Below are 72,089 nucleotides of genomic sequence, written 5' to 3'. Positions count from 1 at the left end.
TAGCTCTGCGGAACAGTGGGGAAAGGATGGTCATCCTAGTACACAGTAGTGTGCCAGTTGAGTAACTCTAAGGAAAAAAGCAAAGAAATTGGAAGTCCCTCACCTTATAATAAGGTGCATAAATGCAACCAACTCCATGTGTGTTTTACTCACAAATTTGAAAAGCAAAACTAATAAGATCATATAAGATAAATTCAGAGAATACCTTTATGTCCTAGAACTAGGGAACAATTTTCTACACAAGAAAAAATAAGCACTAACCACAAAGGAAAAGAATCAATTTAATTACCTTAAAATTAAGAATTTATTTTCTTAAAAAAAAAAGCACAAAGAAAATATGAAAAGACAAAAATACAAGAATGGAAAAAGATTTTCAACACATTCAGGCACAAAAGACCCATATCCAGAATATACTGAGAATGTTCACAAATCAATAAAAACAGGTAAGCTAATAAAAAAGCCAGAATATTTTTTTTAAAGCATTTGGACCCACTATGAGCTGGCATTGGGCCAGGAATCAATTTATTTTCTTGCTGCCATACACTAACACACTATAATAGGGGGGCCATGGTGCTGCTTCCAATCTCTGGGTGTCAAGAGTCCTTGAAATGTCTGGGCACTCCCCTTTCCTTAGTGCATGGTTGCATGAGTCAATGGTAATATGTCCCTTTGGGGAAGGACTGGGAGAATCTTATCACTGTCACTTGCAGGATTCTTTCTCCTGGGAACCTGCTCTCTTTCTCCTTAGGGCACCTGACCAGCTGCCACAGAAGAAGTAACAGCAGTCAGTTGATGTTAGCCAATCTCTGTCATTATCCATCATAGTGATGGCACAGTGGTTGCACGAATGGAACAACCTTGGTGGCAGCAATGGAGGCTCTGCATGGATGCAATAGCATGAGTTCCCCTTTATCAATGCTTATTTACATACAGCTGCTGCTCAATATTCAACCTGCCTGTAACTGAGACCAACCAAACATTTAATAGCAAACTGATTACATTGAACTCCTTTAATCCTGAAAGGGGCATTTATTCATTTTGATAGAAATACACACATATTCTCAATATGAGTATTCCTTTCCTGCTCACAGGGTGTCAGCCAGCACATTATCTTTTGACTCACTGAGTGTTTAATCCACTGACATGGGATCACACATATCACATTGCCCAAAGAGTAAGCTTTATAGCAGAGGAAATACAGCTGGAGACAAGACCATGGATTCCACCAATGCTCTTAAGTACCATACCAGAAGCTTCTGGGCTGATAGAGTGACATACTGAACAGCTGAAAGTAAAACTAAGGTGCCAGCTCTAAGATGATACCCTGCAAGTGTGGGTATCCTCCAGAAGGCCAAATATGCCTTAAATCAACACCCATTCTATGCTGCCTTATCCTAAATAGGTAGATACATTAGTCTAGGAGCCAATGGATGGAAGTAGGAATGGATCAGGTGCCACCTCTACAATGATACCCTGCAAGGGTGGGTATCCTCCAGAAGGTTGAATATGCATTAAATCAATACCCATTCTATGCTGCCTTATCCTAAAAAGGTACATACATTGGTCTAGGAAACCATGAATGGAAGTAGGAGTGGACCTTCTTACCATCACTCCTTGTGGTGACCCACTTAGGGAATCCCTGTCATTGTGGGTTCTGTGAGTTTAGCTGTCCAGGCTCCAAGAGAAACCATGGTCCACTGGTGACACTGCAAGAATCCCATTCAACTTTAAACAACAGTTATTGCTCAGCCACATTTGGATTCCTTTGCCAAGAGACCAGCAGGTAAGGAAAGGAGCCATTATCCCATTCAAGATAATTGAACTGGTATATGAGAGAATTATATCAGTTATCCACTAGGGAAACTCTTGGTAATCCCTTGCAAAATAAATTGATGGGTTTGGTAGCCATGGCTGGAGAAAGGTATAGTCCTCAGAGTCTCAGACTGTTCCTTGATGAGAGTCTGGGTCTCCTCAACAAGTAAGCCACCTAAACCAATAGATGGGTCAGCTGAGGTTGAGAGGAATTTAGAATGGAAAATAAAGGAGCAAATGATGAATAACGAGTATTAGTTGTAGACTCAGTATCTGATTCAGTGGTAGGGGTATTGTTTATCCTATTTATCTTTCATTTTTGTCCATGAAAAAGAGATAACCAGAATTTGAAAGAAACATTTACAAAAGTTATACAATTCAAGTATTTCACCTTCAGCATATATGAATTTGCTCACAACAGCATTATTTGTATTAGCCTCAAATTGGAAACAGTCCAATATCCATCAATGAGATAAGTAAATTGTGGTCTAGTCATACATGGCAATGCTATATCAAAATGAAAATCAACAAACTAGGGCTGTGTGTTTACATGGAAGATCACTAAAAATAGAACATTAAATTTAAAAAGCAAGAAACAAGAGAATAATTCAGCAGGAATCCAAAAATCAGATGCTTAGGACAGGGAAAACTAAACTATATTGTTAGGTGATATATACATAAATAATAAAGTTATGAAGAAAAGCAATGAAGTGGTAATATCTTGTGGGGACAGAGACTTTTACGATTCATAGAGACACAAGGAAGACTTCTGAGATGATGATAATGCTCTATTGCCTGATTTCTGTTGTGTAAAAATATGTATTATGCACTTTTGTACATCTGTAACAATTTTACAATAAAAAAAGTAAAAAGAAAAACTTTTAAATAGAAATGATTTAAATAAGGTAATTCCCCAATGACATAAAGACCTGCTTTGAAACTGAGACTTCCAACAAAATGGTGAAATGTAGCACAACTCCTTCCAAAGTGGAACCAAATTCATTCCTGTAACTTTCTATGAACTTTCTATGAATACCTCCAATTGTCCACACACTGTAGACCGGAGAGCATGAGTTTGCTGTAGTAATCGGTAATCTCCATTCTAACCTAGGAGTAAATTTAACCCTTCCAACTTAAATAAATGGAACAATTTTGGGCTTTGTTTTTGCTGGAAAATAATATCACATTCCTAGTATTAAATTGAAATTTTCAGAGGTCATTTTGTCCAAATTTCCTGCCTTTGAATGCACTTAAATTAGCATCACCCAAGATTTTTTTCTGGAAAAAATATACACATTAGAAATGTCAGAGATTGAATCATAACCAAAATGTTGATATTTTTAGTTAAGAAATAATGTAAGGGTCCGAAGAGACATGAAGGGCCAGTATGGATTACATTAATAATCATAATCAGTTTCCAGTGCCTGCAAAGACAGCAACAAAAAACCATTTTACTATCTTTAAAAATGAGTTGAAATATTACATTTATCCTAAATTATACTACCCAAAGAAATCATACCATCAAATTCCTTTGCTCTGTCTAAGAATAATAACAATTTCATTGTGGTTTCTCTGTTTCAAGTTAAGAAGTTTTGATTGTGTTTGATTTATAATAATGGGGAAATTAATTATGAAAAGAAAGGTTATAGTTTACCACTTGTTCACAGAATAACTTTTGGGTAGATTACTTAATTCCTTGGAGCCTATGCAAAGTGGTAAGTGTGTAATCACCTCATAGAGCTTTTGTGAACTATTAGTTAATATATGGATAATACAGTGTCTGCCACATGACAGGCTCAAGTTGCTATTTTAGTAAGAGTTTGTTACTAATTATTATTATTATTATTATTATTTGAAGGCAGTTGGTAAGTAAATCTTTCAAAGCTATGGTAAATGAAAGCAAAAAGAGGTATCATTAGGTAATGAAGAATATGCAATCAAATGGTCCCACATTGTATGATCTCAGGAAATCTCCAACCCTCCATCCACACTCCACAAACTGGCTAATATTTATCATTCATACAAGAGATTTTAATTTTAACCAAAAACCTCAATTTCTGTTATAAGAAATCTCTTCAGCTGGTGAGGGTAAGATGAGGAAACAGAAAAATAGCATTTGGAAAAGGGGAGGAGATTAAAAGATGGCAGGGAGGGAAGCAAAACATTATTACTTGAAGTCCATGGGTGGTTTAGGAGAGTAAGACAGTGAGATGAAGGGGTAAAAGTACAAAGTGGAGCAGCAGTGGGGTGATGGTGAATTGCAACACTGAAGACAAACTGTTCTAGGATGTCCCTGCCAGCATTACTTACACAGGTATTCCTGACAATTCTGTGCTGGGTAAAACCTTGGAGGGGTGTCAACACCGCTGCCTTCTCTAGATCTGTATGATGGTCTTGCCCTTGGACCTCGGGAGAGCAAAGAGCTCTTTCAGGAGAGGTGCTTCCAACTAGGGATTTTCTTAAACTTTCCTTGGGGTCCATTGAGGATGTAAGAAAAAGCAATTAACAGTAGATAACATTTTCCATTAATTATTCTCTAAGGTGTTGGAGGAAGGAAACTAGTGGTAAATTTTCTCAGCTTGTCCTGTTTTTCTGTCCTCATGATTTCAATTAAGAGTTATCATTTCTGTAGTGCTTGTCCTATGTATACACTGTCTTATGTATACACTTGTCTGAGCACCTACATATATTAACTTAATCCTACAATAGCCTGGGTGACAGGTACTCTTATGCTCATTTCACGGATGTGAAAACTAAGATGTACAGGGGCTGAGTAACTTGTCCAAGGCTACTCATGAATTAGCAACGGAGCCAAGTTTCAAATTTGGGTAGCCTGGCTCTAGTGTTGGCTCTTAACAAGTATATTCTCCTGTCTCTAAGACTTAACTGAATCAAATTTCAAGGTTTCTTTTCAGACATTAGAACAAGAAGGGACATTTGGGCTTATCAGGGTTAATACTTTCAATTTGGCTTTTGGGGTTATGATTGAGTTAATAACCACAAAGTATGTGGGGCATAGTTAGTGGCCCTGCCTTGTTGTTACGGTTCAGAATATGCTAGCATAATTACTATTTTCTCCAGTTCTTTCTAAGGCATATATTTTATAAATTTGAGGTCATATTACTTCAACTATTTTCTTTTCTCACCTAAAATACCATGTATATTTTCTAAGTTATTTACAAATGCTTCATTACCATCATTTTAGTGGCTACATAGTGTGCTATTTTATGGTCATGTCATGGTTTACTCAACAGTGTCATTCTTATTAAACATCTGTTTGTATTAAATTTTATAACATTATGAATAAAACCCATATGTCCTGATCTCACCAGCCTGTGGCAGTAATACTAGGTTATAATTTGTTTTAATATTCAAATTTCATGGCACAGTCCCCTACCCTGCATGACTCTAGAAATCCAATATTTTCCTAGTTTCTCCTCTCCAAGTATCACTGGGAAGTTCCAAGAAATGCTTACATGTTCTCTGGCCCTTTCTGGTTGTCATTGTCATCATAGACATTGGGTCCTATGTAGCTGCCCTGCTCTTTTGGCAAATTCACTCTCATTATTTCCTGCTTTTCTACTTCCATGCTCCCTTAATTCCTGGCAGAGTTTGCTAATACTAGGCTGAAATATAATTACCTTATATTTGAAAACTTGGCAAAGAACAAAAATAAATTTCCACTTGAAGAGCAGCCAAAATTGGATATGAGATATGAGTAGTCTCATTTCCATAGCCAGGCTCATCTACAGGGTCTGCTATAGTCAGTGTATCCTTGGTGTCCAGGCTATTGCCAAGTAGCACATGCCAGCTTACCTCTCTTCTATGGAAATGCCTTGCCTGGCAAGCCTATATGTGTCAAATGCCTGAGGTCCACATAAAAGAAACCATTTCACCACTACAGCTCAACCCCTGAAACTATAAACCAAACCCTTAATTTCTGCTCTAGGATTTGGGGCCAGGACTAGTGTGAGAGAAGTGAGGCACACAGGGTGCAAAATTTAAAGAGGCACTCACTCTTGGGGCCATGCAAATATAAGATGCGTGGACCTTTCCTTGTGAGGTTTGATTTTCTTTCCCTGATAACATCAATGGGAGCTGGATATTCCACAATTGCCTCTTCAGAAGCATTCTCCATCCTTCTCTACCCAGCGACGAACACTGGTGAACTAAAATATGGACAGCCTCAATGAGCTCCCTGACTCTTTCCTTCCAGTTGAAAGGCTTTGACAGAACAGAGGGTGGGAAGAGACTGAAGGCAGGGTATTCATTTCTGTGGCTCCATCTTGCTTTGTCCCCATGGGTGTCTTCCTCTATGAAATCTACCGCCTCCACCAGGTTTCTCTTTAGGTTTCAGGAGCCTGTCCCTCCCTTTGACCATACTGACCTAGCTGTAATAAATGATCTCAATGATTACTATTACCAATCCTGCCCATGTCATTTAAAATAGAACTTTTATTAAACTCTCCTCAATCATGCTGTTGAATTTTCTATTCCAAACTTTGAATGATGCAAGGAGCATTTATTTCCTTGAGGGGATGTCTCCCTTCCTATCCACAGGGGTAGTCCTTACCCCAGGCTAAGTCCAATAATCAGAATTCCCTATTCTTTCCTGAAAAAAATAATATAGAAGACATTATGTTAGTTAAAATTAAGTATAGCTACAACTGACAGAAAATTTTTAAAAAATAATTATATATTTTCACACATAAACATGGGCAATAGAGGGCTGATAAAGCAGTACGTTGTTCATTAGAGACCCAGGCTCCTTAGTGATTGTTGGTATATCACCCTTAAAATGGCTTCCACTCAAATCCAAGGTGGTTTCTTCAGCTCCATCCATTATGCTACATTCCACCCAACATGAAGGAAAAAGGGACAAAGAATGCAGGTCTGCTCCCTTTAAGGACAGTTCTCAGAAGTTATATGTATCATTTCTGCTTATATTTCTTGGGATGAAACTAGTCATATTGCTGCATCTAGCTGCAAGGGAGCCTGGGAAGTATTTTTAACCCATATGAAATGCACAGGATGATATTTCTGAGGAAGAAAGAGAAAACAAGTATTGGGAATCAATTCGCAGATCTGCCACAAAGATAATCCAGTCTAATTTGCATGGATCCAGGATCTACCTGTGTGTTTGATTTTCATAGTAATTCTTCTGGTGTAATAAGAGTATATAAAGAACCCATCTGGGATGTTTTGAAGCTGTATGTACTCCAGAGAAACATGCTCTAACATTTAATCCGTTCCTGTGGGTATGAATCTATCATAAGTAAGATTTTTTGATGAAGTTACTTGAGTTAGTTGCAGCCCATCCTATTACTGGAGTCCTTTATAAGTGGAATGAAATTCAGGCAGAAAGAGAGACAGCCTCAGGAAGCAAGAAGGTGAAATCAGCGGAACCTGGAAGAGAAGAGAGTGACCAGGAGACACCACCATGTGCCTTGCCACTTGACAAGCCAAGGATCAGATTGCCAGCAGTCTGCCTGAGAATGCCATAGTCTTAAGGAAGAAAGCATTGCCTTGTTTATGCCTTGGTTTGGACTATTTCCTCAGCCTCAAACTGTAAGCAAATAAATTCTCCTTGCTTAACCTGGCCCATTTTATAGTAATTGCTTGAGCAACCCAGGAAATGAAAACATCATCCAACTTTCTTACCATTGTCCAGTTCTACTCCTAATCTGCCATGCCCAAATGCTTACAAGAACACACACACACACACACACACACACATACATGCACACACACACATTTACCAAGAAGAAAAAAGTTCTCCCAAGTACAGGACATTTTAATGCAAATTGGGGGTAAATAAAAACATTTGTCAACATAATCTTCAGTGATATAATTCTGCTGAAAGATGAACACAATGTATGCTTTTTAAGGAACATAATATCTCATCTGATGCATACAAATTTCTGTTACTTTACAGTATTTGTATTTCCCCAAGAATACTGTAGAGGTACTTGGCTTATGTCAGCCTAGTAGAATGGTCCTTCCCAAAACAAACTGAAAGTATGTCCCAAAGAAAACCTAACTTTGCTGCACCTTGACCAGCCTTAGGAGGTTTATTTTAGACTTCTCATTACTTTTTTTTTGAAGCAATTTTATTGAAATATATTCACATACCATACAATCATCCAAAGTGTATAATAAGTTGTTCACAGTATCATCATATGTGATATTGTGCATTCACCACAACCATCAATATTTGAACATTTTCATTACTCCCCCAAATAAAAATAAAATAATAAAAATTAAAAATAAAAATCCAAAAGAACATCCAAAACATCTCATACCCCTCCTACCTCCTTATTGTTCATTTACTTTTTGTCCCAATTTTCTACTCATTTGTGCATATGCTGGATAAAGGGAGTGTGCCACAAGTTTTTCACAATAACATGGTCACAGTGTGTAAGATATATAGTTACATGATTGTCTTCAAGAATCAAGCATACTGGGTTTCAGTTCAACAGTTTCAGGTATTTCCTTCTAGCTATTCTAATTCATAAAAACCAAAAAGGGATATCTATATAATGCATAAGAATAACCTCCAAAATGACCTCATAACTCCATTTGAAATCTCTCAGGCACTGAAATTTTGTTTCATTTCTCTTCCCTCTTTGGTCCAGAAGGATTCTCAATCCTATAATGCTGAGTTCAGGCTCATCCCCAGGAGTAATGTCCCACATTGCCTGGGAGCCATGTCTCATGTAGGGGGGAAGGCAATTGGCTTAGAGAGAGAGGCCACATCAGAACAACATAACAGGTTCTCTGGGGGTGACTCTTAGGCACACTTATAAATAGGCTTAGCCTCTCCTTTGAAGTAACAAGCTTCATAAGGACAAACCCCAAGATCAAGGCTCAGCCTACTAAACTGGTAGTCCCCAGTGCTTGAAAGAATATCAAGAATTCCCCAGGTGGGGAAATTTACTATTATCACATTTTTTTCCCAGTCCATCAAGTGGCCTTTGCAAATACTTTTTTATTCTCTGCCCCAGTTACTCTGGGATGTATTGTGGCTTCATGCTAACCTGTATAAACCAACCAGATCTCACCCCCTATTCAAGATTTCATGTAATTATGGGATGGGCTGCACCATTCTACTTCCCTACCAACAGAGAATAGGTATATACCTCACTCCACATTTTCTCCAGCACTTGAATTCTTCTGTTCATTTTTTTATACAGTATTTTTCATACCCCATACAATCCATCCTAAGTACACAATCAATGATTTCCAGTATAATCACATAGTTATGCATTCACCACCACAATCTATATGAGGATATTTCCAGTTCTACAAAAAGAGGCAGAGGGAAAAAATGAAGAATACAAATTAAAGATAGAAGGAAAGGAAAATAAAATAAAATAAAATAAAATAAAATAAAATAAAATAAAATACAATGAAAAAGTCAGACAACACCACCACCAAGAATCTCATACCCCTCCCTTATATCCTGCTCTGATAGACATTTAGCTTTGGTATATTGCCTTTGTTACAATTAATGGAAGTATCCTACAATGTTACTGTTAACAATAGACTCCAGTTTGCATTAATTGTATTTTTTCTCTATTTTCAACACCAATTTTCAACACCTTTCAATGTTGACATTCATTTGTTCTTCCTCATGTAAAAACATTCTTATTTTTATACATTGAATCACCATCATTGACCACTCTAGGATTCACTAAATTATACAATCCGAGCTTTTATCTTCTATCTTTCTTTTGGTGTCATACATGCCCCTAGCCTTCCTCTTTCAACTTCACTCACGCTCATTTTTGTTCAGAATACTTACTGTGCTACCATCACATGGTATTGTGCTATTCATTTCTGGATCTACACAATGAATCCTGTTGAACCTTCTGTTGTACTCTTTCAGCACCAAATGCCCAATCTCTAACCTCTTTATATCTCCTGATAAACTGTGTTCTCAACTTTAACTCTCAAAGTTTGCTCATCAATGTTGGTTCATATTAGAGAGACCATACAGCATTTTTCCTTTTGTATCTGGCTAATTTCACTCAATATAATGTCTACTGTCTACAACCTGTCTTTTGGATTTTATGTCATATTTTATTTTATTTTTCTTTTCCTCTCTCTCTCTCTTTGCCCTTACTGATAGTCTTCATTTCTACAATCTTCTCTAAACCTTGCTCTCCTCACTTTTCCTATTTGCCTTTAGTGTTCCTGTTAGTATTTCTTGTAGAGCAGGTATCTTGTTCACAAACTCTCTCAGTGTCTGTTTTCTGAAAATATTTAAAATTCTCCCTCATTTTTTATTTAATTTTAATGAAATATATTCACATACCATACAATCATGTAAAGTGTACAATCATTGTTTACAGTTTCATCATATAGTTGTGCATTCAACAGCACAATCAATTTTTGAACATTTTTGTTACACCGAAAAATAAAAACAAGAATAAAAATAAAAGTAAAAAGAACATCCAAAATGTCCCATACTCCCCCCTCCATTTTGCTCATTTATATTTTGTCCCCATTTTTCTACTCATTTGTCCACACACTGGGGTAAAGGGAATGTGAGCCATAGGTTTTCATGTTAAAATGCAACAGCATATGTGAAAGAAGGGAGCCAACTCCATCTCTGTGTTCATGCAAAAGAAAGTTTTAGTCTACTCATTCCTAAAGGTTTTTATAGCATACAAGGTAGTTTCCTATGTGACTGTTCTCAGGTATTTCAGGGAGGGTACATTTTTTCTAAAGCCATAAGATATGATTGCATGTCTTTGATCTCAAGGGACAATTTCTTTGGGGCTAGATGGGAGACAGCAGGAGAAGGAGACAGGAGCATGGAAGGAGCCCAGCTTTGTCCTTATCTAAATTGGTGCCTGCCTTCAGGCACACTAAGCTTTGGCCTTCTCCCAGCCTGGTGCCTGCTTTCAGGCACACAATGCTTAGGAGGCAGCCCCCTGTATAACCTATCAAGACAGGGAAACTTCCATGTCTCCACATCTCCCCCCTTTTTATTATGATTACAATTTGTTGTAATGACATAAAGCTCATTCATGAGGATATCATGGGGGTTCCAGGAACAGGTGCCACATCTTCTTAGGCTGGTCCATATGCACTGGATTCCTAAAAGGAAAACACAAAACACAGCAATAAGCAAGAACCATTTAACTAGAGATGGTAGAGAAAACATGTGACCCCGGAGCTTGGGTCTAGCCATTGCAAATAATTTTGTAGAGTACTAATAGCATTGGCATGCTCTTCATTGATTTGGGTGGGATGGAGCATTTCTAAAATTTGTGTTTTTAGATTATCCACATCACTAGTTAAATTATCATGAAATGCACCCCACAATTGTTTTTTAATATCATTCCAAGTGTGATGTGTATTATTCCATTGCAAAGGGGTTACGAAGATGGACATCATCTGCCAATCACATCTTAAGGTAAGGTGCTGGGCAAGGGCATCTTGCCTATCACCTACAAATTCAATGGCAGCTTCCAAAGCTTGAAGCTGAGTAGGGATCTTTTGATCAATGCTTTGTTGAGTAAGGAATTGTTGACTAACATTCTCAATTGCAGAGTTCATGAAGTGGGCTGTTTGCACAGATTGGGAAATGGCCACTGTAGAGGCAGTAGCTGAGGCCAAAATAATGACTGCAGAAATGAGGACTGCAATTAAGGTGAACAAAAAATGAGGGACCCAAATTTTTTGTAAAGCTTGTTCAAGGATTGCAAGAGCAGAAGATGACTGCCACTCATGGGTTAAATTTACTGGAATAAATACTTCAGACTGTCTTTTTAAAACTATTAAACTTGTCATGTTCTTTTGGGTGATATTGGCATTAGAAATACAAGAAGTAAAATACAATTAGTTTCCTGAAAACAAGATATTGTAGTGATCAGAATATGTGATATTAAGAGAGTCACTAATTAAAAAGACATAAGGATGAGTGGCACAAATTAAAACTTCTAGAGTGGAGTCATGAGTAAAAGCCATGTTTGTGTTGTTGGTAGAGTCATACATAATACACCAAATAGTCTACAAAAAACGTGCCAAGCTGCCAGAGTGTATGTTGTGGTGGCCAGGAGTTAAGCTGGGGAGCAGGAAAGCTTGGTGAGTCATTGGTCCAAACAATAGGTTCAGAGGACTTGGCTTCAAGGTGTGTATGATTATCATTCCAATGAACCAACTGTGTATGATTACCAGACTTAAGACATCTTACAGGGCTCCAATCAGTGATGGTGTAGTTATGGATAAAAAGAACATGGGGAATTTTGTCACTGCAGGCAACCCAGTTAACAGACACACCTGTAGGTATGCCTTTATCATGTCCAGTTGGGCAAGGAGGGTTAGGGGTTGGCACAGAAGTCTTTTTAAGAGGTTGCATTTCCATAGTCAATGCCCCCTACAACTATAAAGGTGAATGTGTGAGAGGTATTCTGTAGCCAAAGGTGATTGCAGGGTTTAATGCAGTATTTTACATTATGAGATACACAAAGGGGTAGCACAGAGGAGGCAAAGGATGTGTTACTAGTTGCTAAAATCCAGTGGCTGCCATTAAGTAAAGGGCCACTAGGTGGCACATTTACTCCACCCAGCCAAGTGGTTATGTTGTTAGAAACAGGGAAAGGGGAGTCTGCCCATGTAATGGCTTGGAATAAAGGAGGATCCAAGATGTGTGCCCAATACAGGTGGGCTGAAACACATTGAAGTGGAAAGAGTAATAAGATTGTAAAGATAAATGTTACCATGCTCTGGCAATGGATAATAGACACCATTGCCAGGAACAATGTTTCTGGATTTACAGGGGTGCTGGTTTGTTGAAGCACTGCTTCAGCCTTTTGAGTAGTTTTCTTCAGGGCTTCCCAAGTCATCAATGGGGACTGCTGGGTTTTTGGCAGTCTCATCATTGGTGGAGCCTTCCCTTCCATTTTCAGGTTGTGGAGTTTGGGAACTGGATTTGGCTTCATCCATGCCATGCCACAGTTTGATGTGTCTTGCTGGGATCCACTGGGGACCTGCTGAGGTGGAAACACAAGCATATCCCCATCCCCAGGTTAATAAGGGCACTGGTCCTTCCCAGTGTCTAGTTTGTCTATTTTTCCAAAGCACAGGAGGCGTCACCATTTCTGTATCTTTTGTTTCACACAGCACATGGAAATGGCACTGTGCTGGTGTCAGTCCATCATCTGTGAGATTTAAAAAATTAAGAACAGATAGGGCTTTAGCTGTTCTTGCAGAGGGATCCATATTCCCCCCTTTTTGTTTTAAAAGACATGTTTTTAGTGTGTGATGAGTGCGTTCAATGATCGCTTGTCCTGTAGGATTAAAGGGAATGCCAGTTATGTGTTGTATAGACCATTGAGAACAAAAAGTATGAGAGCAAGAAGAAGTGTAGGCAGGGCCATTGTCGGTTTTGAATTGATGCAGCTGTCCAAGAATGGCAAAAGCCTGTAATAGAAAGCGACAAACATGAGCTGCAGTTTCAACTGAGAGAGGAAGTGCAAAGAGAAATCAAGAGTATGTGTCAATAACAACATGAAGAAAACAGAGGTGACCAAATGGGGTGAAGTGGGTGACATCCGTCTGCCAAATGGCATTGGTCTGAAGGCCGTGAGGATTGGTGACATAGATAGGTGGTGCTAAATTATGTAGTTGGCAAGAAGGGCAACTACAGATGATACTTTTGGCTTGTTGAGCTGTTAAATCAAACTGTTTTTGTAAACTGCACCAGTTTTGATGAAAGAATTGGTGAGATTCAATAGTGGGGTGCAGAAGTGATGATATGAGGAGATCAGCTTGTTGATTACCATGTGTTAAAGACCCTGGTAGAGAAGTGTGAGAGTGAATATGCATGATAAAGAAGGGGTGATGGTGGGCTCAGTTTAGTGCTTGTAATTGAAGGAATAAAAGAAGATTAGGTGCCAAGCAACTAGCACTAACAAGAGCAGTTTCTAGGTGTTGAACAGAATAAACTGCATAGGCAGAATCAGAGACGATATTGATTGGGTCATTTGGGAAAGTTTGAAATGCTAAAACAAGAGCACCAAGGTCAGCTTGTTGGGTAGTAGGATAGTCATGTTTTACGTGAGAAAGAGTGGAGGTCTAGATGGCTGCTTTGCCGGTTTTTCTTGATCCATCGGTGAAAACTGTGATAGCATGAGGAATGGGACAAGTAGAAGTAATGCGAGGAAAGACAAAAGGCATAAGGTGAAAAAAGGTTAATAAAGGATCTGCAGGAAATTGAAAATTGAACTGTCTGGGATAATCATAAATGGCTGCTTGTAAGGAGGTGGAAAAAGAAAGCACATGAGTAAACTGATCTTTGGTAATAGGAAAATAAATAAATAAAATTAGGTTCATTACCGGTAAGATGAATAACACGTTTGAGATCTTTGATGATAAGCTGAATAAGTAAGCCAATATACGGGGAAAGAGATTTCATTGGGTAGGAGTGCCCAAGGAAAAGCCATTCAAGAATGCAGAGTGTAGGAGAAAGTTGTCCAATCAATCCAGTGGGGGAATGATCTGTCTGCAAAATAAAATATGTTACAGGAAGTTGTGGATTAGTGTGAATAAGAGAGCAACGTTGGATGGTCTGTTCAATGAGAAGCAATTCTTATCAGCAGTCAGCAGTAAAGGTGCAGATGCTGTGGAGGTTGGAATTTCCCTTTAACAAGGAGAAGAGATGCTGTAATTGATAAGTTGGGATACCAAGCGAGGGACAGAGCCAGTTAATATTACCCAAGAGTTTTTGCAATTCATTAAGAGTAGGCTGATCAGAGATTTTAAGGCAAATATGCTGGGGTGCTATGTTAGCACAGGGCGCTAAGTAGCCAAGATACTTCCAAGGTTCTGTTTGTTGAATTTTCTCAGGGGTGATAAACAAACCCACTGCTGTGAGGAGGTCTTTTGTAAATGATAATAAATGAGCCAAGAGATGATCAGTTGATGCACTAAGCAAAATGTCATCCATATAGTGGATGAGTTTACATTCAGGGAATTTGTCACAAGCTGGACATAAAGCTTGACTAACATAAGACTGACACAACGTAGGGCTATTTAGCATACCCTGTGGCAAAGCTTTCCAATGAAACTGCTGGGTGGGGGCCTCATTGTTAATGGCAGGTAAGGTAAATGCAAAACGCTATCTGTCTTTAGGGTGTAAGGGAATAGAATAGAAACAGTCTTTTAAATCAATTACAATTATTGGCCACTGCTGCAGAATGTAAGTGGGTGAAGGGACCCCTGGTTGAAGGGGCCCCATGGGTTAAAGACAAGCATTAATTGCTCACAAATCATGCAAGAGGCACCATTTCTTAGATTTTTTTTTTTTTTTATGACAAAAATAGGAGAATTCCATGGGCTGGTAGATGGCTCAATGTGCCCAAGATTTAATTGCTCATGAACTAATTGATGAGCTTGATATAATTTCTCTGAGGTAGGGGGCCACTGCTCTACCCATACAGGTTTGTTTTGGAGCCAAGTTAAAAGCAAAGGTTCAATGATAATTTTTGGAGCAGTGGCCCTTGGGATAAATTTGTCTGAATTGTCATATTCCATTGAGGTAATAAGTTACATCCCCAGAAATTAACAGGGATCAGTAAGATTAGAGGCTGAATTGTAGCAGAATGGCCTTCTGCATCGTGACTTTCAAGGGGAACTGTGCTTTGGGTGCTGAAATTTATTTCCCCAATTCCCATAACCAGGGTATCTTGTAAGACTTTTGGCCAGGTAGATGGCCAGGATTGTAAGCTAATGATTGAAATATCAGTGCCAGTGTCAATTAAATCCTGAAAGGCTCATCCCTGTATGTAAATGGCTAATGTAGGATGGCTGTGCTGAATTTTCTCAACCCAACACACTCTTGTCCGGTGCTACTAAATGCTTTAGCACCGTGTGTGGCATTTTTAGCCTGTGGGACCCAAAAAGGCAATAAGAGCAATTGTGGAATAGTGGAGTTAGTGGGTAAAAGATGGATACCTGTGCAGGAAAGGAGAACTTGAATTTCACCACAATAATCAGCATCAATAACACCCATATGAACAAAAAGACCTTTAGAAGTTAGACTTGATTTTCCCGACCAATCCAACTAAACACCGGTATGAACTTTTCTAATGCCATCTGACTCCTTTATGAGTAATTCATGGAGGCAGGGTAGGTCCAATCCTGTGCTGCTGGAGGTGGCAACCATAAGGGCATCAATTCTGGGTTGTTTGAGTTGGTAATGTGACATACTGTTGATCTCTGTTTGTGGCAGTTTGTCATTGAAGCTCCAGTGTTGAAGGGGCCCTGGAGCCAGCCCCCTTGGGAGTTTCCTGAGTTTAACAAGGCTCCATCATGATCCCATTTAGAATTACATTGATTAGCCCAGTGGAACCCCTTTTTACAGCAGGGACAGGGCTTAAGGGGTCTAGAGACATTATTAGAGGGCCCCCTATTTTGGGAGCCTGTCAGAGGCATGTTCTTTTGAGGGCATTGTTTTTGGAAATGTCCTGACTGGCCACACCAAAAACACACATTGGACATGGTTTTAGGGGGGCCATGCATAGCAGCAGCAAAAACTCACGCTTTGTGAGTATCAGTGCCCACTAATTGGCATGCTTTGATAAGATGTGCCTCAGCATGGATAGGGTTCATGGCTTATTGACAATCTGCATTAACATTTTCAAAGGCTAATTGTAAAAGAATGATATTAGCACACTACAATGGCTAACCTGTCATCCTATGGCCTTTGTTAGCCAGTCAACAAAATCTATGAAAGGCTCTTGTGGGTCTTGGTGGGTATTAATGAAAGAGCCTTCTGCATCTGTCCCTGAATCTGGCAATTGCTCCCATGCTCACATGGTGCAAAGTGCTGCCTGTTGATATGCATTATTTGGCCAATTTAACTGTTGGTTAACATCTTCATATTGGCCACACCCTTGGAGCTGTTCTGTGGTAATATCTACTTCTGCTAAGTGATTACGACCTGCCTGTTCCACGCAACATTCATCAAACTCTGTATGCCACAGCAGATAAGCACTAGGCTCTAGAATGGTATGAGCTAAGGAATTCCAATCCCAGGGGGTCAAGGCATAGCTTTCAGACAAGGCTTGCTGTAGCCCTTTAGTAAATGGGCTTGTGGCACCATTTTCTAGGACACTTTTTCTGAGTTCTTTGTAAGTTTGATAGGGTAATGGCTCAAACATTCTTTGGTTTTGCTGGTTAAGCATCATGGGGAAAACAAGATCACCAGCTAATTCTGCTTCATGCAGACAGCTTTGTAAAACAGGCATGGCACCCCTGGAAGGGGTAGGTTGTGGCAGCAGTGGCAGCGGTGGTGGCAGAGGCAGTGATAAAGGAGGAAGGGGAGGGAGTGAGGCTATAGTCATTTCCCCGCTGCCTTTATCAGCTGGCAGTATGCGGGCTGAGGGCTTGGGAGGTGGAAGGCATTCATTGGAGAGAGTGGTGGTTTCTTTTTTAGGGACCTCAGTTTCAGAACTCTCAGTCTCAGCAACATGAAGAGGGGCCAGGGCAGTGCAAACAAGAGCCCATATAATAAATGTTTTAGAGGAAACTTTCTGTCCTCGCTCAAAGTGGCGCTTTAAATTTCATCCAATACACTCCCACACATCCAAGTCTAATGCGTCTACCTCAGGAAACCAAGGGTTATGTTGATCAACATCATGCAATAAAGAGTACAAATTATCTTCTGAAACAGAAGCTTCACTAGCCTGCAGCAGCTGTTGTAAAATTAAAACATACCAGTGCTGGGGAAAACTGAGAGACTGACCCATTTTGTTGAGTGGCTGAAACTACTGAACCACTGTGAGACAACTTGCCTGTACTTACTGCACAGCTTCCAAACATCATGGTCAGGACTGGAACTCCTCATATGGGGCACCAATGGTGAAAGAAGGGAGCTGACTCCATCTCTGTGTTCATGCAAAAGAAAGTTTTATTCTACTCATTCCTAAAGGTTTTTATAACATACAAGGTAGTTTCTTGTGTGAGTGTTTTCAGGTATTTCAGGGAGGGTGCATTTTTTTCTAAAGCCACAAGGTGTGATTGCATGTCTTTGATCTCAGGGGACAATCTCTTTGGGGCTAGACAGGAGGCAGCAGGAGCAGGAGATAGGAGCACAGAAGAAGCCTGGCTTTGTCCTTATCTAAATTGGTGCCTGCCTTCAGGCACACTAAGCTTTGGCCTTCTCCCAGTTTGGTGCCTGCCTTCAGGCACACAATGCTTAGGAGGTGGCCACCCTGAATAACCTTTCAAGCCAGGGAACCTTCCATATCTCCCCAAGCATAAAAGCTATATAGCTATACAATCGCATACAAGAATCAAGGATACTGGATTGCAGTTCAATAGTTTTAGACATTTCCTTCTAACTACTCTAATAAACTAAAAACTAAAAAGGGATATCTATATAATGCATAAGAGTCATCTCCAGAATGACCCCTTGACTCCATTTGAAATCTCTTAGCCACTGAAACTTTGTTTTGTTTCAATTCTCTTCCCCCTTTTGGTTGAGAAGGCTTTCTCAGTCACATGATGCAGGGTCCAGGCTCATTCCCAGGAGTCATGCTCCACATTGCCTGGGAGATTTATATCCCTGGGAGTCATGTCCCACATAGTGGAGAGCACAATGACTTTACCTGCCAGGTTGGCTTAGAGAGAGGCCACATCTGAGCAACAAAAGAGGCCCTCTGTTGGTGACTCTTAAGCACAATTATGAGTAGCTTATCCTCTCCTTTGCGTAACAAACTTCATAAAGGCAAGCCCCAAGATCAAGGGCTCAACCCATTAAGCTGCTGGTCCCCAATGCTTGTGAGAACATTAGGAATTCCCTAGCTGGGGAAGTTTAATATTTCCATATGTTTCCCCAGACCCTCAAAGGGGCTTTGCAAATACTTCTTATTCTCTGCCCAAATTTCTCCGGGTTGTATCAGGGCTTCATGCTAACTTGTACAATCCAACAAGGTCTCATTCCCTAGTCAAGTTTCCATGTAATTAAGACATTTGAGTAAACTGACCATACAAGTTAGACCATATAGTGTGCTACAGAAAACTCATACCTTGCACCATATAACCATCTCCTCCTTTGGTCCCATACAGAAGCCAAAGCTTTAAAACGTGGTTAATATCATCCTCTACCTTTTTAGTCTGGTCCACTCCAATCTCAACCAGGTCCATTTCATTCATATCTCCAATTGAAGTCTGATATCCTTTTCAGCATCTTTAACAGTTGATTCATAGGTGATGCCAATACTCAGCTGCCAAACTCTGGCTCTGAGTTCCAAGTGCCACACAGATGCCCGATGCTCCAGGGACTGATGATGTCACAAACAGCTCAGAATCTAAAAACCTAGAAATCACGGTTACAACTCATGAATAAATGTGACTGCTGTAAGGACTTGCAATCTAGGAACCTCTACAGAAGACTTTCCCTTATAACCCATGCTCCCAGATTCAATTCTCAGAGGTTACATGTAGTTATTAGTCCTTATTAGTGAATAATTATAATGTTTGTTTTTAAATTTCTGACTTATTTCACTCAACCCACTGTCTTCACAGTCCAGTCACTTCATTACATGCCTCACAATTTCATTCCTTCCTGTTGCTCCCTCATGCAACATTTTTATATTTGTATATTTAATCAGACTCATTGACCACTCTAGTTTTCACTAAGTCATACAGTCCCAGTCTTTATCTTCTATCTTCCCTTCTGGTGTCATATGGACCCCTAACTTTCCTCTTTCAACCATATTCATAGTCATCTTTTTTCAGTGTATTTAGAATATTGTGCTATCACACAGTATTCTGCTATCCATTTCCAGATCTACACAATCAATCCTTTAGAACATTCTATACTCCTTCAACATCAAATGCTCAATCTCTATCCTCTTTCTGCCTCCTGACATCTTGATTTCTACACTCTTCTCCAAACTTCTCTCTCTGTCTTTTCCTATCTGTCTGTAGCACTCCCTTTAGTATTTCCTTTAGAGGACGTCTGTTGTTCATGAACTCTCTCAGTGCCTGTTTATGTGTAAATACTTTAAACTCTCCCTCATTTTTGGACAGTTTTGCCAGATATAGGATTCTTGGTTGGTAGTTTTTCTCTTTCAGTATCTTGAATATGTCATACTGCTACCTTCTTGCCTCCCTGGTTTCTGCTGAGAGATCTGCAGGTAGTCATCTTGAACTTCCCTTGTATGTGATGGATTGCTTTTCTCTTGCTGCTTTCAGAATTCTCTCTTTGTCTTTGACATTTGAAAATCTGATTAATAAGTGTCTTGGAGTAGGTCTATTTGAATCAATTCTATTTGGGGTAGGCTGTGTTTCTTGGACCTATAATTTTATGTCTTTCATAAGAGATGGGAAATTTTCATTGATTATTTCCTCTATTATTGCTTCTGCCCCTTTTCCCTTCTTTTTTCCTTCTGGGACACCCATGACATGTACATTCATGCACTTCATGTTTTCATTCAATTCCTTGAGATGTATTTTTCCATTCTTCTCTTTATCTGTTCTTTTGTGTGTAGGATTTCAGGTGTCTTGTTCTCCAATTTCTGAGTGTTTTCTTCTGCCTCTTGAAATCTGTTTTATGTCTCCATTGTGGTTTTCATCTCTTGTGTTGTTCTTTTCTTTTCCATAAATTCTGTCAGTTGTTTTTTCAAACTTTTGATTTTTACCTTATGTTCACTGAGTGTTTTCTTTATATCCTTCATCTCTTTTGCCATATCTTCCCTGAATTCATTGATTTTGTTTTTGAATTGATTTATTTGAAAATCTTTGATTGTTTCACTAAAGTGAAACAATACCTCAACTGTATCTTAATTGAGGTGTAAGTTTGTTCCTTTGACTGGACCATATCTTCATTTTCCTAGTATATTTTGTAGTTTTCTGTTGTCTAGACATCTGGTTTCCTTGGTTACCCCAATCAGATTTTACCAGACCAGAAGGGGCTCACATTTCAGAACAGGCTTATATTCAGTGTCAGGTTTCCCTGAGGGTGTGTTTTGGAAGATTGACAGACTTTCCTGTGAGGCCTCTAGCCACTGAGCTGTTCCTAACCCACCCATCAGGTGGCACCTGTCAGCCTGTCACTCCCCACTGGTGTAAAGAGGTGTGGTCCCTTTAATTCACAGCTTAAGTTGTTTCTGTTTTGACTTTTCCTCCAGGCCCTGGGGTCTGAGTTCTGAAGGGAGAGAAGGTATTAGAGTTGGTCCCCACCTCCTTCCTCTTAGGGGAGATACACCCCTTTAGGGAGTTATCTTCTGCACTTGAATTACTTCTTTGTCTCTGTGACTCTGTTAACTCCACCCCTGTCTGGGTCAGAGCACTGTGAACTGAAAATGGCTGGTGCTTTCTCCACTGAGCCACTTAGGTTGAGAGAGACAAAAAGGGAAAGCAAGCCCCTTTTCAGAGCCAGTCCATGGCCTCCTAGTTTCACCCATTAGCCAGAGATAGCACCTGGTCTTCTGGGCTTCCTTTCCTGGGAAACAGGAGTTTTCTGGCTAAGTTCAGTTGTCTGTATAGCCTCTGTTACTTTTTTTAATTTAATTTTTTTCCCTCAACCCCACATCATCTCCACTGGGAGCAACCTCAGGATACTTTGCTGCTTTTTAGGGGTTTGTCTATGTTTGTATCTTGTACCAGCAGTCCACATTTGTTAATTAAAACCCCAGTTTGAGTTGGGCTGAGCTCTATTCACTTGCTCCAGGACTGCTGCTTTCTCCTACAGGGAGGTCATGCAGCTCAGCTCACCATGGGGAGGGGGGGGTCCCAGCATGGTTCTGCAGTTTTTACTTACAGATTTTATGTTGCAATCTCAGCCATTCCACCCATTCAAGGTTGGTGTATGATCTGTGGACAGTCATGGTTGTCCCCCAGTAGTTGTTCCAGATTATTTACTAGTTGTTCCTGGGGTACACTGCACTTCTTGGATCTGTAATTTTATGTCTTTTGTAAGAGGTGGTAAATTTTCAGTGATTATTTCCTCCATTATTTTTTCTGCCCCCTTTCCCTTCTTTTCTCCTTCTGGGACACCCATTATACATATATTCGTGCACTTCATGTTGTCATTCAATTCCCTGAGACCCTGCTTATATTTTCTATTCTTTTCCCTATCTATTCCTTTGTGTGTAGGATTTCCAACTTCTTGTCCTCTAGTTCATGAAGCCTTTCTTCTGCCCCTTCACCTCTGGTTCTTATTACTTTTTAATTGTGATTTTTTTCACCTTCAAAAAATGATTTAATGTCCAGACTTCACCAAGTAATCTGTTGTACACATGATGCTACAATGAATTATGTGTAAAGTTTTATGTATATTTATTATTTAAGGTTTTATTTCCTTGAAAGTATATTCATATATTAATATGATAAATGGATCAGAGTATTTTACAGGTTGTTGCTACAAAATTGACTTTCCAGAAATATTGTAACACTCTTCTATTTATCTATTTGTTTTTTTCTTGTAAGTAATCAAATACATAAAACATATATGTACTGTTTTTAAAAAAATATTTAAAAAGCAAACACCTTCTTCAGGAACTAGAGCATGCCAAAACACTCTCTGAACTCCTCCCTGATCACAGTCCTCCTGAAAATCCTCCTCCATCCATAGCAAAGCTCTGCCCCAGCTTTGGTGAAAATCATTATCTTGTTTTCTTGATAGTAAAACTAATTTTACAATATTTATATTGGACACATACTTTATATAACATACAGTTCTATACATTACATAAGTGGAAATTTATATAAGAAAAAGTAGTATGTATTCTTTTGTGTTGACCTTCTTGCCCTCTTTTTTATCTTTTTTTCATCTAAGTTGCTATTTGTGCAGCTGTAATTCATTCATTTATTATTGCTGTATATTTTATTATATGACTATATGACAACTTATTCTCACTACTGTTGATGGATATTTGTTGTTTCCTTCCAGGGCTATTACAAATAGTGCTGTCATGAGCATTCTTTCTCATGCCCTTTTCTTGCACATGTGTACAGGTTTTCCCATGTTATAGTGCATTTGCTGTGTCTTTTCAAGACAGTTCCAAACTTTTTTCTAAAGTGATTGTATAGATTTACACTTTCACCAGTAATGGATGAGAATTTCTGTTTCTCCATATTTTTATCAACACTTGTGTCTTCATTTTAACATTTGCCTCTCTGTTAATTCTCTAATGGAATGTCACATTGTGGTTATAGCTTCCACTTCTCCACTTGCTAATTAGGCTGAAAACCTTTTCATAGGTTCAAAGGCAATTTGTACCACCTATTTTGTTAATTGCTGGGTCAGGATATTTGGTCATTTTTCTATTGCTTTGCTTTATATTTTCTTCTTATTTTGTATTATTTCTTCATACATTCTGCATATTAGTCCTTTGACTGGTGTTCATGTTCAAATATCTACTCTCAGTTTCTGTTTTGTTCTTTCACTCTCATGTGATATCATTTGGAGGAAATGTATTCTTAATTTTAATGTAATCAAATTCATAAATATTTTGTATGATTAGTGTTCTTTGAAGTTTTCACTTTTACCTTCACTTTCACCTTCACTTTCAACTTTTAGTACACCTGGAATTTATTTTTGTGTATGGTATGTGTAAAGATCCAACATTATTTTCTTTTACTTGTATACCTAATTGTCTGAATACCTGTCCTGCCCCCTCTGCAGAGCCAACTTTGTGTAAACCAAGTGTCCATGTATGTGTGTCCATATATCTAGATTTTGCTTCTGTTCCATTGGTCTATTTGCCTGTCCATGCAACAATACAAAACTAAGTAATTACCATATCTGCTTAATACATTGATATTTGATATGACAAGAACATATTAGATATAGCCTTTGTATTTCTGTGTTCACTTGGTAATCAAATTGTCAGTTTCTGTAAACATGTTAGGGAGTTGATTGGGGTTTCTCTGAATCCATACATCAATTGGGAGCAATAGAAATCTCTACAGTATTGAGTTTTTCAGTACATGACATTTGGCAGCAGTAGTAGCTAATCAACATTGACAATTGAAAATCTATGGTCTTGGTTCCATGCATAGATTCCATCACTCCTGCTATGGTCATGCAGCCAAAGACTGAGGCTAGCTCACATCATCTGGCTGAGTTTGTCTACTTGGTGATTTAGTGTCTATTCCATGGTGGATTACTCTGTGAGTGTTAACATATGGCACAATGACCATCACACTCATGCCCACTCCTATATATCCATCTACTTGACTCTACACCATGACTCCTTGTCCCCAGTCTCCTAACTTTTATCCTTTCAGATCATTGACCAGCCATTTGGGCCCTTCACAACTGTCTCTATATATTCTAACCTTGAACCATTTCTTCCACACCACATGGATGATGAGGTGAAAGATTTTCCCTTTCCAGTATTTTTCAAGGATGCTTTTGAGTGTATCTGTGTCCCATTTTAGCCTGCTCCCACATTCTGTGACAAGCCATCCATAATTCAAGTTTTACCTCTTCCCTCCCTTGTCAACAAGTTGTAACTGATCCTACATTTGGCCACAGGTGTAAGCTGAAGGAGAGGCACTGTATCAAGCATGATATTTGAAATGGTGATGTGGGCTACCTGCTCATGCACTTGCTTCTTCCACCGATCTTGCTCACACTTGATCCTGGGTCTACCATTTCCTCTTATTTTGGATTGATGCTGAGCTCACTTGACCTTGTGACTTAATATATCTCACAGAACACAGCTCATGATAGTCAGCTCAAGATGCATGGGCAATTGTTGTCCCATGGGCCAGAAGATCCATCTCTAAAAACACACAGGGGTGCATAAGGAGATATTTTTCAAGAGGCATACAATTCTTTGTTGTATGTGGCAGGGTCTTGCTCCAGAAGCTCTGGAGTCAGCCTTATGATTTTCTCATTGAGGCTTTCTTTAAACTCCACATAACATGTTTTCCCATTGTGGATATCTCTAAACCCATAGACTCTGTTGGGTCACATGGCCCAATTAACAGGGTCACTTGCACTGCAGCCTGGAACTGCCCCAAAACTCTTTTTTGCTCTGGACTCTACTCAGAACATTGCCTATGGATCATCATCACCTCACATATGGATTATCATAGAATTCCCAGATGTGAAATATACTGCCTCCAGAACCCAAAGAGGCCTACCTACTACAAGCTTCCTTTTTCATGGTAGCAGGTGTAAGATGCAATAATTTTTCTTTTACTTTGGAAAGGACCTCTGAGGATGCCCATGACCACTGTGCACCTAAGAATTTTACTGATACCATAGGGTTATGAAAGAATGTATCTTGTCAAGGTCTCCAATGTGGTAGTTGCTTCTTCCTATCCAGACTTCTCAGTATAATATGCTTGATATAGAGGATCAATGTTATGTTTTGTGAGATACCCAGATTGTTTAGATATGCACGATATCTTATGACACAGGGGAGGAGATTATTAACAAAGCCCTATGTCAAAACTGAAGATATACATAAAGGTATATTTTTGTTTGTTCCATGTGAATGCTATTTATGATCCTCTTTTATCAGAAGAGAAAAAGAAATTCATTGGCCAAACAAACTGAGACCAGTTAAAACTTCTCTACCAAAAATATCACCTCTTGCACAATGGCCCCAATATAGGCTAGTACTTAGATAAGCATGAGGTCATCTACTGTTATCTTCCAGTTTCTGCAGTGATCAGAGTATTGTATAAATGGCAATATTAAGGGAAGCACTATGCATGCCTCTTTTAGAGCCTTAGAGTGGCAAAAATTTCCACCATTCCCATTGTACTCTGTGATGCAGTACTGCTGTCTTCCTCCAGAGAAGATATATTTTTATCTTGGTAGGCAGTCAGGGCAAGAGCAGATCACTTAATCCAGTCAGGGTTTGAATTGATTCAATGCTGGGTTTCAGTTTCTTTGGAGATGGGTCTATTTCTATTTTGCCATTCTCATGGTCACAGCCTTTCATGGTCCTTACTAACAAGCTGGTATATTTACTGGATGGAAGACTTATTCCTTGAGGTCACTAGTTTCTAATTTTTGTCTTTTTGTCCCTATGAGAGTCCTAAAAACTCTTCTTATCTTCTTAGCATTTCAGCTGAAGCTTGTGAATAAACAAATGCTTCAAGGGGAAGAACAGCACAACAGTCAGGGAATTCCCTTCTGTCTGAGATCATGGCCCCCAAGACTTGGCTGCCTTCAAAGTTGTCCAATGCCTTCAGACAGATTTTTCAAAGCATTTTATCTACTAGCTTTTCTATTTAGTCTTTGCAGAATTGCTTGCTTCATTCTAGATAATCTTCCATAGCCTATGTAAACAAAGTTTAAGCATGAAAAACTTAACATTTTAAAAAGAAGACTTCATGACATCCTAAATCCCAGATTTGTTGCACAATGGGACAACTTGATGACACTAAGAAGTTGTCCCTTTTGATAAGAATGTGGCAATTTGGGGTATATATGAGCATTTTTGATAATGTATGTGTGCCAATTACCTTTTGCTGTGAAACAAACCATGCTTAATGGCTTAAACAATGACTTATTTAGCTCCTGATTCTGTCAGCCATTTGACTAGGATCAGCTAGAGAATTCTTCTGCTGGCCTCAGCCAGGGTCACTAATGGATCTTTGCAGGTCAGCAAGGTACCTCTGATTCTTTGGGCTCACTCCTTGTGGGCTGGAGTGATGGAGGTGGTGACTGGGTCACATGTTCCTCAATTTCCATCAGGCCAGGTGGGCTTTTTCCATATGATGGTTTGGGGTTCCATGAGCAGCAACAGGCAAGCCCCAATGCACAAGAACTTTTCAAGCCTCTGCTTGGCCAAAGCAGGTCACATGGCTGACGTCAGGTTCCAAGTAGGAGGAAACTGCCCAAGGACATGGATGCAGAGAGGCACAAATATATTAGGGGCCATTACTGCAATTATCTCTCACAATATGTTTGAGAGAAAGGTGTATATGAATAAAGGATGAATTTTAGTGGACACTTTTGATTGCTTACCTGTCATTTGCTCTGCCCTTTATTACTTTCTAAAAGCACCCTATTTTATTTGAGTATCTACCACTTCCCTGTGAAGTTACATTTCTCAATTGAAGTGATCTCACCTCAAGCTCCAGGAGAGGATCTGGTTATTCCAAATAAAATCCTACTTCCCTTTCCATTCATTGGTTTAGGAGTACACATGATACCCAATTCTGGTCAATATTTGTGTGGAATTCTGTAGGGGTAGAGGTAGGGGGATAATAGTTTCTGGAAAATGTTTATTCATTTTTATGAGATATGCAGGGAGAGATTACCTCCGTTCTTCTGCACATTGTCTTATATGGAAACAACTTCTAGAACAACTATAGCCATCCTGCTCCCAGCTTGAAAATAAGGCCATCACTAGGATGTAGATGGAACACATGGAACGAATTGAAGTTCTTGTTAATATCCATGTTATGTGAGATAATTTCTATCCCAAAGTATCTTAACTAATGCAAGTGTTATCTATTGAGATTCTTCAAATTAAGGGGATGGTATATCCTTAAAACAAGACAACAACTGTACCAGCATTTAATAATCCTTCTTCCTCTTTAGTTCTCCTTGCCCATCTCCCTGGTCCAGGGATCTTTAGTGGCCCTGAATAACAAATGCTATCCTGAAAAAGAGGAATGAAGTTGAAGGACACATATTTCCCAATCTTAAAATTTATTACAAATCCACATTAATTAATATTCCTGGTACAAGGACAGGTGTATAGATCAATGGAATAGAATTGAGAGCTCAAAAATCACCCCTACATTTGTGGTCAACTGATGTTTTACAAGGTGGTAACACAGACAACTCAACTGGGAAAGAATAGTCTCTTCAACAAATGGTGCTTGGAAACTGGGTCACTATTTGCAAAAAAAAAAAAAAAAAAAAGGAAGGCCTCTACCACCCATGATATGCAAAAATCAACTCAAAATGGATCATATTCCTAGAAAAAAACCCAGGGAAGCATCTTTAGGACCTTGGGGTCAGCAATTATTTCTTAGACTTTCCACCAAAAACACAACAACAACAAAAAAAAATAGATAAATGGGATCTCATCAAAATTACAAACTTTTGTTCCTCAGAGGACTATATCATGAAAGTAAAAGGACAACTACACAATAGGAGAAAATATTTGGAAACACACATATCCAATAAAGGATTAATATCCAGTATACATATTAAAATCTCCTTCAACTTAACAAGAAAAAGACAAACAATCCAATTTAACAATGGCAAAAGACTTGAACAGACATCTTTCAAAAAAAGATATATAAATGGCCAGAAAGCACATAAAAAGAGGCTCAACATTATTAGCCATCAGGGAAATGCAAATCACAACCACAAAGAATACTATTTTGTACCCATTAGAATGGCTGCTATTAAGGAAATGTAAAATAACAAGTGTTAGAGAGGATGTGGAGAAATAGAAACATTCATTCATTGCTGGTGGAAATATAAAACAGTGCAGCTGCTTTGGAAGGCAATTTGGCATTTCCTCAGAAAGCAAAGAATAGAACTACCATATGGCCAGCAATCCCACTACTAGGTACATACCCCAAAGAATTGAAACCAGGAACTTGAACAGATATTTGTACATCAATTTCATAGTGGCGTTATTCCCAACTGCCTTAAGATGGAAGCAATCCAAGTGTCCATCAACTGATGAAAGGACAAGTAAAATGTGGTATATACATGCAATGGAATATTATTCTTCAGTAAAAAGAAATGAAGTCCTGATACAAGGGGCAACATGGATGAAACTTGCAGACATCATGTTGAGTAAAATAAGCCAGATGCAAAAATACAAAAATTGTATGATCTCATTGATTTGAACAATTAAGATAAGCAACTCACAGAGTGAGAATCTGGAATATAGGTTACTAGGGGATGGTATGGGGGTTGGAAATGGGAAGTGAAGGCTGAGAATGTAAAGGGTTCCTATTTGAAATGATGGAAACATTTCAGTAATGTGAACGTAAATATCTGCACTGAAATATAGATCTGAATGAGATTAAAAGGGGAACTATTATATTGTATATACATTGTAACATCATAACATTTTTTCAAAAATCCATGGAAAAACATTACACAAAGAGTGAACTCTAACTTAAATCCTGGACTTTAATTAATAGTAGTATTATAAAAATGTGCTATCATCAATTGTAACAAATATTGTACACCAAAGTAAGGTGTTGGTTGTGGGGAGGTATATGGGAATCCTGTATTTTGTCAATGATTGTTCTATAAACCCACAACTTCTCTAATTAAAAAAAAAACAGAATAATACTAAATAATAACATTGACAGTAGGGGTGTTGATTTTGCTTTGATTTCACTGGGAATGCATTAAATATTCCACTAAAGTGATATAAACTGTATATAGCTAAGGGACATTATTTAGACATTTGTGGCCTCAGATCCAATATGACCCTAGTCTTCAAGCTTCTTTATTTATTTTTTAAAAACTTTTTCCTGAATATGGGAGTGTTGCCATTCAATAGGACACCATGTGCTAGAGTCAATAATGAGTTGAATAATACATTTATTCGTTTCTCCAATTTCTGTAAAGCAAGAAGAGTGGTAAAGACATACATATACTGGAATCCAGATAGCAAAGAAGATCTGGGATTGGCTTAGTTATGGTCATTATTAGTTGTCATGGGTATGCATGAGGGAAAAGTCAACATTTATAATAGCAACTTAATTTTATTGTTGAGAGATTTTCCCATTATCTTTTTGGACAGCAATCAGTTCATTTGCAATAGCATTATAAGATACTATTGTACTGTCCTAGATACTATTGCAATTTCTGTCATTTAAGAATATGCTTTTGAATCAGAGTTGGCTTAGACATTTTTGAATGTCTTTTCTGCACTTACATTTTTTGAGAATTCAGTAACATTCAGAAATATTTAGATAAATATTTTTCTATTTGATTCTTATAGCCTGGTTTAAACTGATATTTTCAGTGTTTTATTTATAAATTTACAGGTCACATTCTTGAATGGTGAGGAGTGAATTGTTCTATAATTGCTTTTATTATAATTGTACTATTTGGCACAATAATAATAAGTTTTAAAACATCAACAGAATTAAATGAATGAGCTAGCAATCTGGCTTTCAGAATTACTACCAGGATTGATTTGGCATTATTGGGCTAGCCAGGGTGATGCTTCTTTTCTTCCCCAACTACTTTCTGTCTGTTTCTCATGAATCCATACTGTGTCAGAGTGGACCATATTCCTGAATAAGAAAAAGCCAATTTAAAACACACTGGCAATTTTAATCACTTTCATATACTAAAATTTTTTCTATGATAGTAACATAATCTGTCTATAAACCCACCAAAGTCATTCAGCATAATATCTTTATTTTAGAAATTTATTTAATAACTTCAGTATTTATCATCCAGTTACTGGTCAATTTTTGTTTGACACTTGTAGAATCAATGTTATTACCATGGTTTTCCAGATAATTATCATCCATTTCCTCCATTTTTGTCTTTATTGTTTTTCCCTGGTGAATGCTTTTGTTAAAATTTAAAATCTCTTTCATATTTAGTTCTTTATCTTAATTTGGATGTTCTCTGTTTTCTTGCAAAATCTGCCATTAACCTACATATTTTATCTACTGTCTTGAAGCTCTGTCAATCTCAATTATCCATTTTTTTCTTCTCTTTCCCAATATATTTATGCTTTATCATTTTGTCTTCTTGCAATTCCTCCAATTAAGAGCTTTGTTACTACATATTTTTGTTTTCAAAATAAAATTATTGTAAATTCAGCATTGACCATACCATATAAGTTTTTATATGGTATATTTTATTCATACCTTCCTTGAATATTGAGGTAATTTGATAACTTGCATATAAGAGGTATTTAAGAGAAGAGACTTTGTTATCTGTGACCCTGAGTTCAAATTCTGACTCCTTCACTTACTAGCTTTGTGAATTTAGACAAGTTTCTATATTCTTCTGTCTCAATTTCTTTTCCTGTGATATTAGTAAAACAGAATTTGGCTCAATTTAAGCAATTGTTTGAACATGGTAGGCACTCAATAAATAATAATACAGAGCATTTATATTTAATGATTATGTGCCAGGGACATTATTCTTGGTTCTTGAATATCATCTTCCTTTGATCATCCTAAACAACTCAAGAAGGTAGATATGATGTTTCCCCATTTTATAATTTAGGAAACTGAGGCACCAAAAGGTCATATGGCTTACCCATAATCTGACAATAAGTGGCTGAGCCTGGATTTCAAACCAGCCAGTTTGTGTATGGAGAAAAGTTTTACTTTTTAATTTCAAAGTGTATTTGTTAACTATTGCTGCATGACACACCACCCTAAATCTCAGTGCTTGCAGCAAACAATGATTATTTGTCAGTCATGAATTTTTAGGTAAGCTGGAGATGGGCTGGGGTTCAGCTGATCTAGGCTGAGCTCAAATGGATGAATCCTCTGAACTTGTCTTACATTGGTTGGATGTTGGCTGGTGCAGGCATGGCTTGGCTGGGACACATCTGATTCATGTGCCTCTCACTCTCCTCCTGGAGCAAAAGCTACCCAGGACTTGTTCTTTTCAAGGCAATGGCAGAAACACAAGTGGGCAAGTGGAAACAAGCAAAGCTATTAAGGCTTAGGTTCAGGATTGGCATGGTGTCACTTTCACAAACATTGTATTACTCAAAGCAAGTCACATGACAAGTATGGATTAAGAAATGTTTGAAAATTGGAGCTAATAATTCAATTTATCATAGAAAGTGACCTGGTTTTTTTTTTCTCTTACTTTTTGTTATTTAACTTAATTTAAGGCCTTGTGATCAGACACAGTGACAAACATGATTCTGCTGTCAGTTAATGGTTGAGAATTTTTTCTTTCAACAGGTTCTTGATTCATTTTTTATAACATCCTACAAAAACTAGAAGAGCAAATATCTTCACTATTTATTAATTTAAATTTATCATTAATGCTTAAATTCATTTTATGTCAATTTTATTGTCATAGACTGAGTATAGTTTCTTCATGTTGCATTAACATTCCTACCCAACATGATTTTATTTCTGTATGCCATATGTATTTCAGACATCATTTTGTATTTACTTATTTTGAGTTTTTGATATTATGAGAATCTTATCTTATATCAATGGAGTTGTATTTTCTTTTAACCCAATGAGACAACAGGCTTTATTATATATTTACTTCATAATTTACAACCTTAAATGTCTTGACTGTTGTATTAAATTTTGTTATGCATCATTTAAAGTATCTTTTGCTTTTTTTGTGGCATTTGCTTAATTGCTTTGTTGGTTTATTTGTTTAATTGATTTTACTGCTGAAGTTCTCCTGATTACTCTTCAGCTTGCATTCGCTTAGCACTCTTGTGCCCAAAAGTAGAGCTGGGCAGTGGAGAATCCTCACAGCTTTTCCCCACTTACTTCAACAGAAGACCTTTCAACGTTCAATAATTAAAAGCTTCCTTTAATCTAATGTCATTTTTACAGTGACATTACAATTTTATCATATTTCCTGGAACATGGACTGCCATTATGCATAATTTCCTATGGTAACAAATTCTGTTCCCTATTTGTAACTTTTGCAACAATTTCAATGAGAATTTTAGTGAGAATGAACAAGACACTTGAGTAAAACCTGCCATTTTGTCTAAAAATCTCCTAAGGATACTTTAAAAAAAAAATACAAGACTCTTCAGTTTTACAAAATTCCAAAATGATAATAATGTAACTCATATTTTATAACTCTAATCATGTCATTCAAACACCTTCTAAATTTGTTCTCCTGATTGTAGAGCAGGCAGCAAAATTTTTATCATCCATCCCCTAGAGGACTAAAAACAAAATGCTCAACTTGGTATGCATAAACACAGCTGCATATTTCAGGGAGATCAAGTAGATTGGAGAACTAGGATCTATTAAGTTAGGCACATGCAGATCTCCAATGATCTCTGCTTTCTTGAAGTCTCTATTTCTTCTCTCTTTTATAGACTTTGTCAGTGGCTGTAAGGAAGTAAAATTTCAAAATAAAATGACACCAGAGCTTACTGAGATTCAAAGTTTTTATTTCTCACATAATCTTCTCAAAAGAAGTCTAATGAGAAATGAGTTTGAACTTTAAAGTATTAATAATAGAACATCATTGAAATATTTGAAAAATTGAAAATCTTTATGTACACTAGAAAGATCAGATTTGTTTTATGAAGATTATTTGGGCCAAAGATTAATAATGAAAACAAATACAAACACTCACCCACAGGCTCTCGATTTAAGCTCTTTGACCCTTAACTAAATACAAGGGAAAAATTGTTACTCTAATAAGTCAAGGTCAAATTTTATGGCTTGACATAATCAATGTTCTTCTTAACTTCTTTGGCTCCCAATGCCACATTTAGCCCACCCACTTTGATAGTTACTCCATCTACTTGGAATACACTTCTTCTTTCTCAAATTGATTTGCTGAAATTAATCAGCTAAAGGTACACATCTTGACTGAACCAACCTTTGATTCTTTGTTAATACCCATGACTTCTGTTAACTTGTAAATCTGCTTCAATTATGCTGCTTTGAACTACTCTTAAAATGTAGAATTTGTTATTTTATATATATGGTCTGACATTAAACTAGATATGAAGATAAGCAGTCTTTGTTACTTTTCTTTTCATCCTTAGTACCCACCTTGAAGCATTTATCTAGAAAATATTAATGGCGGCAAGAATATTGTACCACATGATTTATTATATGGACATATCTATGTACAATTACTGTGATCAAGTTAAACCATACTTTTAATCTCATAGGCTGACATTAGTTAGAGTGTGTGGTACAGCAAAGAGTAAAAACTGGAACATACCATTAGTCTAAATGTTCTCAATCATAAACATTATAATTATGTTTTTATTTTCCTCATTTTCCTCATTTTCTGCTCCTAAATAATAACTTAATGAGAATTCCCATCAGTACTTCTAGATAGTTCTCAGCAGTAGCCATGAAGATAGTTCTTGAGAAGCAGCAATCCCAGGGTCTACACTCATCTATAGCAGCTCTGATATGACAGAGCTTTGCTCTGTCCAAGGGTGCATCCCCTCTCTCTGTTCATTCTTGTCTGGTCAGAAATACATAACAATCAGTGCTCACCCCCATGTCTGGATTAAGCTGCATCAGAATATTTAGGAGACAAGGTTTCTGGACCCCTGGGGAACTCTGGCAACACCAATCCCTAACCAGGAGGCCTGAGATTGAGAGGCTGCAATCTCAGGGGCAATAAGAAGCAAAAGGGCTTCCAAACCTTGAGTTTTATAAATACTTATGGTTAGATTAATACATAAAGTGACCTCCCCAGAAGTAGAATGAACATAATGAACTTCAAGGACTTAAAGATGACATGTTTCTATGGTATCACGTCACAGGTTTGTCCTTAATGGCATGTTATCTGTTTCAAATTGCAACCTTGCACATAAGCCATATGAATTTCATTAATTTCCATTTGTGTGCATATTATTGTGGGTTAAGGTGATAGATTCTAACCAGCCAAATCTATCACACATCTCACAATTTGTGACATTAGCAGTGCCCTCTCTTCTTTTGCAACCTCTTGAAAGCATCTTTAATATCTCTGTTCCTCAGGCTGTAAATCACAGGATTCAACAAGGGAATGATCACAGTATATAAGACTGAGGAAAATCTGTCAGTGCTAGAGGAACCGCCAGAGCTGGAACTCAAATAGACATAGATAACTGATGTATAGAACAGGGAAACAGTGGTTATGTGAGAAGCACAGGTGTTGAAAGCCTTGGACCTGCCTTTAGCTGAAGTAATCTTCATGATGGACATGACAATGTAGACATAGGATATCAGTATAATTAGAACATCTATTATCCCATAGGTCATTGTTAATATAGCAAGAATGACTTGTACAAAAAAAGTGTCAGTGCAGGACAAGTTTAACAACTGAGGCATGTCACAGAAGAAGTGGTTGATAGCATTAGGCCCACAGAAGTGGAGCTGAAGCAAGGCACACAATTGGGTAAAAGAAGCAGAGAGCCCAGCCAAGTAGGCTCCCAGTGCCATCCGACCACAGAGGCTGGGAGACATGATGGATGAATAGAGCAGAGGCTTACAAATGGCAGCATATCGGTCATAAGCCATGGCTGTCAGGAGACAAGAATCACTCAGACCCATGGTTGAAAAGATGAAGTACTGGACAATGCAGCCCACAAAGGTGATAGTTTGCTGCTTCTGGAAGAAGTTGGAGAGCATCATTGGGATTATGCAGGTAACATAGCAGATATCTGTGAAGGACAAGTTACTGAGGAAGAAGTACATGGGTGTGTGGAGGTGGGAATCCATCCTTATTAAGATGATGAGGAACAGGTTCCAGGTCACAGTTGTAATATAGGTCACCAGGAATATAATAAAGAGCAATGCTAAGATTCTAGGAAAATCTGAGAATCCCAGGAGGATGAAATGGGTGATTTCTGTAGTATTCTCTTCTAAAGTCATCAACTCAGTGCTTCTAAAATCAGAAAGGAGACAGGGAAATAATTTCTGAGTCAGGTAATATGATGTCATTACCATTTTCACATGTGCCAATCTTTTCCTCACTTTCTCTCCTGAAAATAAATACCTTGATGCCTTTCTGGTGAAAAGAACCCATCTTTCATTTCAAAGTAGTCAAGAAGTAGCTACTCAGCACTTTAAGATCCAAATTAATTTGTGTATTCTCATGAGAATTAAGAGTGATATTTAAAAAGTTGAATGGATGCTTTAAAAAAAACTGTGCTATTAGAAATACTATGAATATTAAACATAAGGTAGAGATTATTGGTTAAATTAAAGATTTTTAAAGACCTTTGTTAATTCAATATATAACTGTTATTTGATATTCATACATGCATTAGCGGCATCTTCTTAGAATAATTTTGAAATACACCTTCTGTTTTAGATTTTTCAATGAGATTTTTAAAACATCTTTTATTCTTAAGAAGTATATTGGAAGGAATTGAGTTATTTCAGGTTATTTGTTTTTCCCATTGTTTTGCTTTGTTTTGTTGGGAAGTGTTTTTTATTTGATAAACAAAGTAAATTTTAAATTAAAAAAGAGAAGAATTGTTTTCCTACTTTAGGACAACATTTCAAACCACTATGATGTATTTAATACAGCTGCTAACTGGCCTGAAAAATAACATCAGAAATATTAATTCTGATAAATGTGGTATGGCAGGACCATGTGAACCCAATAAATTTATTGAATCAGTCCTCTATGGTGGCCTTCATACTAAGCATTCTAAAGGTGGGTGAGCTCAGTTCACTATTGGCCTCATCTATCGTCTATTAGGGCATTTTGCGTATTAGAAAATAGCGTAGATCTGCAGTTAAGGGTTTTTTGCTTTGAAGTTTGTGGTTAGATACCCTCTCGCTTTATGAAAATGTCCCAGTGTCTTAAACACACTACATCTAGATTTACTCATAATAAAGTGAAGCCTATAAGAGCCCCTGAACTACAAGGTTATGGGAGAATTTTAAGAGGAAGTGATGCAAGTGCTCAAAACACAGATCAGTACATGATAACTGTTCAGTTGTAGTGGCTTAGAGATACCCATGGCTGATAATTCCAACTGTGGCTAGGAATATTAGTGGTTCAAGAGTTTAATGGATACATTTTTCAGAAACTATCTGAGCCATTATCATCCCCGTGGAGTCTGGTATTGCTTCCAAGTAAGTGTAGATTTGGACCCAGTGTTCTTACAAGACAAATCACCTACAGCTATGAAGTTACAAACCAAATAAAGCATTTTCCATCCACTTTTATTAAGTTCAGATAATTATGTTGATGGAAAACCAACACCAAGCTATAAGAGGTATTGAGATACAAAAAGAATAAAGCAAATATTACATTTCCCAAATACTACAGATATATGTGTCTCACTTTTTTTTTTGCAGATATAGTCAACATGATTTTGCTCATTAAAAGATTACTAATAGCTAACACCTGTTGGGTTTGCTCCATCAAGCCAAACTGTTCTGCCTTGAGATGAAAAACAATTAGTGACAAAAGCCAAGAAAAATAATTAAAACAGTATTAATTATGGAGGAGTTGAACTTATGAGTATTAAAAAGATGATTTCTGTAAATCTAGAGTTGCTCTAATAATAAACATGGAAAAGGTTTTATAAAATTAATTCATTATTATTTTAAGAATAGGCATGTGCCAAAACACAGAGAATTAAGGAATAACTCTGATTTCTGGCAAAAATTTAATATGTGGTAATGTTAGTATCTTACATTGGTGGGTAAAACACAAAACTTTTTTGTAAACAGTGGAAGACCTGGCTTACTATGGATAAGAGAAAAAATAAACATTTATGTAATCACTGGATAGGAAGACTATTTCTTATAGAGAAGACCATAAAGATAAGGTATAAGAGAATAAAATGCTATAACAAAGAACTTTAAGACTTGGTTATGGCAGAAAACTCACTTACATAAAACACATTTGAAATATAAATAATGAACTGTGAGAAAAAGAGGCAAAATTTTAAAACCACAAAGCATAATTATCAATTATATAAAAATATTATAATCAAAATAATCAGCACTCTCATATACTGCTCTTGAGTGAACAAAATGGTTCTACTCACATATACACATCCCATAGAGATTTAGAAGGACAAATCTTAAAAGTAACAGGTGGTGTATGGATGGATGAGTAGAAAAACAGGGGTAAAAACAAAACAAAACAAAACAAAACAAAACAAAAAACTAAAGGAAAAATAGGGTGGGGGGTACAATTTGGGTGTTCTGTTTTTACTCTTAACTTTTTATTCTTACTTTTACTTTTTTTCTGTTACAAGGAAAATGTTAAAAAAATAGATTGGGGTGATGAATGAACAACTATATGATGGCAATGTGATCAATAGATCATATACTTTGGATGATTGTATGGTATGTGACTAAATCTTAATAAAAAAAAAAGGAGTGCCACATCTGCACATGAGACTCCAATGTAGTGACTTTTTAAAATAATTATTACCAATTAGATGAAGAAATCATAGGAACTCAGAAAGAGATAGACATGAATTCTCAGGTTAAAAGGGATCCAAATCCTGCCAATTGCTCAGAGCATGGCTACCCAGCAATTCCACTGATTTTGTTGCTTGTCTTCGACATGCCCCTTTTCCATGCCATTGGCAGATTTCTTGGCTTTGCTTTTCTGAATCAGAAGAGCTTATTTGTTCTAACTTTGTTTTTGACAGAGCCTATTTGTTTTTAAGTTTCAAAGAGATAAAACTAATGATTTGAGTAGCTGGAGTGTACATATGGGGCCCACACAAATAACTATTTCAGAAACAGATTTTATTCATATTTCTGGATGGAGACACAAACAGTATTATTTATGGTTCCATGGGTTTGAGTTTCTTCACATGAAAACAACTATTTGTTTTCTTTATTAACATTAGTAGTCTGAATTATAAAATGTTTATAAATGAATCCAATATAATGCATTGGGGGAGATGATATTTGTTAGCAATGATTATTTTTGAAAGTGAATTGCTATTAATATCTAATAAAAAACTCATACAAAAAAAGTAACAGGTGATAAAATTTAGTGTTTTCCTGTATTTTTTCAATTTTCTAAAATTCCAATTCATTAAGAAAAAGTCATTAAAATATATAATTATTCAGAACATATGAAGGGAGGGAAAAAGACAGGGAAAATAGACATTGAACAAGTAATTAACCTCTCTGTGCCTCAGTTGCCACAACTATAAAAACAAAATAAGAATAGTTACCACCTCTTAGAGCTGTTGCAGGGATTAAAAGACATAAAGCAATTAAAACAATAATAGCCCAATAAATGTTAGCAATTTTTTTCCCATTATCATTCTTCTCTGAAAACAAAGCAAAAGGAAGATATACTCCTGAAGCATCAAGGAACTCTTCATAAAGAGATTTCCTAAATTAGGTGACTTCTAAGCTTAGACTCAGATATATTGTTAATAAATTATTGTATTTATTTGTGTCTTATATTGTTCTATCTACCATGCACTAGGGTTGCAAATTCATGAAGTCACGTTCTAATAACAACTAAGTACTCTCTAGCTGTTTAAACTTACTATATATAGCTCATGGACTTGTTGAGAACTTTTCTTAATAAGTGGTAAGAACACTGGAAACCAAGATGTGCAAGACTCAATAAATATATAATTTATAGATTAATAAATCACCTTTCACACCATTGTAAATGTGAAGGTAAGTATAGTTAATTTCTGTGTCATTTCAATTCTGGCTTTAGGAACTTGGAAATCTTTCTTACTATTCACATTATATAAATTCTCAGATATGTTAACCAGAATGTGTTAAATTCAATGAAAATATTTTGGAAATATAAATTCTCACATACATTATTTCCAAAACATCACCATAGCTTATCAATTCAGTAAAATAATTCAAACTGTTGACCAATCATTTGCCCTAAAATTCTTCATTTTAAAATAAAATGCAGAAAGAGAGGCAGCCATAATTAAATGAAGTCTATGTACTCAACCATACCCAGAAGAGTGAGGAGTTGTGCATTGTTTTTTCATTCCTGATTTAATTTATCCTAAGAATTTCTGTTAAAATTTGGTGGACAAGAGGAAAAAGATAGAAGAAATCTGTATGCACTCTCTCTCTTTGATTAATTCCTTTGTATGTTTCACCATGGAATTTAGAGAAGAAAAGGTGACTGAAATAAAGAGCATTTGGAAATTTTACTTTGTAGATTGAGCTAATCAAAACCTCTTGCAAGCTTGATCTAAAGAAGACATTGTTAGTTTTTTAGAATGTGTGGTAAAGGGTTCAAAATGTGGTAAAGAAACCTGGGGAAAGTTTCTGAGTGAATGAGAACAAGGCAAGCAAAGAAAAGTAAAAAGGAGCAGTTAGACCCATATTACCTGTACTTGGAGTGGGCATCTCTGACATCTGTGCTCTCCAGCCTATTTTCTCCAGACTCCTAGGGTCATCAAAGATGACACTGGAGAGATATTTGAAGAATTTCAAAAGGCCTACCAGAATCATACATGAGTACTTCATTATGTAATTATGTAACATTATGTGAACAGTGACTCAGTTTGTCTCTTGTTACACAAAAATTATGAGTCAATGCTGCATTCTCAAATGGAAATCAAATTACTGTTGTTTCAAAAACAAAAACATCAATGGCAAAAATTAAATTAAGAGAAGCCTTGGAATAGAGGAAGTTGGGAAACATAGACATGCATAAAAATCTTACGAATTTCTCTTGAAACACAGTAAATTATTTTTTATTTAGCTCTACTTTGCAATATGTCAGGCTTTACAGCATCATCTCATTTAATTCTAGATGCAGGGTAAAAACAGATGGTAAAAGAGCTCAAGGTAACATCATTAAGAGATTGCAGGATATTACCTGAAATTTTATATTGAGGTTCTTATTTTCATCAAAGTTTGAAAAGCTAAAAATTTGTGTTATGGAATTTGGTTAAGGATGTTAACAGCACATGAGTAAGAGTCTTAAGTGGAGTGTGTGAAAGTGAGGATTCCACAAAAAATAATTGAAGGAGAGACTGTGGACCATAAAGCTTGCTCCATGTAGGTCCTACTAGAAGATAATGAGATGACAGAGTCCACTGGCCTCACTCCTACCTTCTGACTTTAACCCAGATCCCACAAGAACACAGGGTTCTTTCCAAAGTTATAATTGCTTATTTATATTCCAAAGGAATTTTCCATGTGGGCCTTATTGCACCCCAAGATCTGCCCTTGTGGCCATGAATATAGCTGTCCACTAAGAGAGATTCGCACAATGGGGTATCCTCTTAAATGCGTGGATAAGGGCAGAGGTGAAAGGAGAAAAGGCAATTAGAGGGAGCGAACTCCCCAGGTAATTGCTTTCTGGTGACATGGTTGTCGTGGAGCTTTTCTCCCTACAGGTTTCATGTCCCACTTTGCCTTGTCCCTGCTGGATTCTTCCCTCACCTTCCCGTGCTCCTCTTGTGATCTCATGACTGTAGGCTTTTCTCTCTCATTTGAGCTGGAAACTTAGAGATAATCTAGTCCAACACCCTCAACTTTCAAGTGAGAGATCTGAGGCCAGAGAAGCTAAAGGATTTGGCCAGGATGACACAACTAGCTAGCAATAGAGGTTGATATTAATCAATTATATATATATTCATGTGTGTATATGTACACTTCAATGTTTACAAAACAATTTTATTGAAATAGATACATACAAATATTTTTTCATCTACCTTACTTGATTCACTCATCACAGTGGCCTGTATAGCAGATAGGACATTATTTCCTGTGCATAAATAATGAAATTGAGGAACTAAGGAATACAATAAGACTAATTCATGACAGAAGCACAACAACTCAGTTTCCATGGTGAACTTTGGAATCATCCAGTCGGGGTTGAATTCTGGATCTAACAGTCATTGGTTGTGTGACCTTGAGCAACATAACATCTCCAAGCCACATGCAGCTAAAGGTAGTAGGTATTTCATAAAGGAGCACTTAGAGAGAATTAAATTGAATTACGCTTAGAAAGCACTTATCAGAGTATGCAGTATATAGTATGCCCTATATTAATAGGAGGTATGATTTCTGTTTTCTGATCTGGATTTCTTGCTAACATATTTTGCTGCATTTCTAATCTTTCATTTAAAATATCTATTAAGACCATTCCCATAAATATTAATTTTTGGAAGGAGTTCCCTTACCAATCCATTTGCTAGAAACAAAGAGATATTTTATATAAATCCCATACTTAGTCTCATTTGCTTCAGAAAAACTTATCTAATAGTAATAGTGTAGGGGAGACAATGAGTTAATTATTTGATTAACACTTGCAAGTTGGATATTACTTGCAAGTTCCTTCTAATAAAACCTGTAATCATTTAATCCTTTCAAATGAACAGCTTCTTAAGACACTTTTGAAGGAATAACACCAAGAGTATGACATTTAGGTACAGTGGCAGAACAACAGAGGAAATCTATTTGGTCAATAAGGACCACTTATGCTCTACAAATCACACTTTGTGGGATTTGAGATAGATGGTTGCCTACACTGGAAGGCATGGCAGGCCTCCATATGCCCTATATTCCACTTGCCAATGGGGATAATTTCTTACTTGCCAGCTTCTCATGGGAATAATAAAACATCAAATCTATGCAATGGAACTATATGAAGTATGAAGTGCTGGACAAACGAGGAGGAAATATGTGTGAAACCTGTCCATAATCTCCAAGATGTAAAAAATGCATTTGTTAAAAATTCTTAAATTCTGATAGCTGGACTCTGAATCTCCATGTTGTCCCCAGTTGTGGTTGCTCTGCTGCTCTCTTCTCGAACTTGAGGCATTAGAATTTCTAGAGGGTTCAGAGCTCTGGGATGCATGTCCTGTCTCCTTAGACCTGCCAGGAGAGTCCTCATTCCCAAGGTCTGGCATGGTTTCAGGGGTGCTGCTTTGGAGCCTGCTCCAGGTCCCCTGTGCTCTGAATTTTCTAAACTTTAACTTATATCTGACCTTGGAACATCTCCCTAGTCCTTGATTTCAAAGGCACCCACTCTCCTCTGTGCTTCCTTTTCCCCATCTCTTTCTCAGAATTCACTTCCTCCAATAAGTTCAAGGTGTAAGTACGGAGAACAATGTGCCTTGGGAGTAACCCACCAAGCCTTCCTCTACCTCCACATTACCCACTTCTCTCTCTCTCACTCTCTCTCTCTCTCTGGCTCTCTCACTTTCAGATTAATGAATAAAGCTTTCCTTTAAAATTAATTTTAGTTTTTAATATATTTAATTTTATACATAATTTTAATTATTGGAATATACAAATATTTAACAATAAAAGGAAATAGAAGAATTGAAGGAAATTGGTGAATGAAAGAACAGGCTGCTTTGGTGTCCTGGGTTTCTTTTATTTCTGTGCATATAATATATACAGGTGCTTCTCTTCTCAAAGCATAATCACCTGTTAATGTTTTATCTACCCTGTTTCTGCACTTGAAAATTGGTCCTTTAAACTGTATCCGACATCAGTGTGACTGCCTCAGACAGATCCCTTGCTGATTGCAACCAATCATGCTGGCACCAGGAATCAAGAAAAACAGGTTTTCACTTTTTCTCTCTACCTAGCAATTTGTGTAACATGCAAAGGTCACATACATACTCTTAATACCATTTTCCTTACAGTAAAAATATTACTACCTCAAATAATATTCATACTGATATAAACTTATTCAACTCTTAATTACCCTCTTGAGGGCATCTTTGATTTCCTTCATATTCAGACTATAGACCAGAGGGTTTAAGATGGGGATAAGGATGTCATGGAATAACTGACAGCTTCTTTTCCTGCTCACAGTGTCCAGAGCGGGGAAGCATGTACACAGAGGGGCTGTGCCACAGGAGACTGTCACAGCTGCCAGGTGGGAGACACAGGCATTGAAGGCTTTTGTATGAAATTTACTAAAGAAAGCTTTAGGATGGAAGCTGCAATGAAGCCACAGGAGGAGAGGGCAATAAGTCAGGACCCAAGTCTAATAAACATGGCTGCAGAATGAATAAACATTTGGCTGATGAAGAAATTTGAGCAAGATAAAGAAACAATCTGTGCTAAGTCACAGAAGAAATGCTGAATGATATTTAGCCCACAAAATAGAGATGAAAGCAAGAGATGACTAAATTGCCAAAGAAAACACTCTCATAGTCCCCATCATACTCTTCCCATTGTGGCCAGGGATCACCAGGGCTGAGTACTGTAGAGGGTTACCAATAGTGACACATCTGTCATGGGCCATGGTGTCCAAGAGGTGGCATTCAGCCAGCCCCATCCTAACCCCAACAAAATGCTGAATAGCACAGGCAAGGAAGTATATGCACTTTTCATCTTTACAGAAGACTGAAAGCATCCTTGGACTAAAAGAATAGCCTATATCTATAAATGTTAGGCAACTGAAACAAAGGTACATGGGTGTATGCAGGTGAGAGTATATACTAATTTAAATGATGAGACCCAGGTTCCAGGTGAGGGGAGGAGATCCAGGATCACTAGGAGAACTGGGAAAAGTATCATTGCAACTCCTTCTCATCTGAGAGTCCCAGGAGAACAAAGAGTTGTGGTTTCCATCCCATTCCATGGATTTGTATGGTGCCATCTACTGAAGAAAAGACGAGAGAAGGAAACAGGTTTATTTCAAAAAAAGAAGGAAAAATCTCTTCATTTCTTCAGTCAAGCAGCTGGAAAATTTTAAAATCTTAAATCATTATACAGAGTTAATCTATGCCTTACTTATACAATTACCAACACTAACTGAAAAATCTTCTTACATCTATATGATCACACTATCTTTGCAGAGAAAAGACACTAAACAGTCATCATTATTAGAATATATACTAATACATCGTAGTTTCAGATTCCGCATGACAGATTTGACATAGTGTGAGACTTGAGGATAGGAAAATTAGGAATACACTGCCATCTCTCCATATGGTGAAACAGAAAGATTCCACTCAGGCTGGCTCTACTAGTAACTTGATGTTTGGAGAAGCCCCTGAATCATGACGGGGCTCCATACATGGAATGAGGAGGGAGGGGTTCATGCTTTTAAAAATCTCCTTGAGAATTAACATGCATTTAATCTGTAACCAGGAAATGCTGACATTTCTGTAAACAGACTTTTTCTCACAAACATCCTGGAATGATATAGAAAATAGAGCCATATGGTTGGAGTGTCAATACCAAGGGCCAGTGGTTTGGAATTATATATAATTTAATCAATTGAAAGACACTTGGAAGGCTCCTGAGACCTGAAATAAGACAAGATTGAAAGAGCCAGGGAGCTCCCATTCTCATGTGTGTATTTCCTCTCCTTGATTTAGAAATAATGATGAGTTAAATTATCTAGGGCAGTGATTCCTGATCTCCTTTGATCAATGATTCCATTGAAAATCTAATGAAAACTGTGGATACTTTGTCCAGCAAAATGAAATGTTTTACTGAAATTGCACATAATTATTGTATTTAGGTCACCTTGAAATTTGTCCATGGTTTCCAAGTTAAAGACTTCTTCTTGAATTCATTGAAGGTCAGGATATTTTGTCAATAGTCATGAGGATTGGGATATTGGGGCAGGATTTAAGGGAAATCTTTTCTCTCCTTTACAATAGGGCCTCTTCAGGGAAGGCAAAGCACTAGGTCTTCAGAATAAATGGTGATTCACCAAAAGAGTATTTTTCCATCTGGCAGTATACTCCCTTCAAGATGGTTCAGTTGTCATTCTCCTTAGGGAATCACTACAACAATCCCCAATGGGAACACATAATTATTTAGCTGAACCCAAATTAGGAAGAAAATCATGGGAATCCTTGTCAATTAAAAAAATAATAACTGTCAAAAATTAGCCTGGAAACTGTTATAAGGGTAGAAAATAGAATTTTGGAGATTTTCCTAGAGCAAGGCTGTGACATTATTGCAATAAAATACATGGATGAACTACAAATACTTGTCAACATTAGTCATCAAAAATGTCTTCCTTCTCTCTCACCATTTCCAGCCATCTGGATTCAAAAATTAAGAAAAATGGAATATCCTCATAGAGGCATAGGCCATATCCACAGAAGTAAGAAAGCAGAGTCTATTTCCCTAAATATGGTCATTCATTTCTTCCTGGTGCACAGTTTTGAGGCTTCTGAAGGAATGAGCAAACTAATTGGAAGAGAAAATTAAAATGTCTGCTGTCATTGTGGGAAGAGGAGAAGAGTAGCAGACAATGTGTTTACCATTTCAAACTTAGGGGATGTTCTGTCTGCAGTGAGATTGAATTGAGGCAAGATATTGTAGAAAGAGAGCAGAAGATTGAACCATTCATCATTATGATCTTTATCATCACCAACAGAAAAATCAAATGACTTATTGAGCAGCTACCTTATATATTGAGCTTGTGATCATGATGATTGGAACAGCCAGGTCTCAAAGTCTTTCCTTCGATATGGTAACAATAAGCCTGGTGTGCTGTCTACTAAACGCAAACAGTATTCTGAAAATTTCCTCTCCCCACTTTTTCATTTTTTCCTCTATCCTTGGACCCCAATTAGGTTTATATTGGATATTCTCACTCTATTTTCCACAACAATGAAAGATACATTTTATTTTATATTTCTCTGAAGTGTTCTATTTCATTTTTAAAGATCCCTCTTCTGGTTAATTAATTCTATCATTAAACTGTGTAATTTGGATGTTTAAACCATCCACTGAGTTTCAAGTTTCATTCATATTTTATTTTCTATTATCTATAGAATAGAAAATAAAATATTGTTCTTTTCCAAATATGCCAAGTCATTTTGAAAGCCTCTTCTTCCTTTACCATATTTTTGATAACATCCTTTACTTGAATAGATTAAACATACATATTTTAAAATATTAAACAACCCTTTAAATACAAAGCCTATGTCTAGAATGGGCAGTTTGGTGTTATTGCTGACTCTTTTTCACCTAAAGCTAAAGATAAATTATTTATATAATTTCCATTCTAAATTATCACAATTGACCATTGTACCAATATTTTATTGTCTTGAACAAGAATTCTTACCCTTCCTGCTTTTGATAAGAGATTCCTTAACATCTACATTATGGCCTTAAAGACACTTACAAATGTTAAGGTTTTATTTTCCTTTAAAATAGCTCATCACTACCTGTACAAATTTCTATATTACTTTTGATGGACTTACAGTTACATTATGGTAATAAAATTTAAAATACAGTTTTATTTCTTGCTAACATATATGTCCATCATACCACATGTTCAGCTGCAGTTCTTCTACATCATACCATCATTATCATCATCATCCCCATCATCATCATCATATTCATCATCCTTCACAGTCATCCAAACACAAGATCGTTGGGAGACAAGCAGGTGGCAAAACACATATAAAGCCTTTGCCTGGAAAAAAATGTATATCACTTTGGCTCACTGCTTTTGCCTTACAAGGACATATGTCGTATATGCTTCATTTACCAAACAGATCATATGGCCAAGTCTAACTACAAAGAGATGATGAAGTTTAATCTTCCCCCAGAAATGGCATGGGAGCAGATATTGATGTAATTCTACACAATCTATTAAAAGGGTTTTAAATTTTATTAGTAAATTTTTCAGACACTGTATATTTTGTGTCCTTGCTCTAAAAGACACCCTGTGATCAATGATTCTGGGACAATATTCTCTTTTTCCATCTGTTTAGGGCATCTTTGATTTCCTTGTTCCTTAGGCTATAGATCAGTGGATTTAACATGGGGATCACCACATTGTATACAACAGAGGCCAGCTTGCTTTGGTTAACGGAATCATCAGGGCTAGGGCATAAATACACAAAGGTGCCTGAGCCATAGTAGAGAGTCACTGCTGTAAGGTGAGAAGCACAGGTATTGAAGGCCTTGTACCTTCCTTCAGCTGAAGTGATCTTCAGAATAGTGGCAACAATATGACCATATGATGTCATAATAACCAGGACAGATGTGAATCCAAAGACCACTGTGACCACTGAAATGATAACTTGTAAGACAAAGGTGTCAGAGCAGGACAGAGTCATCAGTTGGGGCAGGTCACAGAAGTAGTGGTTGATGATATTTGGTCCACAGAAATGGAGTTGAAGTAAGGCGCACATTTGGAAAAATGAGCCAAAGAATCCAGCTATACAAGATCCTGCCACCATCTTCACACAGAGGGTGGGGGACATAGTGGCCATGTAGAGCAGAGGATTACAAATGGCAGCATATCGATCATAAGCCATGGCTGCTAGAAGACAGCACTCAGTCAGGCCCACACTAGCAAAGAATAAGTACTGCATGGCGCACCCCAAAAAGGAGATAGATTTCTGCTCCTGAAAGAAGTCTGAGAGCATCTTGGGTGCTGTGGTTGAAACATAGCAGATATCTAAGAAGGCAAGTTTATTGAGGAAGAAGTACATGGGTGCATGCAGGTGGGAGTCCATCTTTATCAGGATGATGAGACCCAGGTTCCAGGACACTGTCATGAGGTAGATCCCTAAGAATATTGAAAAGAGGAGCACTCTGAGGTTTGGAAATTCAGAGAATCCTAAGAGGGTGAACGTATTAACTGTAGTGCTATTTCTTTCATCAGCTATTGCCATGATACTCCTGAAATATTATGGAAAGAGGAAAAGAAATCTCTTGTTATTCTAGTTTGTTCAGACTATTAAAACTAAATGAAAAAAAAAAAAAAAAAAAAAACCTCAAAATCCCTAAATGGATTATTCTAACATTAATGTTTTAAAATACTCAGCTAATAAAATTTTAAAAGTATATAAATTGCCCTACAATTCAGTCCATAGGTTAAATGATTACTCCTAAACAGAATAACAGAAAAAAGGAAGTCTCACATATTTCTTTTATTTCTTAATATTTTAGAAATATTTTATTGAAATATAACCAAAATACAGAAAAGAATTATTCACTAACATGTAAAGGCCCAAATATATTATTTAAAAAAAATGTATTTGGAGACAACTCTCTGTTGATTATGCATGAATTGAAAGTGTGGGAACACTTAAAAAAAGGGGGGGGAACAAATATTATGTTGAGGTAATACATGGAGGACTAATTACCCATAGAATAATTTAAAATGTTGGGTAAAATATTTTAGAAATATTCTCAAATGCACCATTTTATTGGAAAAACAAGTGAGTAATAATCCAAAGAAACATTAAGTGGGAACAATACAGACATATAATACAACAGTAACCTTGGCTTTAGCATTGAAGACAGTTTTCAAACTAGTGGACTTGAACATACACATTTTTTAGCTTCAAAGGTTTCAGGGATCTGGAACAAGGGCCAAATCAAGTAGTAAATGTATAAAGCTGGAGACCCAAAGGAATAGACCATGAATAGAAAGGTAGTTAGTGAAGTAACCATCCTCCCAAAGAACTGCAAGGAAAGTTCTCTGTCTAAAACCCTGGCAATAAGTGAAGAGGATGAAATTATTTTAATATCCCCTGTGAATCTGTAACTATTAGGCATTTTATACCACTGAGATGCCCAGTGAAGTCCAATTTCACACTATTTAGAAAATCTGAGAAACATAAAACTAAAAATTTTGTTTAAAAATATCCAGGATTGATGGTACTCTAGACAAATGTGACTCAACATAGCCAGTTCAAAGGCTGCTTGGTACAAGTTTGCAATGAGATAAGGAGCTTGTGGCAGATTCAAAGGAATTCACTTCCTCATTCATCAAGAAAGTACTTCTATTAAAAAGTGGGAGCTGAAATAACCAGTGTGCTTAATACTATAGTTGATTTACACCCTGGGGTTAGCTTTCTCATTAAATGACAAGTATTTTCAAACTCACACTAATGCACAGACCACATTTTGAGTGGCACTGCTTTAGGTACCTGGAAACAACAGAAGTCAATCCTCTTTGGAGAAACCCACCATCATTCCAGACAACAAAGTGTTTCCATAGACAGAATTAGGAAAATGAATAGCTTATAGTCAAAACTCACTAAGCACATGATGACCATGTCTCTATAACTAAGCCAGCATAAAAGCTATTAACACAATGTGACCAATTAAGGCTTTAGATAATTGAATTTAGAGACTCAAAATAAAATAAAAGTAGTTTGTATAAATTTTAAACATAATAATAGCTGTAAATATCAATAAAGTCAATGAAGTTTGAAAAAATACATAAAAACAAATATTTAAGATAAGAAATAGAAATAAAGCATTGGTAACCTATGTGTAATAGAAATATAATTTTGCACTTTAATTTTGCTTATTAGTATGTTATAATTTATAATGCACATTTTATGATACTAATTCTAGGAGGATAAAAGGTTATATTTAAAATTGAAGTGTGTAGTAGAGGGAAATATATTCCATTAAATATTTATATGACAAAATAAAAATTGCTAAAAATTAATGCCTATGAAGTTATAAAATGAAAAGCTAAAAACAACAAAATCTCTCTCTATAAGAACATTTGGTAAGGATCAAAATATGAAAAGGGAGAAGAAAAGTCACGAAATGGAGAATGTAGCTGAAGATGCAAAAGATATTTACAAGTGTTGGCAAAGATGTGGGGAAATAGGAACACTTATTCACTGCCAGTGGCATTGTAAAATTATGCAGCCCCTCTGTTAATCAGTTGAACAGTTCTTTAGATAGCTGAAAATAGCAGTACCATTTGACCTGAAAACCCAACTTTTGGGAATATACATCAAATAATTGAAATCAGAGAGTAGTACCAATATTTGTATACCAATGTTTATAGCATTGTTTTTCACAAAGGCAAAAGTTGGAAACAATCCATGAGTCCATAAATTGATAAATGCATAATCAAAATGTGGCATAATAGTGCTATAGAATATCATTCAGCATGTAAAAGGAATGAAGTTCTGATTCACGCAACAAAATGGATGAACCTTGAAAACATTGTGTTGAGTGAAATGTCAGGCAGAAAAGGACAAATATTGCATTATGTCATTGACATAAAATAATTGATATTAGCAACTAATAGTCTCAGAATATAGAATATAGGTTACTAGGAGATATTGGGGGTACAGAATGGATAGTTTATGCTTAAATTGTACAACATTTTTATTTGGGTGGATTGTAAAGTTTTGGTTATTGATAGGGTATTGTTAGTAAAACAATACTGCATATATAATTAACCACAATAAATTATATATGTGAATGTAGTTAAAGGAGAAGCTTTAAGTCATTACAAAATTACAAAACTACATTGTAAATGATGGACTGTATTTAATAGTACAATTATTAAAATATTCCTTCTTGAATTACAACAAATGTCCCACACTAATGCAAGGTGTTAATAACATGAGAATTCTGTATTTTATATATGTTATGCATGATATTTCTGTAAACTTACAACTTCTCTAACAAAGAATATTAATTACAAAAAAAGTATATCTTCATTGCCATTATTTGTTGACTGGACAAAAAGAATGATAGAAGCAGAAAAAACCACACACAGAATCACAAAGTGCTTCACTACAGATCACCAAAGAGGACTTGAAAAACACTATTGCCCATAATATAATAGACATATACAGAACAGTCAAACCAACAATATCACAAAACACATTCTTGCCAAGTGCTCATGAAATATGCTTTAACATAGGTAATATGTTACATGACAAAACAAGTCTTAATAAATTGAAAAAGATAGAAATCAAGCAGAGTGTCTTTCCTGACAACAATGAAATGAACAAAACAACAATAGCAGAAGGAAAACTGGAAAACTAATAATACATGAAAATTAAACAATTAAACACTTTTAGATGGTGGAACAAAGGAAAAATGATAAGAGAAATTAGGAAATACCTTTAGATGAATGAAAATGAAAACACAACATGACAAAACTTGTGGGAGGCTGAGACAGCAGAGCTCATAAGGACATTTAAAGATGTAAATGCCAACAGTGAAAAAGAGCTAAAGAACTATCTCAAATCAATAATATAACTGTACACCTTAAGTAACTAGAAAAAGAAGTACAAACTAAACCCAAGGCTAGTACAAAGAAGAAAACAAGAAAGATTAGAGTGGAGATAAACTAAATAGAGAAATAGGAAAGAAAAACAAGTCCAAAAGTTGAATTTTTGAAATCAAAAAAATTGACAGACCTTTTGCTAGACTAACAAAAAAGTGTTTACTATTTTAATAATAAAATCATTAATCAGAAATGAAAGAATGGATATTACTACTGTCTTCACAGAAATAAAAAGGATTATAAAAAAGCAATTGTATGCCCCCAAATTGGATAAACTAGAAGAAAGAGAAAAATGATTAGAAACACACAAATACCAAAACTGTGTTAAGAATCCAGAGAAAATCTTAATATACCAATAACTAAGGAAATTTGGATCAAAAATTAAAAGCTTTCAACAAAGAAAACTTCTGGACCACATGGCTATTCTGGTGAATTCTACTAAATATTACAAGAATTAACACCAGTCCTCCAAAAGTCTTCCAAAAGTTTGAAGAGGATGGACCATTCCTAACTCATTCTATAAGGCCAATATCATTCTGATACCAAAGCCAGAAAAAGATACTAAAGGAAAAGAAATCTATAGATAAATATCCCTTATGATTATAGACACAAATATACTCAACAAAATGCTACCAAAGTTAAATCAGAAGCATATTAAAAGGATTAGGCGCTATGACCAAGTGGGATTGATCCCAGGAATGCAAAGGTGATTCGGTATAAGAAAATTAATTCATGTAATACACCACAATAATGGAACAAATGGAAACAACTATATGATCATTTCAATTGATGCAGAGAAAGACTTCAATAAAATACAACACTTTTCATGATAAAACACCCAACAAATTAGGAATAGAAAGGAAGTTCCTTAACATGGTAAAGGCCATATATGAAAAACCCACAGTGAACATCATATTCCATATTGGAAGACTGAAAGATTTATGACCAAGATGAGGAACATGACAAGGATGTCTGCTTTTACCACTTCTATTTAACATAAAGTTGGGAATTCTATCCAGAAAAAAATAGGCCATAAAAAGAAATAAAATGGATCCAAATTGGAAAAGAAGTAAAAGTACCTCTATTTGCAGATTGCATGATATTATATGCAGAGATCCCTAAAGAATCCTCATTAAAAATAACAGACCAAATAACTGAAATCATCAAAATTGCATGATACAAAATCAGTATGCAAAAATCGGTTGTATTTCTATACATCAGCAATAAAATATCCAAAGAAGAAATTAAGTAAATGATTCCATTTACCATAGTATAAAAAACACTAAGGAAAAATTTTAACTAAGGAGACACAAGACTTTAAAACCCGAGAACTGTAAAACATTGCTGAAAGTAATAAAAGGAGACCTAAATACTAGGAGACATTCCATGTTCATCAACAGGGAGGCTTAATATTGCTAAGATGACAATACTATGTGAAACAATATACAGATTCAAAGAAATACCAAATAAAATTATGCAGCATGTGGCAGTAATAGAAAAGCCAAACATCAAACTGATATGGAATTTCAAGGGTCCCTGAATAGCCAAAACAATCATGAAAAAGAGGAAAGTTGGGGACTCACACTTCCCAGTTTCAAAACTTACAATAGCTACAGCAATAAAAACAATGTGCTACTGACATAGGATGGACACATAGATCAATGGAATAAAATTGAGAGCCCAGTAATAAACCCTCACATCTATGGTCAATTCACAGTTTACAAAGGTGCAACAATTATTCAATGGGGAAAAAATCATCTCCTCAACATTCCACTGAAACAACTGGATATTCACAGGAAGAAGAATGAAGTCAAACCCTTACCTTACACCATATGAAGAAAATTAACTCAAAATGGATCAAAAACATAAATTTAAATAATAAAACTATAAAACTCTTAGAAGAAAATATAGGACCAAATCTTCTTGACCTTGGATTTGATAACAGTTTCTCAAATATGGCACAAAATCTCAGGCAACAAAAGAGAAACACTGATAAATTAGATTACATCAAAATTTTAAAAATTTTGTGCATCAAAGGCACTATTGATAGAGTGAAATCCAACCCACAGAACAGGATAAATATTTGGACATCATATATCCCATAATGGTTTAATAGTCAAAATAAATAAATAACTCCTACATCTCAGCAAGGAAAAGACAAACCACCAATTTAAAAATGGACTAAAGACCTGAACAGATGTTTCTCAAAGGAGATACACAAATCATCGAAAAACACAAGAAAAGATGCTCAACATTATTAGCTGTTTGGAAAATGCAAATCAAAACCACAATAAGACACCACTTAATATCCATTAGAATGGGTGCTATAAAAAACAGAAAATAAATGTTGGAGAAGATGTGAAGAATTAGAAACATGCATTCATTGTTGGAGGGAATGTAAAATGGTGTATGTGTTGTCATAAGCAGATTGGTAGTTTCTCAGAAAATTAAGTACGGAATTATAGGACTCAGCAATTTCACCTGTAAGTATATAAGCAAAAGAATTGAAAGCAGGGACCACCAACTTTCATAGCAGCATTATTCACAGTAGCCAAAAGGAGGAAGCAATACATGTTCATTGACAGAAAATTGGATAAACACAATGTGGTAGATATATACAATGGAAATTTACACAGCCACAAAAATGATTGTACTTCTGATGCATGTTACAATGCAGATGAACCTTTAAATCATTATGTTGAGTAAAATAAGCCAGACACAAAAGGACCATTATTTTATGATTCCACTTTTATGAATTATCTAGAATAGAAAAATTCAGAGACAGGAAATGGATTAGAGGTTACCAGAGTCTGGAAGAGGGCATAGCAGAGAATTATTTATTAATGGGCATGGAGCTTCTGTTTGGGGTAATACAAATAATTTCTGAATTCAAGAGTGGGAATGGTTGCACAACATGAGGGATGTAATTGATGTCCTTGATTTGTACACTTAAAATGGTTTAAATGGCAAAATTTATGTTACATATTTCAAAACAATAAAAAAAATACTTTTAAAAAGTAGTCCTGAAACCAAGATTTTGGTGTTTTGAACAATTAGCAAAAACGGCAGAGCCATCTTCCTCAAAGCTCAGGGAAACAGTGTTTCAGTAACTGAGCAAGTGCCAAGTCAAGAAAACACAGCTTTAACAATGGTAGAAGAAGCTCATGGAACATTTCCCAGCCCCTATAACACATGAAACCCATCATGGTGTGGACCTATCCTATGCCCCCATTGCAGGTCTCTGGCCTATTTATAGGGAGCAGATTAGTACCTATATGGCTACTGGTGTGCCTGTATGTCAGGGCCAATATATTGGGTGGCAGAGTGAAAGACTAAACCAGGAAATTGCTGTTAGACTCACCATCATAGACTGTACCCTTCAAGCAGAGGCAGTTAACAGAGAGCAAAAGAAATATAGAAAACAATAAAGTCAATTTGACCTTGGACAAAGAATTACCTGCTTTAAGTCATATAACAGAGCATGCAGAAGGGGTAGAAAATATATTTCATAAGGAATAGAGGGGGATTCAAATTCCTTCAAATGGGGGAATTCCCAAGGCCGCAAGCAAGCACAACTTCAGGATAATACTCAGGCTCGGAAAATATAGAGAGCTGTCTGCCCTCACATTCACCTTAGGCTGATTTTCTTGAGGAGGGCTAAACTAAGAAGGTGAGAACCAGCCAATTCACAGCCAATTGGTAAGGACAGTGAAAGGTGTTTTTTGCTTTGGTTTGTTTTCATTAGCTTCTGACACTCAAAGAAATCTCCATCACATCACTAACCGGATGCATACTTAAGAAATAAAAAGTTCAGGAATGAAATCCCTGAGGTAAAGTTAAAGTATTAAAACATATGGTATGCAAAATAAGATCAATCACAAGACAAAAAAAGGAAATGATGACCCATTCAAGGCACAAGATTAAAATCCAGAGACCAGTAATGAAGTAGACCACACTTTGTATGTACCAGACAAATACCTTTAAACAAAATGGTCCTCGATATGCTCAGGGAGATCAGAGAAACATGGAGAGAACTAAAATAGTTCAGGAAAAAACATGAATTAACAACATGAGAACGTCAATAAAGAGATAAAAATTTTTAAAAAATGATGAAACAGAAAAAAAATGGGGTGAAAGAAAACAATAAATGAAATGAAATTTCCCAAGGGTTTTGGCAGTGGAAAGGATCTGGCAGAAGAAAGAATCAGTGAACTCAAAGACAAGGCATTTGAAATGATTTGGGCTGAGGAGCAGAAAGGAAGAAAAATTTTTTAAAGTGAATAGAACTGTCTACCTGGCTGGGGTTACATGGCAGCAACTGTTGCAGGCAAGAACCTTGGAGATTCCACTGCTGCCAGCACAGCTGGAGACCTGAGCCAACCCTGGGAGATATCCACAGGCCCCACACTCTCTCAGTGAGTCAAACATGTCTCACAATTATGTGTGTGTATCAGAGTAAGCTGGATTGTAGCTTTGATCATGATTGTGGTGAGCTGGATCCACCTGATCACTAACAAAGACATTTTCTGTTAACCAACAGCCACCAGAGCTTACTGTTGAAATATATAGCAACAAAGGAAGAAAAGAAGGAAAACAGAAAGAGTGCTTACCAGCACTTAGAATGATGCTGCTCAGGACTAGTCCAGCACTGAAGGTATTTGCACTATGAGGAGAATGTTCAAAGAAGCATGTTGTGTGCATATTTATTTACATTTTTGTTAAATGTGAAATCATTTAGCACAAGTAAATCTGAATGCATAGTATGTCATTTCATTCCATTTGAGTTTCTTGAGTGTTTTCTTTAAATATCTGCAGAGTTGCTGCCCCTTTTTTGAACTATGAGTACTGGCAACTTTTTAATTCTCAGTGTGAGTAGAGCAATTTGAGCTTTAAATCTAAGGGTAATTCATTGGCCTGGTTGGCACATGTAATAAACATCAAGCAACAATCTTGCTGTGGAAGCAAAATTGTTTTTCTTCTCCCTTTTTGAAAGATCTTTCCTTTTGATCCCTGTTTTCTTCCTTGTTTAAACAAGTTCAAAAATTCAAAAGGAAGAGCAATAGTAAGGGTTTCAAAATGGCTGAGAAATTTGAAAGTTTCATGAATATTCATGGTTTTGATCTGGAATCTTGGCATATGGACTTAAAACCACTGGACTGTGGAGGCAATGGCTTGTTATTTTTTTCTGCTGTAGACAATGACAGTGACAAAAGAGTAGCCATCAAGAAATTGTCTTTACTGATCCCCAGAGTGTCAAACATGCTTTACATGAAATCAAAATTATTAGAAGACTTTATCATGATAACATTGTGAAAGTGTTTGAAATTCTTGGTTCCAGTGGAAGCCAGTTAACAATGTGGGCTCTCTTACTGTTTACATTGTTCAGGAGTGCATGGAGCATGGAGACAGACTTGGCTGGAGCAGGACATTTTATGGAGGAGCATTCCAGACTTTTCATGTATCAGCTGCTATTTGGGCTCAAGTATATTCACTCTGCAATTGTACTGCACAGAGATCACAAACCAGCTAATCTTTTCATTAATCCTGAATACTTGGTGCTGAAGATAGGTGACTTTGGTCTTGCATGGATCATGTAACCCCATTATTCCCATAAGGATCATTTTCCTGAAGGATTTGTTACTAAATGGTACAGATCTCTATGTTTTTTTCTTTCTCCTAATAATTATGCTAAAGCCTTTGACATGTGGGCTGCAGTCTGCGTCTTTGCTGAAATGCTGACTGGTAGAATCCTTTTTTGCAGATGCACATGAACTTGAACAGATGCAGCTGATTTTAGAATCTATTCCTGTTGTATGTGAGAAAGATTGCCAGGAGCTTCTCAGTATAATTCCAGTTTACATTAGGAATGGCATGACTGAACCACACCAACCTTTAACTCAGCTGCTTCCAGGAATTAGTCAAGAAGCACTGGATTTCCTGGAACAGATTTTGACATTTAGCCCCAAGGCTTGGTTGATATCAGTAAAGCACTCTCCCATCTTACATGAGCATATATCCTTTTCCAAAAATGAGCTAATTTCAAGACATCCTTTTCATATTGAATATGAGAAGTTGATGACATTTTGCTTATGGATGAAACTCACAACCACATTTATAACTGGGAAAGTTAACTGACTGTCAAATTTCAGAGCTTAATTGGCCTATACATAGCATCTTTGATATTGAGCAAGTTCAGCTTGACCCAAGAGCTCTGTCTGGTGTCACTGATGAAGAAGAAGTACAAATTGGTCCTCAAAAATATTTGGATAGAGATCATGAAAAGTATCTGGAAGATCCTGCTTTTGATACCAATTACTCTGCTGAGCCTTGTTGGTAGTACCATGATCATCATGAAAAAAAAAAATATTGTGATCTGGAGCATAGCCATACTTGTATCTACAAATGGGTCATCATCATATTAAGGTAACTTAGTTTGGAGAGGGAGTGAAGTTAATCATTATTATGAACCCAAGCTTATTATACATCTTTTGAATTGGAAAGAACAAAGCAAAGAAAAATCTTTTAATAAAGGTGAGTCAAAATGTGAAAGGAATGAACTGGTTAAAGCCCAGATAGCTCTAGAGGAAGCATCACAGCAACTGGCTGAAAAAGAAAGGGAAAAAAATCAGGGATTTGACTTTGATTCCTTTACTGCAGGAACTATTCAACTTAGTTCACAACATGGGCTTACTGATGTTGATAAATTAAATAACACAAATAGCTCAGTGTCCCAACTAAAATTGAAAAGTTTGATATCAAAGTCAGTAAGCTGAGAAAAAGAGGAAAAAGGAATGGCAAATTTGGCTCAATTAGAAGCCTTGTACCAGTCTTCTTGGGACAGCTAGTTTGTCATGGTGGGGAGGACTATTTTCTCATAAGTCAGTTTGTTGTGGGGTAAGGATGGATGACCAAATTGACAAGGAAAATACATATATCAGTTACTTGGACAGGCTCTTTAGCAGGAAAGATGTTGAAATGTTAGAAACTGAGCCAGTAGAGGATGGGAAGCTTGGGGAGAGAGGAAAAGAGGAAGGATTTCTGAACAATGGGGAGTTCCTCTTTAATAAGCAGCTTGAATCCATAGGCATCACAGATTCACAGTCCAATTGGGTCACCACTTAAGTCAATACAGGCCACATTAATACCTTCTGCTATGAAATCTTAACCTCAAATTCCTCATAAAACATACAGCAGCATTCTGAAACATCCAAACTAAAAACTCACAGTAGACATTTCTTTGTATTCTTCATGAAGTGTGTTTTGTCTTTCTTATTACTAGTGTTTAATTCATTTTTTACTTGAATCATATGGTTTCATTTTAGTAAGAATTTCATTAGTTGTTTTTTTTTTTAAATAGAGACTTATTTTATACATTGCAGATAGTTTTCATTTTAACTGGCATTCATTTGCACACAAATATTTTAAAAATAGAGCAAAATAATGTAGCCAGAGATAAAAGAAATGCACTAAGAAAGTAAAACCATTCTCTCATAGAACAATGATCTGTTTTACAGGAAACAAAAACCTTGCCTTGAAATTTACACAGTGAGACTATGCATAATTACATTAAAATATTTTTTCATTCATGAGTATTTTCAAGTTTTTCCTAGTGTACACATTTCTTAAAACACATGATATCATCAGCAACTGAAAATGAATGCTGAATTTAGTACATATGTGCTATCTACCTCAAGGTAACAAAAGTATGTGGCAAAAAATATATTACCCACAGTGCTTCTACTTAGCCAGTGTTTATTATAGTAAACTATTCTCAAGATTCATTCACTGTTTTTAAATATTCTGGAATTCATTATTTATAGTGAAGTGTTAATCCATCACAACTTATTTATTTTAGCAAAACAGTTTATTTTCTGTATTTAATTATAGAAAGCTAACTTAGTTTTTGAAATTCATTTGCAAATATGCTTTTTCCATTTGGCACTGTGGTTTGTTGCCTACCTAATTGAATATATAATGTCAGCTTCTTCTAAAGTTGTCCATGTACTTAATTTACTGAAACATTCATTTTAAGTAAAGCAGTCACTGTGCATAGGAATTTATATTTTGGAGGTGCTTGATCTATCTACAAAGAAAAATTAGGACTTGCTTTATTATGAAAAGCTACTAAAAGTCTTAATTATGCTTATTTCTTAAAACAAACTGTAAGGTTAGATTTGTGTGCATGGAAGTAATTAAGGCAAATATTTATTGTAGTTTAAAAGTTGTACATAAGACTTTTTTTTTTACTGTATGTTTTTACTCAATAATCTACTTCCTGTCCCAAGACAAGCATAAATAAAATTAGGTTAAAAATGCAGCATGTGACATTGCAGTCTCTTAAAATGTGTTTCATCTATATTATTTTATAGAATATTGTCTGTATCTTTGGTTATCCTGTTTAAAGGAAAAAGACAAATAAAACATGGCCACCAAAAAAGTGAATAGAGCCTGAGAGATCTCTGAGACACCATTAGGCATGCCAATATATGCATCGTGGGAGACTTAGAAGAAAGAGAGAAAGGATATAAGGAATATTCAAAGAAATAATGGCAGAAAACTTCCCAAATTCAATGGAATTCATGAATATGCACATTCAATTGGCCAACAAACACCAATTAAGGAAAACCTGAAGAGTCTGATTATACATAGTAGTTAAGCTGTCAAATGCAAAGGATGAGGAAAGAGTTATGAAAGCTGCAATAGAACAGCAGTTTGTCATGTATAAGGGAACACCAATAAGATGAACTTTGAATTTCTCATCAGAAATGGAGGAAGAAAGTCACGGCATCAATATTTAAAGAACTGAAAGAAAGCAACTGCTAACTAAGAATTTTATATCCTGCCTGACTCTCTTTCAAAAATGAGGGAGAGATTAAGACATCTTCAGGTAAATAAACTAAGGGAGATTGTAATGACAAGACTTAAACTCCACTGTTGACATCTTACAGGTTCAAAAATACAAATGCTTAACAAGCAATGATAAATCTATAGTTTTTGATTTACAATATATAAAAATACAATTTTAACAAGAAAAACTAAATTGTGTGGTACAGAGGGGTATAGAAACATAGTATGTTTATAAGATATAAGAACACAGGTAAGTTAGTAACAAATGAAATGTGGTTGTTATATATTTAGGAAGTTAAATTAAAGACCCAAGGTGACTACAAACAAATATATTTGGGAAATATATACAAAGAAAAAAAACCTGAGAAGTGAGATCATCAACATGGCAATGTTAAGACAGCTACTGGAAACCTTTCCTCAGAGATTCAGTGAAAAAAATGGCAGTTTTCACTTGTTCAGAACTTTGGAGGGAGACAATGACTGGAAAAGGATCCTAAAAATGCTGAATGAAAGAAAGAAAAATATCAGGTAGGACCAGCAGGTCCTCTATCCCCCCGTCCCTTGGTCCCATACAGCTTGGGAAGTGCCTAGATACATTAGCTGGTATTCCTCCCACTTCCCACTGTGGACAGAGACTACAAAATCTATCCCAGTAGTGAGATAGATCCCCACCTCTATCCAGGCACAGAGACCAAAGCCCACAGGGACCTCTGGCAGAAATTAAGCCATGGCAGAGTACAGAATATAAAATGGCAACCAGGAGGGTTTCCAAAATGGAGGATTAGGGAGAATCTTTCCCAAATGGCAGATCATTCCCCAAAGCAGCAAGTAGCCAAATAGAAATGGCCCAAATCAACTGTTTGAGGACCCAAGGGACTTTGGAAGACATCTCAAGCCCCAGGTCAGTGAGGGACAAAGAGTCTGAGAAAATGTGGATAGAGACAGTAATCCCTGCTCTGAGTCCTGGTGCCCATCCCCCACACTTCCCATTCTTTGCCTGGTGGATGGCTACAGACTGGGGAAGCTGAGGGAAATCTCTGCCACAAGTAAAGTCAGGGATGCAGCTCCACAATGAGCCAGAATTTGGCTGGCAAAATGAGTGCAAAGGAACCCCATAGTTTCAGCTTTACCCAGTGAGAGACTCTTAGGCTCCAGGAGGTAAACAGCTTCTGAGGACCAAACAGTGCCTTCTGTTGGGCAATCTGCAAAGTACAGGTAAATATAAATACTGCAGAGCTTTTCAGAGCCTCTCCAGATGCTATCCCAGTCCTATCAGAGCTTGTCTACACCCCTTGCATGAGTACCTGGTCAAGTTTTGCTGAAAAATATGGATGATCCAACTGTCAAAGCAGTGCTCTAATAAAAACCCAGACAACAACTAAATCCTAGGCAAGAGGGAAGTCAATCTTCAAATTAGATCTATAAAGATAATGAGATGACCAGATATTAGCAAAAAATCACAAGGTGTACTAAAACTCAAGAAGAAATGGCACAAAGGAAAAGATTAAAAAGTTGTAAGGAGATACAGAATCTGGAACAACTAATAAAAGATGTGCAAACAAATCTCCTGAATCAATTTAAAGAAATGAAGGTAAATGTGCATAAAGAGATAAAGGATATTAGAAAACATTAGGAGAGCATAAAGAGAAACTTGAAAGAATACATAGAAAATAACAGACATTATGGAAATAAAATGCACTGTAGATGAAATTAAAATATACAGGAGACACAAAACAGCAGATATGAAGAGGCAGAAGAAAGGATCAGTGAGCTAGAAGAGAGATAAACCAAATTTGGACAGACAAAAGAACAAATGGAGAAAAAATAGAAAAAAAAATGAACAGAGTTTCAGGGAAATGATTGACAACACAAAATGCACAAATATACATTTTGTGGGTGTCCCAGAAGGGGAAGAGGAAGGAAAATGTTCAGGAAGAATATTTGAAGAAATAGTGACTGAAAATTTCCCAACCTTTATAAAAGACATAAATATGCAAATCCAAGGAAACCAACATACAGCAAACAGAATAAATCTACATAGACCCACTATAAGACACATATTAATTAGACTGCCAAATGCCAAAGAGAAGGAGAAAATTCTGAAAGCAGCAAGAGAAAACCAATTCACCACACATAAGGGAAGTCAAATAGGTCTATGTGCTTATCTCTCATCAAACACCATGGAGGCAAGAAGGCAGTGGTACAATATATAAGATACTGAAAGAGAAAATTTGCCAGCCAAGATTTCTCACTCCAGCAAAACTGCCCTTCAAAAATGGGAGAGAGTTTAAATATTTACAGATAAACAGAAGCTGAGAGGGTCCATAAATAAGAGTCTAGCCATACAAGGACTACTAAAGGGAGTCCTGTTGTATGAAAAGAAAATGCAGGACAGAGAGATCTGGAGGAGGGCACAGAATTGAAGAGTATTAGTAAGGGTAACTTAAAGGATAAAAAGAGAGAGAAAAAATAGATCTGACAAATAAAACCAAAGGATAAGTTGGTTGAATCAAGAACAAAATACTTTTACAGTAACAACTTTGAATGTTAATGGATTAAACTCCCAAATCAAAAGTTACAAATTGGCAGAATGGATTAAAAAATATGATCCATCTATATGCTCTTTACAAGAGACTCACCATAGACACAAAGATACAAATATGTTGAAAGAGAAAAGATGGAAAAAGATATTCCAAACAAGTAGTAACCAAAAGAAATTTGGGGTAATGATAACATCAGACAAAATAGATTTTAAATGCAAAAATATTAACAATTGACACTATAAATTAATAAAGGGGGCAATTCACCAAGAATAAATAACATTCATAAATATTTATGCTCCTAATCCCAAAGTACATGAGGCAAACACTGGCAAAATTGACAGGAGTAATAGATGACTCTACCATAATAGTGGGAGACTTCAACACAAAGGAACTGAAAGCAGGTATGTGAACAGACATTTGCAGACTGATGTTTATAGTGGCATTATTCACAACTGCCAAGGGATGGAAACAGCCCAAATGTCCAACAATGGATGAGTGGATGAAAAATCTGTGGTATATACATACAATAGAATATTACCCAGCAGTAACACAGAATAAAGTTATGAAACATGCAATGGTGTGGAAGAAATTTGATGACATTATATTGAGTGCAACTAGCCAGAAACAAAAGGACAAATACTGTATGTACTCTCTAATATGACCTAACTATAATGTGCAAACTCTAAGAGTTAAAGGTGAGAAAACACATTATCAGGTGATGTAAAGATGGTAGAGATTGGGCACTCAGTGCTGAAGGAGTACAGAAGCTCAACAGGATTGAATTTAATGATCCAGAAATGGATAGCACAATACTATATGATGGTTGCACAATATTGTAAGTATAATGAACAAAGCTAAATGTGAGTATGGTTGAAAGAGGAGAGCTAGGAGCATGTATGACACCAGAAGGAAAGATATGTACAAAAACTGGGACTGTAAGACATAGCAAACCCTCGAGTGGACAAGGATGGTGATTAAATGTACAAATATAAGAAAGTTTTTACTTGAGGCAGGACAACTGAATGTCACCATTGCAAAGTGTTAAAAAATGTGGCATATGGGAAAAGTACATTAAAGGCAAACTAGGGTCTACAGTTAACTGTAGTATTGTAGTGTTGTTTCATTAATTGTAACAAAGGCAACCAACAAAGCTAATTGTCACCAAGAGGGGGGATTTAAGGGAGGAGTATTGGATTCTTGTTGTTAGCTCTCTTTTCTCTTCTTTTTCTTTCTTTGTGGAAGAAATGGAAATGTTCTCATATAGTTTGTTGCAGTCAATGCATAACTATGTGATTATATTGGGAACCACTGATTGCACACTTAGGATGGATTGTATGGTGTGTGAATAAAACTGTTTAAAAATAGAGAGATACAAGTGCTGGAGAAGAGATGAAGAGAGGAGATATACTTATTCACTGTGGTGGGGAAGTGAAATGGTGCTGTTCATTTGGAGGAGAGTGTGATAGCTCATAGGAGGTTAAGTGTAGGGTTGACACATGATCCTGCAACCCCATTATTAGACAAAGACTTGGAATAACTGAAAGCAGGGACATAAATAGGCATTTGCACACTAGTGATTATGGCAACATTATACACAATTTGCATTGGATGGAGGAGGCCTAAGCATACATCAACTGATGAATGGAAGGGCAAATCATGGCATATACATACAACAGAATATTTAGTGACAGCAGGAAGGAATGAAGTTGTGTGGAATGTGATTACATGAATGAACTTTGAAGACATTTTGTTGAGTGAAATAAGCCATAAACAAAAGGATAAATAATGTATATGCCACTAATATAAACTAACTATAATGAGAAAACTGAAAATTGTATTTTTGTGCACAGGTTATCAGGGGACAGAAAGTGGGGAGAGAATGGGAAATCAATGATTAAGGAGTACAGAATACTCAAATAAGTCTCATTGTAAAGGTTCCTAGAATGTATGCTCTTACAGCAGTCACTTCTATTCCTGAGTTTTAAATGTTATTTCAAAATTCTGAGATGCTGTGCTCTTTGTGTATAACCTGATAGTTCCCTGGGACACTGGGTATCTGTGTGACACTTGAGACTCAGAGTTAGAATTCTGCAGCTCTGAAAATGAGCATTACTTCATATAGCAACTGTTAAAGAAGCTGAATAATAGATCAGAACTCCAGTTAGAGATATGAATGAAATTGTCCTGGTTAGGACTAAGGTAAATCAGAATACCAGGTAGAGGATAATATGGTCTGTATTTTAAAACTTCAGCTTCTGTGTGAGACCAGAGGAAGAGCTGTTTATTTGGTCCAAAATTTAAATTTTCTATAGCACATTATCTAATTTAACTGCTTGATCAGTTTATTTGAAAAATCCATTTACATGGAATCTAGAAAAGGGAATGGGATCCTATCATTCAGTACAGGTTCCTGTAATATCTAGGTACATTCCAGAGTATTTGGGGCAGAAAATTTAAAAAAAGTTTTTTCAAAGTCTACTTGAGGGACTGGGGGAAAATGTGGAACTATTGAACTTCCCATCTGGGAATTCCTGATATTCTCTCAGGCACTAGGGCCTCACAATTGATTAAGCCTAGCCCTTGGTCTTGAGGGTTGCCTTTATGAAACATTTTCTGCAATGGCAAAGCTAGGCCTGCATGAAATTATGCCTGTCACCACCAGAGAGCCTCTTTTGTTGCTCACATGTGTCCCCTCTCTTTAAGCCAACTCTGAAAATAAACTCACTACCCTCCCCCCTACATGGGACATGACTCCCAGGGCTGTAAGTCTCCCTGGCAATGTGGAACATGACTCCAAAGGTAAGCTTGGCCCTGGAATCATGGGATTGAAAATGCCTTCTGGACAAAAAGGGGGAAAATAAATGGGACAAAATAAAGTTTCAGTTGTTAAGAGATTTCAAGAGAGTTGACAGGTCATTCTGGAGTTCACTCATTTGCAAGATTTAGCTATATTTTACAAACTACCATATTCTGCCAAACCCAATCAATAATATTCCTGAAAACCCTAGGGAGTGCACTGAATGCTACCTAAGTCTCTATAAAAGTTTTTCCTAGTGAGATTATTTTTTCAGAAGCTTAAGGCCTCTAGATTGACCCTATTCCAGTAAAGCCCTGAAACACAGAGGGACCAATCTTTCCAAAAACATCAATCAGATACACACCCTTTTCCAGCATGAAGAAGTTAGGATGGTTATTCTTCAACACTGCAGATTGAGAGAAAGATCAAACGAGAGGAAGGGGGTGTAAATTAGAAATTCAGATTTCACAAATGATTTCCCATATTGACTCATTGTATAGATATTTCTTTGTAGTATTTATTGTTAAGTAGCCAGAAGGAAATACCTGAAGTTGTTGAACTGTAATCCAGCAGCCTTTATCTTTAGTAATGATTGCATACATATAAAAAAGTCAATTGCCCATGATTTTATGGATCTATTCCTGGAGGTTTTGTTCTGTTCCACTTATCTATATATCTATCTCTGTCAGTACTACACTGTCTTAGGTAACCTACCTCTATTATAAGTCTTAAAATTGAGTAGAGTGCAATATTAGCAATCAATAAGAAGGAGATGTAAGGGGTATATGATGTTTGGGGTCTTCTTTTTCCTTCTTATTTCTTTTACTGGAGTAATGTAAATGATTTAAAAATGATTATGGTTCCCAGCCCCTGACTTCCATGGTTTCCTAATCCTTAATCCTTCCTCCTGTCAGAGAGTTCATTCCCTTTGCTCCAGATTGCCCTCAATCTACCTTCTTAGCAAATCAGAAGGCAATGGAGTTAGACTGGAGTTAGAACTTCCAATTAAGGAGGAAGAAGGATATTAAAGAAAGGGAGGGGAGGAGGTTTTAAAGATGGCAGATTAGGAGAGACAGGGAAAAAACTCTCTGTGAAAAACACTACATAAAAGACAGAAGGTGCTCCAGAATACAAGTTTCAGCGATGCACCACTGGACAAGGTCTGCTAAATCCACAGAGACTGTGCACTTAGTGAAACTAAGAGTCTGCATTCTGAAATGAATGAGTAAGCCTGCTGGAGAACTGGCAGCCATGCTGTGGTTGGAAGAAACCAGGGGATGGTATTTGGAGATGGATTAGTTAAAAAACCCCAAAGCAGCTGCAGATCCAGCAGTGAGAACTATGCAGTCCTACATGGTGGAAAGGGCTTCTCAGAACCTGAAAACATGTGTTAGGATCTGGCATGGGTGATAGCCTTTTGCACACTTGCAACTAATTATCCCAGAACTAGGAAGGTGGAGGTCCATGAAAAGGGGGACATTATCATACCCCATATAGCCATTTTTTCAGTAGGCTGGAAATGCCCCTGCAGGGCACCATGACCCAGAGCTGCACTGCACAGCCCAGTGCAGCAAGAACTGATTCCCACAACCTGCACACATGCCTCAGTATCTGGCATGGTGATAGCCTTTTGCACACTTGCAGCTAAATGTCCAGGAGCTAGGATGGTGGAGGTCCATGAAAAGAGGGAAATTACCATGCCCCATACAGCCATTTTTCAGCAGGCTGGGAATGCCTGAGTGATGCAGTGGCTCAGAGTGTCCCTTGGAGACTGCACTTACCTGTGACATAGCATAATCTTCCCTCAGTGGAGGCCCTAGGAGGGCAAGGCTTGGAAGAGGAACCTGCATGGAAGTCCCAGGGACCATACACCAATACCAGGGACTTGTGGGTCCATGACAGAGACAGACTGTGGGGAGACTGAACTGAAAGTCTGGACTCCTGCAACAGCTTTAAGTCTCCAGGAACACCTGAGAGATTGGATTATTAAAGTCACCCTCCCTTCCTAAGTGCTCAGACACAACTCCAAACATTCAGGGTGGGCAACACCAAATACACATGGAAATTGGGTGCAACAATTGGACCCCCAAAAGATTCAGACCCCCACTCACCACAAAGACAAATTTGGGGACAACTGGCTTGAGGGGAATTGGTGGCTTGTGGACACCATCTGCTGGTTAGTCAGAGTAAGTGCACTCCACCAAGCTGTAGCTCTGACAAATTAGAGATAATTTTTCACATAAGTCTGCATATCCTAAAAGAACACTAACAAGATAAGCAAATGCCAAGAGGCCAAAAACAACAGAAAATTTTAAAGCATATGAAGAAACCAGAAAATATGGATAACCTAAACCCAAACACTGAAATCAAAAGATCAGAGGAGACACAGTACTTGGAGCAATTAATCAAAGAACTAATGACAAACAATGAGATCATAGCACAGGATATAAAGGACATGAAGAAAACCCTAGAAAAGCATAAAGAATTCACAAAAGGAAATTTTAAAAAAAGGTGATCTTATGGAAAGAAAAGAAACTGTCAATCAAATAAAAAAGATTGTGGATACTCACAGTACTAGATTAGAGGAAGCTAAACAGCAAATCAATGAGCTCAAAGAGGACAGAATGGAAAGTGAAAGAACAAAAGAAAGAATGGGAACAAAATAAAAAATATCAAAATGTACCTCAGGGATATGATGGATAACAGAAAATGCACAAATATAAGAACCATTGGTGTGCCAGAAAAGGAAGAGAAGAGTAAAGGTCTAGGAAGAATATTCAAAGAAATTGTGAAAAACTTCCCAAACCTCCTAAACAACATAAATACACAAATCATAGATGCCCAACAAACTCCCAAACAGAATAAATCCAAATAAACCCACTTGAGACATATTCTGATCAGATCAACAAATACTAAGGAGAAGGAGCAAGTTCTGAAAGCAGCAAGAGAGAAGTCACTCACCACTTACAAGAGAAACAACATAAGACTAAGCAGTGACTATTCAGTGGCCAACATGGAGGCCAGAAGACACTGGCATGACATATTTAAAATTCTGAAAGAGAAAAATTGCCAACCAAGAATTCTTTATCTAGCAAAGTTCTCCTTCAAATTTGAGGGAGAACTTAAATTTTTCACTGACAAACAAATGCTGAGAGAATTTGCTAACAAGAAACCTGTCCTGTTTGAGATACTTAAGGGGTGTCCTACTGACAGAGAAAGAAGAAAAGGAGAGAGAGGTATGAAGAAAGGTTCTGAACTAAAGAGATTTAGTAAGGGTACATTAAAGGACATTGAGAGAGGGGGGGATATATCTGACAAACATAAAACAAACAATAGGATGGCTGATTCAAGAAATGCCACCACAGTAATAACATTGACTGTAAATTGATTAAACCCCCAATTAAAAGATATAGATTGGCAGAATGGATTAAAAAGTATGAACCATCAATATGTTACATACAAGAGAATCATCTTAGAACAGGGACACAAAGAAATTGAAATGAAAAGATGGAAAAAACATTTCATGTAAACTACAGCTAAAAGAAAGCAAGAGTTGCAATATTAATCTCAGATAAAATAGACCTTAAATGCAAGGATATTATGAGAGACAAAGAAGGCCACTGCATAATAATAAAAGAGAGATTCAACAAGAAGAAATAACACACATAAATGTTTATGCACCCAATTAATGTGCCCCAAAATACATGAGAAAAACATTGGCAAAACTAAAGGAAACAATAGATGTTTCCACAATAATTTTGGGAGACTTCAATACATCACTTTCACCTATAGATAGATCAACCAGACAGAGGATCAATAAGGAAATTGAAAACCTAAACAATCTGATAAGTGAATTTGAATTAACAGACATATACAGAACATTACATCCCAAATCACCAGGATACACATTCTTCTCTAGTACACATGGAACTTTCTCCAGAATAGATCATATGTTGGGCCTTAAAGCAAGCCTCAATTAATTTAAAAAGATTGAAATTATTCATAGCACATTTTCTGATCACAATGAAATACAATTAGAAGTCAATAACCATCAGAGTCATAGAAAATTCACAAATACCCAGATGTTAAACACCACACTCTTAAACAATCAGTGGGTTAAAGAAGAAATAGCAAGAGAAGTTGCTAAATATATAGAGACAAATGAAAATGAGAACACAACATAACAAAACCTATGGGATACAGCAAAAGTGGTACTGAGGGCATAAATTATTGTACTAAAAGCATACCTCAAAAAGGAAGAAAGCTAAAATCAAAGAACTAATGGAGCAACTGAAGAAGCTAGAAAATGTACAGCAAACTAATGCTAAACCAAGTAGAAAAAAAGAAATAACACGGATTAAAGCAGAAATAACTGACAGAGAGAACAAAAAACAATAGAGAGAATAAATAGCACCAAAAGTTGGTTCTTTGAAATGATCAAAGATTGACAAGCCCCTAGCTAGACTGACAAAATTAAAAAGAGAGAAGACCCAAATAACAAAATAATGAATCAGAGGGGTGACATTATTGTGGATTCTGAAGAAATTAAAAAATATATATATATATATATATAATAGGATACTATGAACAACTCTATGCCCACAAACTAGATAATGTAGAGGAAATGGACAATTTCCTAGAAACACATTAACAACCCAGACTGAGCAAAGAAGAAATAGAAGACCTCAACCAACCAATCACAAGCAAACAGATCCAAGCAGTCATCAAAAACTTCCTACACATATATGCCTAGGGCCAGATGGCTTCACAGGGGAATTCTACCAAACTTTCCAAAAAGAACTGACACCAATTTTACTTAAACTCTTTCAAAACATTGAAAAAAATGGAATACTACCTAACACATTTTATGAAGCTAACATCACTCTAATACCAAAACCAGGTAAGATGCTACAATGGAGGAAAACTACAGGCCAATCTCCCTAATGAATATAGAGGCAAAAATTCTCAATAAAATACTTGCAAATCTCATCCAAAGGCACATTAAAAAAAAATCATACACCATGACCAAGTGGGTTCATTCCAGGCATGCAAGGATGTTTCAACATAATAAAATCAATGTATTATAACACAGGAACAAATCAAAAGGGAAACATCAAATGATCGTCTCAATAGATGCTGAAAATACATTCAACAGAATCCAAAATCTTTTCTTGATGAAAGCTCTTCAAAAGGTAGGAAGTGGAGGAAACTTCCTCAACATGATAAACAGCATATATGAGAAATTCACAGCCAGCATAGTACTCAATGGCAAGGGACTGAAAACCTTCCCTCTGAGATCAGGAAGGAGACAAGGATGACCACTCTCACCACTGTTATTCAATATTGTGCTGGAAGTGCTAGCCAGAGCAATCTGGCAAGACAAAAATAAGAGGCATCCAAATTGCTAAGGAAGAAGTAAAACTGTCATTATTTGCAGATGATATGATCTTATATCTGGAAAACCCTGGGAAATCCATGACACAGCTACTAGAGCTAATAAACTAAGTTAGAAAAGTAGCATGATACAAGATTAATGCACATAAGTCAGTAATGTTCCTATACACTGCAAATCACCTAACTGAAGAGACACTCAAGAAAAAGATTCCATTTTCAATAGCAGCTAAAAAAGTCAAGCACCTAGGAATAAACTTAACCAAAGATGTAAAAGACCTATACAAAGAAAACTACATAACTTTACTGAAAAAGATAGAAAGGGACCTTAAAAGGTGGAAAAATATTCCTTGTTCATGGATAGGAAGGCTACATGTCATTATGATGAGAATTCTACCCAAACTCATCTATTCAATGCAATCCCTATCAAAATTCCAATAACCTGCTTTGCAGACCTGAAAAAGCCAGTTATCAAATTTATTTGGAAAGGGCAGTTTCCTTGAATTGCTAAAAACATTTTAAAAAGAAAATTGAAGGTGGGGGACTTATATTCCCTGACTTTGAAGCTTATTATAAAGACACAGTAGTCAAAACAGCATGGTACTGGCACAAAGATAGACATATTGATCAATGGAATTGAATTGAGAATTCAGAGATAGACCCCCAGATCTAAGGCTGACTGATTTTTCATAAGACCCTCAAAACCACTGAACTGGGACATAACAGTCTTTTCAAAAAATGGGGCTGTGAGAGTTGTATATCCATATCCAAAAGAATGAAGGAGGACCCATACATTACACCCTGCACAAAAATTAACTCAAAATGGGTTAAAGGTCTCAACATAACAGACAGTATCACAAAACTCCTAGAAAATAAAGTAGGGAAACATCTTCAAGACCTTGTATTAGGTGGTCACTTCCTAGACCTTAAACCACAGCACAAGGAACAAAAGAAAAAATAGATTAATGGGTACTCCTCAAACTTAGAAGTTTCTGTACCTCAATGGAATTTGTCAAAAAGGTGAAGAGGCAGCCAACTCAATGGGAAAAATATTTGGAAAGCATGTATCTGACAAAAGACTGATATCTTGCTTATATAAAGAAATCCTACAACTCAATGACAGTAGCACAGACAGCCCAATTTTAAAATG

At 36.7% G+C, this 72,089-nt stretch overlaps 2 protein-coding genes and 1 pseudogene across 2 annotated transcripts; 1 reads left to right on the top strand and 2 right to left on the bottom strand.

The window, feature by feature from the left end:
• Positions 1-34,365: 34,365 nt before the first annotated feature.
• LOC119538077 (olfactory receptor 5AN1-like) lies at positions 34,366-35,304 on the bottom strand. The gene has a single exon (XM_037840812.1). It carries the CDS (start codon positions 35,302-35,304, stop codon positions 34,366-34,368), a length of 939 nt encoding a protein of 312 aa, XP_037696740.1.
• Positions 35,305-47,027: 11,723 nt separating this feature from the next.
• LOC119536640 (olfactory receptor 1440-like) lies at positions 47,028-47,978 on the bottom strand. The gene has a single exon (XM_037839480.1). The coding sequence runs from the start codon at positions 47,976-47,978 to the stop codon at positions 47,028-47,030; it is 951 nt and encodes a 316-aa protein (XP_037695408.1).
• Positions 47,979-56,437: 8,459 nt separating this feature from the next.
• On the top strand, positions 56,438-58,577 carry LOC119538096 (annotated as a pseudogene).
• Positions 58,578-72,089: the final 13,512 nt, after the last annotated feature.

This window comes from Choloepus didactylus, chromosome 6, assembly GCF_015220235.1.
Source record: "Choloepus didactylus isolate mChoDid1 chromosome 6, mChoDid1.pri, whole genome shotgun sequence".
NCBI lineage: Eukaryota > Metazoa > Chordata > Mammalia > Pilosa > Megalonychidae > Choloepus > Choloepus didactylus.
The sequence above is the reverse complement of the archived record's forward strand: the minus strand, read 5'-3'. Positions and strand labels throughout refer to the sequence as shown.

Excerpts from the sequence above, each read along its gene's own strand:
- LOC119538077 (XM_037840812.1), bottom strand. The coding sequence starts at position 35,304 with ATGACTTTAGAAGAGAATACTACAGAAATCACCCATTTCATCCTCCTG.
- LOC119536640 (XM_037839480.1), bottom strand. The coding sequence starts at position 47,978 with ATGGCAATAGCTGATGAAAGAAATAGCACTACAGTTAATACGTTCACC.